Raw genomic sequence first — 70,310 nt, forward strand, 5'->3', positions numbered from 1 at the left:
AGTTCACGCATGAAACTTTTAGAAAGAACAAGTCTCGAGATAAATGGGTTTTCAGCTTTAGCCGCACACTCACGCTAGGCTAATCCATCTGGAGATAAAATAAACATTATCCTTTGCAATTTGACTAACGAGTAAATAAAAGCTGATAAGGATAAAATCATGTCGTGCCCTAGTTCTCTATTACAACACATTACAAAGACTTTTATTTATAAAGAAACCTGTAACATCCAGGAGGCATATCTCTGGTATGATTTGCTGAGTCTTGTAAGAAAACTACTTCAATTTGATGATGGTGTTCCAATACGAGCACCCAAAATAAAATAAATCAAATCAAAGCGAAGGCACTGAATAGGGGCGGACAGATGGTTTGAGAGCAATCAAAAATAAAAAAGAAATGGAGCAAATTCTGGGATTAATTCAATGAATATAAGAGGCCAGATTGTCATGTTATTCTTTCCTTCTTTTCCTTGCCTTTTCTGGTTCTCCTTTCATTTTTCTTTTCCAACGTGCTTAATCCGGTCTGCCACAGCGTGGCAAACAAGTATGCCTTGTTGTTTACCTAACCTTGGATTTCCGAATAGAAAAATATTTATTTGCAGGACAGCAAAGTGGGGGGGAAAAAAGGCAACAATTGGCCAAACTTGGAGATTCAGTCGGCAGCAGATAGCAGTATATCTGCGGAGTTGACTCCTACGTGGAAATCCTATGATCAAAACCTACACCGTGACGGATTTTAACCTTCAATTGTAGAGGAAATGCTATAATATGAACAATACTTAATTCATGCTACTACCCCTTGCTGATGCTCAACATGAAAAACTTGGTCTTGGTCGTGGTGTAACTCCTAGAATTCTGTTCAGGATGCTTGTATATCCTGAACTGATATGGAACTCCTGGAAAGAACATCATGTTTTTTACACAAAAGGCTCGTGTTAGTTTGTCTGCTATATACAACATCAGTGTGCAGATGATTATGTTAAACCTAAAACCTTTCCGTTCAGATGTTCCTCACGACTACTCATCGATCACTACTACAGCATTTAGGCAGACACTAAAGCATTTAGAAGAGACATTCGCTATATGGTTGTTACGCATGACTAATCCAGCCAGAGCAATTCAATGAGCCACTGAACCTGATCTGCAATCAAAAGCTTGAGCTTCAAAATTCACAGGTATCATACAGGCATAAGATTGATGCTAGCATCTTCGGTAACTATATCCTATATGTAAATATTGTCACCTCCTTTTCTAATCCATTCACCAAAGGAAAGTAGTCCGAAGCTCCCTTGGATGATCGTGCCTTGCCACTCGTTGTCCATATTAAAGTGACTTGTACTGGACTATTGAATGGACAAGACAAACATCAAAAAAATATATGTTTCCATGATATGCGTGTCATGTGGCTCGATATAACAGAAGCACTGTGGCAAAATCTGTCATGCCCCATCTCCTCCATGGTTGTGTGTGGGTTTTTTTTTATCTGGCGGTGATCAATGACCTCATTCATAACATCCTAAAAGCTTTCTTCGTTTTTTTTTATCAATTTCAACCACTGCATCAAAAGTCCTGGCATAAGATCGATGGAGCTTTACTGATACTGAGCAAGAAAGGTTTCATGCTTCAGAAAATATCAGTCCTTAGTCAATTGATGATAACAGTGCTCAGATAATTGGGTTAGCACACATGCTGCAGTCCACCCAAACTTATTGGATAACCACTTTCTTTTCCAACATTTCAACTTTCAATGGACATTATTTAAATTAACGTGATAAAGGATGCAACCTAGGATTATTATGTTAAGGGACAGCATAGCCTATGACTGGAAACTGAGACTGTACTAAGCCATGTAATATAGAATGTTCAAATGATATTTTACATCTGCTAAAACATAAGCAAAATTTCAAATCTAGTATACGATACAAGACAGATTTCATTGCTACTCGCATCAAACTTTTGTGGTTGATCAGGAAGCATGTGAATTTTTATAACTAAGCTCCTACATCATCTCAATAGGTTGAGATTCACTTTTCCAAGCTCAAGTCATCATTGAAATTATGTATATAAATTCATTTTTATATAAACTTGATTGTATATAAATTCATCTGAATAGCCCAAGTCATATTAAGATCGACACCTACATACTAAAAATAGAGAAACTAAAAGACAATGCTTCATAAGCAGAATATCCTAGATGGATTTCAATGTTCTAATTAATTTCTAGTAAACTAAACATAATAATTCATGTATTAGCTACAACTCTACCCAAAAATGAGATAAACAGCAGAGAGCGAGAGAGATATTTTGGGGACAATCATGTACCCGTTTGTAAATCGAATGCAGCGGCATCAACAGTTATATTCAGATAATGAACTGAGCTCATGGAGGAAGTTAGACAAACAAGATGCAGGCAGCAAAATAACATTGTTCATATTTATTCTGCAACTTCCTTAGGCAGCCAACTACTAACACTACACAGTCCATTAAACAGCTGCTTGCATCCATACTATTAATTGAACTATACCCTTATGTTTCCATCCTACGTTTCACTAAACAATGAAATGCCCCTTAAAACACAATGTTCAACCATTACCAAAAACCCCCATCTTCAAGTTCAATTTCCTCATACTCACTATCATATAACAAATAACCCTGCTCATCTTCCTCTTCCCCTTCTGAAAAAGCTGAAATCCTCGTACCATTAAACCCAGACCTCGCCATTACAAGTCCATCAACAAATCCCTCCAAATCATTCCCCCCGTAATCACCATCCTCATCAAAATCCGTAACCGAAAACAACCCCTCATCATTTTCCAAATCCTCACTCCTCCACCTACCTTTCGGCACCAAATCCTTCTCAGTCAGCTCCCCATTCTCAACCCCAATCCATGGAACCCACAAATCAGCATGCCTTCCCAATGCTCTATCCCTATCCCCCACCACGACAGTGCCCAAATTGGCCTCCCTCGCCTTCCTTAAAATCTCCGAAAAATCCGAATCATCTGAAACCAAAACCAACCAATCCACCCCTCTACTCATTGAATGCTCAATTTGTCTCTTCAATGCCCAATCTGCAGCTTGTGGCTTATCCTCCACTGTCTTCACGTAAACCCCAGCTCTCCTCAACTCTGCGGCTAACCCATACCCAATTTTCGGAGTTAACAACCTCCTTGCTTCCTCATTGTATTTATGATTCCCAGATACAAACCTCTCCTTATATCGCTGCCGTTTTTTCCCTTTCAACGATCTCATTCTGTTCACCTTCTTCTGTCTTTCCCTCTCATGTAATTGCTTAAAATGCTTCTTCAAATCCAAATTAGTCTTACATTTGCGCCCACAAACGCCACAGACATAAGGCTGTGAAGGGCTTACAATTTCTTTTCTCTCCAAAATGTCCAAGTGTTTTCTCTCACGCCTTTCTTCAAGCACCCAGTGTGGCAAATGAATAAACGCGTGCCGGTTAGCGTATGCACACATGTCGATTACTTCGCCGAATCTTTGTGCTACTGTTTTTAATGCCACCGCCGCCGGGTACGGCGGCCCACGTGGGGGTTTGTTATCGAGGTCCCATAAAACAACAACTTTGTTCTGTTTTGACGTGTAGATTCCTTGTCTGTTTTTTACCATGTCGATTTCGGATGTCGCAGCTGGGTGGCTGGCGTTGGCTGTGGCGGTGATTGGGCGGAGGTGGTTTTGTGGCCGTTTTGAAGTGAGAGTGAGGTTGCTGCTGCTGAGATTAGGGGTGTAATTGAGAGAGTGGCAGAAGTTGAGGGGTGTTTTGTGGAGGAGAATTGAGGGTTTTAGTAGAGAAGCTGTGGTGGTGTCTATGGCTTTGCAGAAAGGAGTCATGACTCATTTGTGATTGCGAAGAGATCACTCTCACAGTCTCACCCAAAGTAGTGAGAATTTCTCTGATCTTTTTGGCTGTGGTGAGGGAGCAGCAGCAGCTAGATAAGGAGAGGGGATAGGGATGGCACTTTCAACCGTCACCAATGCATACCGGATCAAACTGGCTTGAATGATAAGAAATTTTTAGACTCAATAATGTTTCGGTAAAATTCGAATATAAAAGTTGGGTTTTACTTTAGGCTTGTATCCTAAAATCTAAAACTAACTTGAGATAAATAATATATATATATATATATATATCAAATTAATTATATATTAAAAAGTTATGAATTATAATTCGAATTATAAATATTATAGGTGCTAGAAATGATCGGATTATTCGGGTATAAAAATCCATACTTTTTCGGATTAGGTTTTAATGATTATTTTAGATTTGGAGAGTACAAAATCCGATCATGGTTATCCATTGTCAAGAGGACAGAATTAGAACTGGGCTTTGATAGATTGTATTAAGCAAATGGGCTGTAAAATGTCAAGTGGACTGTTAGTAGCCAACAATGCTAAACTGGGCTTTCAGCAAAATGTGACTCCTATTTTTTTTATGTTTTTGCTTATGAAGAAACTAATGCTATTTATCGCCCTTTCTTGCAATATATATATATATATATATATATATATATATATATATATATATATAACAGAATAGGTTTGTTTAGGGTGATAAAAATAATCAAATTAATTAAAAAAGTGACTTTAAATATCAACTAAAAAAAGAATTAAAAAAATCAGCTTAATTCAATTTCATATTTTAAAAACTAGAAAAACCAAACGGAGCATAACCAAATTAAAAGCTTGAATTCATTATAAGAAACTTCATAAAAAAAATATCTAACTAAAAAGACTCATAAACTAATTTAGTGTTTTTAAAAATTAAAAAAAATAAACCAAACCGAACCGCTAATTTTTTAAATTCAAACCCGTAGAATCAACGCATGCTCACCCCTGGGACTCTTGGTTCCCTCATTGTTGAGAGTTGAGAATGTTGGCGGGCAGTACTATGATCGAAGAATGTATTCATTGAACCTAGCATGTAGAGATCTAGATTCTCTCACCAAATATGCTGATCTTCAATCATAAATTTATGGATTTGTGTGTGTTTAGACCCTTAATTAAATTTGATGATCAAGAAGTTTCAACGTTCGATGACATATCAATTTTGTTTGTTAGTCCCAGATTAATATCCTCTCAGACAGCTCCTCAATCAACAGATGATTTGTCCTGGTAACCCTTTGTCTGCAACAAGAATGACATGATGAGATCACAGAGCTCTTACTTGGATGGTTTTGCCTGGTGAATGTTGATCATGATATATAAAAAGAAAAGATAAAAGGCTTTTATTTGCAGTTGATTATCACACCAGTCACTCTTTCCTTCAATGCTCATCTTTAACCCCCCTTTTTTTTCCTTTTCCTTTAGGAAAAGCATTTGCCATTGCCATAACTCACTTTTACCAACTCATCTTTTAATTCTAGACATGTTTCAATTTGTATAACTCTTGATTTACCAAGATTCTAACATGTTTCATGCCTTTGTCATATAATACGTATTTATTAAATTTTTAACCCGTAATCATTTGATATGATACTTGACTCGAGTCAGGTTTTAAAATAAATTAGATAGTAATTGACATGATTGATTTGATACGTTAATTTATAATTTAATAAAAAATTTATTTGAATTTTTTAAAAAAAAATTAACTTCGATTAATCCAAGTTAACTTGTAGAATTTATAACCTAGATTTTAAGTATGGTTTAATAGCTTTGGTAAAACATTCATATTAGAACTAAGTCTCAGTATTTGTTTAACCAGGCAATGTTGATTGTTCATAGTTATCCAACAACAAAGGATCCCCTCCAACTTCGGTTTCTCTGTAATCATTATCCCCTTCAATCATGGCAGTCATCTTAGGAAATATGATAATATAACTTTTCTCACAACTACCAAACAGGATAATTGTTTATTAATCAGATGGTTGCTACTATTTTTAAAATCGATGCCGGGGCTTGCATGATCACCCATTAAGAATATTTCTCCGGTGGGCTCACTGTCAATGAGTTATGGCTTTGTTGAGGCTTTAGCAGAGGCTGGTTATTTAACAAATCCCGTAAAAAATTCCTTGATATATATCTGAAAAATCCAGCAAAGAAACAAGATGAAAACTGGGATGAGTTCATGCCATCTGATTCTGACAATCAAACAAATTACCAGCGAGAGATCAAACAGTCGCCATCGGTGTTCTTGGATCGATACAGACCAGCGAAAGTCATCATCATAAAAAAAAAAAACAAGATTCATCAGCACAAGAGTTTTCTATGCTGCATCTTACTAGTCTTTCCACATGTCAACTTGGAAAGAGGCCAACCCGGCATCTTGCTTCTCGTTCCCACTAACATTGCATGAACATTAAAGATGAGAGGCTTGGACAGCTTTTCATTAGAGAATAAAACAAGATAAAGACTTGGTCTTTTAGAAATGGGGTTTGTGATCGCTTAAGTAGTTAATTAAATAGGATTAAGTCCTTAATTAAATCTTGGAGTAGTCAAAATGAAAGCTATAAAGGTCTTGACTCTCGAGGAAACAAGCATTTATACAAATCCAAGCCCCCACATTCGCTTTTCCCCACAGCCCTAGCCAGTTTGGCAAACACAATGTTTAGTGGCGTCCCCTCGTTGTATGATTCTAGCTAGAATAGGTAGCCTTTTGCAAAGCCTAGAATCCTTGCTCATTTGTAATGAGACAAATTTTCTATGTGCATGCTTTATGAACAGTGATGTCCAGTTTAAACAGAATATTATTCTGAATTATCTGCAAGTAGGAAAAGGCAAAATAAAATAAAATGACGGGGAGTAAATAGACTCATCAGCTGCATTTTTTGCAGCATCGATCATCTTCACAATACTTGTTAAACCTAGCTTGTTTGACGAATTGATATTATTTAACTAAACCTTAAATTCCATTGTATTTATATAATAAAACATTTTTATTTTAATAAAAAGAATTGAATCGAATTCATTCCGTTGCCAAAATCTTTTTCGAATAAATCTTTTGAGTAAGATTTGACAAGATGAAGCCAATACTATGAACTGCTAGGTTAACAAACAAGGGGAATTGGAAATAACTGTCAGTCGACAAATAACTACCAACCAAATCCTACAATAAAATCCTTGTTCCTGCGTTTAATGTTTTGCTCTACTTTTGTAACTTTCTCAACAGTCTCCATCTTGATGGTATGGCAAAAGCCCCAGATGTTCCCTCCCAAAAGTCCACATACCAGACAAGAAAATAGAATTGGTATTTGGACTTGGACATTCGGCTTTCTAGAAGTGCTTAATTACAAGCATCCCTCTCTTTCTTTTCTCTTGTTCAAAACTCAAATGAAACAACATACGCGTTTTTTTAATGAAGAAAGACCGTCTGTTTATATTAATCAATTCTGGATTTAGATTATTTAAGTTAACTCAGATTAATTTATTTATTTTTAAATTAATATTTTTTTATTAGAATTAATTTATTTGATTCGATAAAGTAGATGATGAATCAAATTTTTTTTATTATTATAAAACTTGGCATGACTTGAATCATGGATTAAACTGTCGAGTCAGCTGTATTTAATAACTAGGAATTGGACTACGAAGAAAAACGTTTATGACAACTTCTCTCTTGAAAAGTTGAAATAGCCAACCTCTTTAGTTCTTTGATTCACATTTGTGGCACTGTTCATTGCTTACACCACCCTCTTGCCTTTCTTGAACCAGTCACGGTCCACGCCTCTAAAACCCTCTTTCTTTGCAACCCTCTTCTTCTTCTTTCTTCATTTGTTTTTTCTCTGCAAAAGAAATCTTCAAGAAAACCCGCAATAAATCTTAAAGAGGAAGGAAAAAAAAAACTCCTGAAGGAGAAGGACGAAATGCTCGTGTTGATACATTTTTGGTGGGCAGGGGGTGCGGTTGTAGTTGGTTCAATGATTTTTGCCTTGGCAGTCTGGCGATGTTTTTGTTTCAAAGACCGTAGAGGTACTGTTGATCCGTTAAGAACCAATGGAACTTCAAGCTTGCAGGATGGGATTGCAAAGCTTCACCAAGGGAGTATACATCATCAACCTGGTCAATATGAAACCAAAAGAAGAGGAAATTATTATGTTTTTCGTCGTGGGGTTTCTACAAGACCTTTGTTCAATTGGGCTGATCACCCGGCGCTTATTACTGACGCGGTCGAAAATGGATGGTCTAGATTTTGTTTTACAAGTTACATGCCATCTCCTTCCACGCGATCATCCATGTTAGGTTTATGTGCCGCTGGTGATCCTGGAAGAGAAACAGATACAGAGATAAGCTGGGAAGTTTGTCAAGGATCAGCTGATTTTATGCAAAAGATAAGGCTGAATTCAGGGTTAAAGAAGGTTAATGTAAGCAGTCCTTCTCTGTCTGCTGCTTCTGTAATTAGAACTGCTTTGCCTTTACCAGGGCCTCCACTGGGGAACTCTTCTTTTCCCCAAGAAGCCTATTTTGAGATCACAGTTTTGTATTCCCATGGCGACGATCAAGAATCAGCTGGCAAGGCTAAGGAAGGTGAGAGGGCTAAACTCATCCAAGAAAAACCTAACGCAAAAGCGAATTCAGAATCTTTAGTGCATGTAAGCAGCAGCAGAATAAGCAAAATTGAAGAATTAAAGCTCGCCGGCAAAGATGATTGTCAAGGTTCAGCAGTTATGCTATCTGTTGGACTCACTATTGGAGGCTCTCTTCCCTTGAAACTTCCTGGAAGCTATCCAGGATCAATTGGATTCAACTCCAACGGTTCTCTCTATCTTGATGGTAAATTAATTCTCCTTTTATTCTTCTAATCACCCTTTTGGAAAAGGTCTTCCATTTTTAAGTTATGAATCAACTTTCGCAGTTAATTTACAGGTTTATTAAACTCAAAAGCTTGAGCATTTGCTAAGAGTAATATTAATCAATTCGCATGGCTTCCTCTCTTTAAGGTATGGAGCTTGTGTTTGAATCCGAGAAAGCAGAATGGGCAAGAGCAGATAAAGTAATTGGCTGTGGATTTGATCCTAGGAATAAACAAGTGTTTTTCACAGTAGATGGAGAGCTGCTACATGTTGTTCATTGCAAGACAGAGGAATTCGGGACACCCCTCTACCCAACAATTGCAGCAAACAATGACATATTGGTTCTTGTCAATTTCGGACAAAGTGCCTTCAGTTATGCACGTGCAAATGCTCAAAGAACACCAAATCCTTGCTTCATTGGCCCTCTCGTAAAGTCCCCTACATTGGGCTATGATGATAGCATGGAGCTCTTCTCAATGGGAAGAATCGACTCTCAGTGGCTCAATAGAAGTACCACCAAGGACAGCCACATCAATGGAGCTAATAATCAAGGGCTTGACTTCGATGACGAGTCTGAGGCTGATTTATTTGAAATTGTCTTGGATAATGGCACTGGAAGATCTCCAAACACCAGGCCTTAGCAGCCAGAGACATGAGCATCACTAACCACTTTTACCATTGGTTTCCTCTGTTCCGTGTGAGAGTGGCATGGATTTGCTGTATATGGATGGATTTCGCAATAGTTTCAGCCAATACTCTTCGAAATGCTTAGATAGGAACAGGTTTTGCGAGGAGTACTGATACTTCTCTTTTTCGGTATATTATCAAAAATACATTTATGAATTTGTACAGCCAACACCATATTCTTTGAAGCTGTCTCTCTGTCAATCATTTTCTTTTTGTCAATAAAAGAAAAACCCAAATTCTGTGCTATACCTTTCCTGCCATTTAATGCCAGGAGACTAGCATTCATGGTCAGGCGTGGCCTGGGTTCTGACCCGTCCAAGGTTTTTGTCAGGTTAGTTGATTCAATCTAAATTTATTTTAAAATAATATTATTTTGAAGATTTTTTATAAATAAAATGATGTTTTAAATATTTTGCCGTGCTCAATAAATAATAGGACCATCATTCTAAAAATATAAATAAAAACACTCCAAATAAATCCACAAAATTATGCAAATATAATTGGAGGATGAGAAACGTTGATTATGAATTATAAGCTTCGGAGAACAAAGCTAGTACTCGTTGATACTTGAAAAAGTGATGAATGAAAGGGATAAAGGCCACAAAGATGATGCGCTTTTGTCCTTTCTTCTTTTCTTTTCTTTTCTTTTCATCGCCTTCGTTCTTTTCTGGGTTGCTTCAAAATTTCAAATAGAAGATGCCCAGCTCTCCATGAAACGATAATTACTTGCAACTTTGAAATTGCATTTGGCAAGCATCTTCGTTTGTCCATCCATTTTTATCTTTTCATTTAGTAAAGAAAACTACCGTAGACAAGAGCAGAAAATAATGAAGTTTTGTTATAAATCGAAAGCTTTGAAAACCAAGAACACATGCTCGGCTAATTGAACCAAAATCAAGTTTCGGATCGATGGAGCGTTTAGCTTGGATTGAAGACGCGAGAGTGAGGCTGCGGATGAAAGAGCTGCTCCTAGTCCGACAACTAGAGCCAGAACCAAGGATGGCACGAATCGCTCGACTGCAGAGATTGGCCCAGACAACGAGACTAAGATCAGGAAGAAAATGGGTAGGTAGAGTAAACACCATACTTATAGAAAGATATTTAAAATATTTAATTTTTATTTTGTCTTACTTATCAAAAGTTTATTTCAAATCTTTATTTAAAAACTAAAAACTAAAAAATTCTCATCATACTAAATATGAAAAATAAAATAAGAAAACTATTCTTTCAAATAAGAAAAAAAAACAAAAAGCTATAATAATAAACAACAACAATATAAAAATTAAAAATTAATTAAAAAAATTTGTGTTAAAAAAAACATTTACATCATTCTTATCGAGTTGAAAGAAATTTATTATCAAGTTAGACCTCAATCACAAATTGTCCTCTATTATGTATATATTTTTGTGTGTGGTGACACTTTAGAATGAGTTTCTAATATCTTTATGTAGATCTTTCTATCATGAATTTCTAACACAATATTTTTTTATGAATTGTCCCATCATAGATCTCATCATCAGAATTTTGAATATCTATCATGAATTTCTAACACAATATTTTTTTATGAATTGTCCCATCATAGATCTCATCATCAGAATTTTGAATACCAACAACTGGCACATACAAAAACGACACATTAGTTCTTGAACATCTTTGTTTTCAATGAGAAACTTTATCATCTCCTACTATATAAGTACATCGTGTTTTGCGACCGTTTCTAATCATGATTATTCAACAATACACAACAATTAACCACAAAGATTATTAAACTTTGATATCAACTTATATAAATGGGAACAAAGAATAATAAGGTTTGTTATAAGTCAAAACTCTCAAAAATCAAGAATATTATAATTATAAGAAAACAACTAAAATATTTAATTTTTATCTATCATAGCCTCACTTGCCAAAAAGTCTGTTACAAACTTTATATAAAAAAAAAACTAAAAAACCCTCGTAATATTAAATAGAAAAAATAAAATAAAATAAAATTTTTAATACTAAATTAATTAAAATATATATATTTTCAAAAAACTCTTACATCAAGAGTTTTGTACAATCTTTTTTTACGTAAATTTTCTAATGATAACAATTTTTCTTTTGTTTCAGGCAGCTTTTATATAATTTTTTTTTATCAAAATTTAGGTTGATTATATAAAGAGAAACCTATCAACATGTATTTATATATTATTTTATTTTTCAATCGTATATTTCTATAAAAAACAATCAATTATAAATTTTAGTTTGTTTATATTTTATAATATACATCTCCTTGTCAATAGTTTTTTTTTTAAATTAAGATCATGAACTCGGACCATTTCATTCATCAATCTATAATAATATTCTTTCATTCCAACCCAAAATGAAAATGTGAGAAACAAAACTATATATTATTTTACCATCTAAGCTATTTTCTAAAAGATTTTTGTGTGTATTTGATATTGTGTTGTAAAGTGTTTTTCAAAAATATTTTTAATTGAAAATTTATTAAAATAATATTTTTAATTTTAATTTTAATTTTAACTGTATATGAAAAACACTGAAAAACACTTTAAAAAACATTAATTTTTACCTCTATAAATAAATAAGAAAAATCCTAGAATCACTTTGAAAATAGAAACAAACGAATGCTAATAATGCAAGCATGATATTATCACCAGAAAGAAGACTTCTAACACAGGAAAGCACAAAGCAAAATCAGAGCAAACAGTCTGATATTCATTTCTGAGTGGGACACTTCAAAGGTCAAGATAGGATGCAGCAATCAAACAGATATTTTTTTTCGACAATTTCTTCTTAATCCAAGAACAAGTCAAGATTGTAGTTGGTGGGTTTGAAGATTAAATTAATATTCGAAACTAAGAAAGGTGGAAAACAAGCCAGGTCATTGTTGCCGATGGACTCCGGCATTAAAATGGCGTCGAGTCACTTGCTTACCACCTCCAAATCAAGGCAGCTAAATTATTGAAGTCTTAGACATGTGCGAAAGGGAGAGGAAAAAACCCTCTGGGGGGGGGGGGGGGTCTGAAAACTCTTCCAGTGAAGTTTTTTTCTTCTTTTTATTATCATGTTTATTTAAAAAACTAAAATAAAAATAATATAGAAGTTTTGCTTTATGAATAAAATAATTATCATGGCTTGAAAACGAGACTAGAAAGAGCCTGATTCGGGTCGGGTTTCATTTGTCAATCAATCTGGTTGAATTGACAAATGTTGACGAGGGCAGGAGTAGATTGAAAAGATTTATTTTAATAGAAGCCCACTTGGTGAATTAACACAACACGTGGGCTGAAATGAGGATTTTTCAAAAGGGAGAAAACAAAGAGTTAATTCCTTTGACCAGATTGCTTATCTATCTGAACGAGATACTATTTTGTACAAAACTAGCCTTAAATCTTCTACAGAAAATTCAAAATCGGTGCCCATAAACGTCTGACTAAAATATTGTTCGAATGCACTTGTGGGTCTAGTTATTGTGGTCAATCGTGTGACTTGTTCCGCCCCCGTCCCGAGTTCGACCCTCTATGTGCACGCCTGTCACCCCCGCGGTGCCTTACCTGCTCCTGGGCTTGCAGGATGTCCAGTGAGCCGTGGGGAATAGTCGTGGTGCGCGCAAGCTGACCCGGACACATCACGCAAATCAAAAAAAAAAAATATTGTTCGAATAACATGTCACACATTTGACATTAATATGCCCTGTCTGCTATAATTATGAGACCTCGTCTACTGGCTCACCTAGAAAGAGATTTAGTGCGTTAAATCATCTAGTTAAGTTGTGAATCACTGTATCGTTTTGAGTAAATTATTTTTAAGACATTATTTATTCTTTAAAAAATAATTTCTTGGAATTGGCCTGAGGCTATTAAAAATTAAAATAAGTTCCATCGACTTAATATTTTTTTTAATTAAACTTAAAACTCAATCGTAGCTCACGAGGTTTTTAGATTAATTTTTTAAGATGGTAGAGTTTAATAAATATGAGATATGATACCTTGTATCGGAAGATATATATCACGTTTCATTTCTAGTTGTATTTTCTACGGAACCAAGAGGTCTAAAAAATTGAGAAAAAATCGCTCATAACCACCGTCGAAGGATTTCTGAGAAGTTAAGGATCAGCAACACATTGTTTTCTTGTCTAAAGCTTGTGAAAGTAACCTAAATCCTATTTGACAATACATAACATGACAATCTCAGATCAATATATCTGAGGTATTGTCAATTTTGATCACAAATGACAATTGAATCCATCCTTTCAGTGAATACATCCAATTATCTAAATAAAAACAAACGTGAGGGGGCTTTCACCTCAAGACGCAAAGATAAGACTTCAATTTATCAATAAAGGGTTATGCTTCATTTTCAAAATCTCTCTTCTTTTTTGTACAATTGAAGAGATTCATGCGACGGGGAAGTCTTTGAGTGCATGGTTGAGCACCAGAATGCCTGAATTATATATAAAAAGTTGACCCGGATTGATCCATAAAACTCGAGACCCAACCTCTTAACCGAATACCTAAACCGGGTTTAATAACTATAATTTAAAGTTGAAAATTATTACAAAAATATAAAGTCCGTATTGACGACTTAAATGAAACATCTGTAAGTTGAAGGGACGTAAATATAGCTTACACCGTGATCAGCCCTGCAGATCATAAAGAATGCGGGAAGATTTTCCTTCCTGGCCTAGCATTCCAACCAATTATTTTTAAAAATATTTTTTATTTAAAAATCTATTAAAATAATAATTTTTTATTTTTTAAAAAATTATTTTTAACATCAATATATTAAAATAATTTAAAAACACAAAAAAAAAACTTAATTTAAAGCAAAAAAAACAAATAAAAAAATTAATTTTTTTTAAATGCTTTTAAAATATAAAAACAAACATACCATAAAATCCAACCCAAATAACAGTACCCTGTTATTTAGAGTTATAGCATGCTTGCGCCTTGAAGCACATAAAAAAACAGGTTAAAAACAAGGAGTACGTAGATTAGATCGTACACACTCTCATATATAACATAATATCTGATAAAGCTGTTCAAAAGCTTACACTTGCTTTAACCAATTTCAGCAGTATCAGTCAAGGTTTGCCAGAGCTTCGCAGAGGTATAAATAACAATCTTAATGGGCAATCAAGATAGGTTTTATATCCAAAAGTTGTCATGTTGCTAACTTGCAATGCAGGAACATGTGGCAAAGCATGACTAAAAAAGCACCCTCCGGTACAGAAATGGGAAGCATAGCTGGAATTGACAATTAACTAGCAGTCAAGTAGCAACACTAAATCACTCTGTTACTTAAACGAGGTTCGGACATATATGACGGAATCTAACTAATATGTTGCAGACATGGTGAAGCAATCATTGCATCAGAGCGCAGGTGGATATTGCTTGGCTTGTTGGCGCACCCTTCTCCTGTACTCAGTCGGGTCCTGCAAAGTCACAGCCATGTTGCTTAAGATAGAAATTCAATACGAAACCAATCAAATCAAAGCTGATGATTGAGATGTTGAGATAAAAAACCTGGACAAAAAGCTGATAGCCATCAGTTTGCGCAGGATCAGAAGGATTTGGCTGATCAAGCAAATCCTGAATGCCAACTAAAATTTGCTTCACAGTAATGGCTGGTCTCCAGCCCTAGAAAAAAACAGTTTTAGAAACCAGGCGTTTTGCATTATGTGAAATATGAAAGAGTGAGCCACCTACTTACATAGTCCTCATTGAGAATAGATAAGCACACAGTTCCAGAAGGGTAGACATTGGGGTGGAAGAAACCTTGGGGGAACTTGCACTTTGGAGGTTTGCTTGGGTAGTCCTCGCTAAAATGAAGCGTGAGGGGGAAGAAGCCACCCTCCCAATCTGTCTGTGCATATTAAGGACATGAACATTCAGATGAGATCATTGAGCAAACAGCATGTAATGCTGACTCTTATGAATGTGCATTTCCTGATAACCTAGAAGCTAGAAACGGCTCTTTCTTTCTTTGTAGGAGGGGGTGGAAAGATAATGTAAAGAGGTCAACAATGATACATATCAAACTGCAGATAAATCAAATGAGCACCAAATGCAACTTAAAAGGGTTAAAATAGAAAAATCGACTCAGGTCATCTCGTAAAGAATAACAATGCCAATTGATCTACACAATAAAAGAGCTATCACATCAAAACATCTCCCACTTATTAGGTCCTTACATATTTTCCAATCCTATACAACATCTCAATCTCTGAGGATCTCGAAAATATTTTAAAAGGATCAACTTCTAATGTGGCACATTAAGATTCATTTTTCAAACTTGTAGTAAATGCTAAAAAGTACAGTGGCCTTATGCTGCATAGAACTGTCCATTACCAAAAGGGACGCTGGCATGAATGGCATTTCTAAGCTCTAGGTTTGGCGGCTTGGGGCCTTGAAAGGAATGAGAAGGAATACAAAAAGGACCATCAAGGCATTGCCACTTCCATCCCATATGAAGAAACCCCTTCCCGTAAACCAAAAACAAAACAAAAATCGAGTAAGAGATACTCCTATAGAACCAGAGCAAGAAAACACTTCTTTCAAACCCAAAGACATCCTAGAGAGATTATTTATTCGGGCAGCAACAAAAACAAATGTTCACAAAATTTCACACTATGAAACCAATTTCCTAACACATAAGCCTTCCACCTACCAAATAATACGTTGACTTCAACTTTTTTTATTATCCACGGTCATTAATCCTATATTATCCAACCAATCTCAACTACCCTTTCGCTAATCAAGACTAATTACAGTAAAAAATAAAATAAATCATATCAGTTGATGAAAATCAGAAATAAAACCGTGTAAATCTATAATAATAATTAAAAAAAAAGGCCAGAGAGAGAGATAGAGAAAATTACAAACCCCGGGTTTGCCAGGTATGATGCACTTCCACACCATCAAATCAAGAGAACCATCTTGTGCATTATCAGGCTTAGCCACAAAACCCTAAACCGAAAATTCACAAAAAAAAGACCCAATTGAAGACAAGATAGATGGATAGATAGATGTTAAAGAGGGGCAAAAATGGAAGAAAAGAGAACATACGTGGGGATGATTCTTACGCCATGACTTTCTCTCTTCAGCAAGACGACCACGAGCTATGCCTCCTCCTGACATGATCTCTCACGCTCTATCTCTCTGCAGAGACTACCTTGTTTTCTGGATGATGGATGATTTGGAGTGTTTTTTACTCAGACTTGGAAGAGACCAAATGACCGACTCTTCATTCATAATGAAATTGGTTTTGACTTTTGGGACGATTGATCAGCAGTGGGCCTCCCTACCAAATTTAGAAAAGCCCACAATTTGTCAGGCGAGTTTTGGACATTAATTATTATTAAGAATAATTACAAAAACTTTTGATTTAAATTTCACTTGTTTTTTATATTCTTATAAATTACACTGAATCAAATAAAAAATTTAAAACAAATCCATTGTTAAAGATGTAAATTTTTACTAAACATATAAACTATAGGATAAAAAATATAATTTATGAAAATATAGAGAAAAGGTAAAATTCAGATAAAATTATAAGAGAATTTTATAATTATCCCTTATTATTATTATTTTTTAAAACAGAGATTCTTCCGATGAAGAATCTTCATGGCAACATTCATTACTTTCTCCGGAGACTGTTCAATTGCTAAAAATGATAGAAAATATGAAAATAATTGAGATAGATTAGACATTTTTTTTTGTATTTTTTATTTTAAAAGTACATAAATCCCTTCTAAAACTGTCCTAAAGATTTATTTCATATTTCTATCTAAGTTTATTCAACCAAATATATTTTTTTCTCATTATCTTATTGTCTCTATTTCTTTTATTTTAAGATAATAAACTGTGGTGCACCAAAATACCTTATTTGCATAAAATAGCCTCAGGTATCTAGAATTGGGATTAAAAGTTGGAATTTTTTGCAAAATTAAAAGGTAGATATTTAGAAATTTTAAATTTTATTATGAAACATTTGGAAGTTAAAGGAGCGAAAATATGGTTTATACTGTGAACATCCCTGTTGATCATACAGATTGCCGTGCTACTCAATCTGTTCAAAAAGCTGGTTTGCCTGAAGGCTGCGAAAATTTATCCTCCACAGGGGCCCTGAAAATGGCTTTAAAATTATTTCATGGAATAGAGCTGCTGCAACCACAGGTTAAAATGATCTTGCATTGCCTCTGATTGTCACTTTCCATGGACTGTTGATGTTGCCATTGAGCTTGGCATACCATGGCTTGCCTTTAGTGGCAGTGGATTCTTCAATCTTGGTGTTGCAAGCAGCATTGATTATTGTCAACCTCACGGCAATGTTGCATCTGAGACAGAATCATTTGTCCCTGACAACGAAGTTTTCTCTTCTTTGTTTGATGAACTGAAGAAGGCTGAAAGAAAGAGCTTTGGAGTGTATATGAACAGCTTTTATGAGTTTTTTTATTATTATTATTACAGAGAGACTCGAACACGAGACTTCTTGAGAGGAGGCGGACCCTACTGCTAGTTGAGCTACATGCTCATTAGCAACAGCTTTTATGAGTTAGAGCTAGCCTGTGCTGATCATTTCAGAAAAGTCACTGGAATAAAAGCATGGCTCGGGTCCCGTATCTCTGTTCAATAGAAATGCAGATGATAGGCTACAAAGAGGTGACAAGGCTTCAAAGTGTAAACACAGTTGCCTGCATTGGCTGGATTCTAACCAAAGTCCGTTCTCTGCATTTGTTTTGGAAGCCTCATCAGATTCAGCAAGAGTCAAATATCAGAAATTGCTGGTGAACTTGAAGATTCAAGGCAGTCTTTCAATTGGGCTGTAGGAAAAATCCTGAAATCTGACAGAAGATAACAACAACCTGTATCAGCAGGAAGACTGGTGGCTGCCAGAAGAATACGAGGATGAATTGAAGAAAAGTGGCAAAAGGATTCATTATAAAGGTATTGTCCCCGCAGGTGCAAATAATGGACAATCCAGCAGTTGGAGAGTTTTTTACTCCCTGCGGCTGGAACTCTGCATATGTGTTGTGTACACATTGTCAAATGGCCAATTTTTGCAGAGCAATTTCACAATGAGAAGCTGATAACTCAGGTGCTTAAATTTGGAATGCCGGTTGACAACTAGACTCGGAAAGTGTGGGCAAATGAAGAATCACCATTGATAGGTAGATACGAATGGGGACATTAGAGCGGACAAAAACACAACACAACACAACAGGGGGGATCAAGGTGAATCACTCTTCGGCGCAATGGCAGTCACTGGAGAAAAGAAAGTAAGGTCCTCTGCATACCTTTTTAACAAATATCAATGACCCAGTTATGCTTCACACACACTTGCAGTCACTACAAAACAAAATGTATTCCAGGCCATCTTATCTTAATCTTGTATGAATATTGGACAACACGTTTGTGTCAAAATGAGATCAGAAGAATTAAAAAGTCATGCAGTACAGTTCAATAAATACAGCGTGATAGCTTTAAACAATTGTGAATCTATGTCATGAAATGCATAAAAGAACAGAAGCCGTCTTACACCAAACAACGCTTCAGCAGCGGCTGCAGCATTCTTCATCTATGGCCATCCTAAGGACAAAAACCATCTCCCAAAACCACTTTATTCGGTCAATTTACTTCCCTAGATTCGCATGAACCTACACTGACGTCTAACTCAAATAGGTGTTATTCAGTGTTATTGCATGCTTGAAACACATAAAAAGGTGAAAAAACGAGTATGTAATACAGATCGTACACGCTCTCATATATATCATAGCATCCGATAAAGTTGTTCAAAAGCTTACACTTGCTTTAACCAAATTCAGAAGTATCAGTCATGGTTTCCCATACAGCCAATTTCCAGCATATCATGCTGCTTCACCATGGGTGTAAATAACAATCTTAATGGGCAATCGATATAGGTTTTATATCCAAAAGTTGTCATGTTGCTAATTTGCAATGCAGGAACATTGTGGCAAAGCGTGAAAAAAAAAAGAAGCATCCTCTGGTGCAGAAATGGGAAGCGTAGCTACTTGACAATTAACTTGTAGTCTAGTACCAACACTAAATCACTCTATTACTTAAAGGAGGTTTGGACATATATGATGGAATCTAGCTAATAAGTTGCAGACATGGTGAAGCAACCATTGCATCAGAGCGCAGGTGGATATTGCTTGGCTTGTTGGCGCACCTTTCTCCTGTACTCCGTCGGGTCCTGCAAAGTCACGGCCATGTTGCATAAGATAGAAATTCAATACAAAACCAATCAAATCAAAGCTGATGATTGAGATATAGAGATCAAAAACCTGGACAAAAAGCTGGTAGCCATCAGTTTGCGCAGGATCAGCAGGATTTGGTTGATCAAGCAAATCCTGAATGCCAACTAAAATTTGCTTCACAGTAATGGCTGGTCTCCAGCCCTAGAAAAAAGAGTTTTAGAAACTGGGCGTTTTGCAATATGTGACATATCAAAGAGTGAGCCAACTACTTACATAGTCCTCATTGAGGATAGATAAGCACACAGTTCCAGAAGGGTAGACATTAGGATGGAAGAAACCTGGGGGGAACTTGCACTTTGGAGGTTTGCTTGGGTAGTCCTCGCTAAAATGAAGCGTGAGGGGGAAGAAGCCACCCTCCCAATCTGTCTACGCATATTAAGGACATGAACATTCAGATGAGATCGTTGAGTAAAACACATGCAATGCTGACTTTTATGAACATGCATTTCCTGACCACCTGGAAGCTAGAAACAGCGCTTACTTTCTATGTAAGAGGGAAAGATGATGTAAAGAGCTCAACAATGATGCATATCAATCTCTAGATAAATCAAATCAACACCAAATGCAACTTAAAAAGGTTAAAATAGAAATCATGACTCAGGTCCTCCCGTAAAGAATAAAAATGCCAATTGATCTGCACAATACAAGAGCTATCACATCAAAACATCTCCCACTTTTTAGGTCCTTCATATTTTCCAATCTCTTACACAATACTTCTATCGAACCAGAACAAGAAAATACTTCTTTCAAACCCAAAGATATCCTACAGAATTTATTTATTTGCGCAGCAACAAAAACAATGGTTTGCAAAATCTCAAACTAAGGCACCGATTTACTAATAGCACGTTGACTTAAACTTTTTTACAATTCATGTGTTCCCACTCATGCAATCATTAATCCTATATTATCCCCATAATCTCAACTACCCTTTCGCTAATCGAGATTAATTACAGTAAAAAATAAAATAAATCATATCAGTTGATGAAAATCAGAAATAAAACCGTGTAAATCTATAATAATAATTAGAAAAAAGCCAGAGATAGAGATAGAGAAAATTACAAACCCCGGGTTTGCCAGGTATGATGCACTTCCACACCATCAAATCAAGAGAACCATCTTGTGCATTATCAGGCTTAGCCACAAAACCCTAACCCGAAAATTCACAAAAATAAGACTCAATTGAAGACAAGATAGATGGATAGATAGATGTTAAAGAGGGGGAAAATGGAAGAAAAGAGAACATACGTGGGGATGATTCTTACGCCATGACTTTCTCTCTTCAGCAAGACGACCACGAGCTATGCCTCCTCCTGACATGATCTCCCTCTCTCAATCTTTCTGCAGAGACTATTTTGTTTGCTGGATGACCTGGAATGTTTTTTACGCTACCTGGAAAGACTTGGTCTTTAAATGACAGACTTCTTCATTCATAGTTTTCAAAGAAAATGAAAGGAAATTTCCCGTTGGTTGACTTTTGATCCTGGTTATTAATTCCGACAGTCCAACCGGTTAGTCATCGGATCAAAACTTGTTCCGAGCTGAGTTACATTCATCACGTAGTTTGAAAAACAACATAATTATACTTGATTTGGAGTACGTTTGGTACGTGATAGTAGTGATTTTTAAAATTGAAAATACCAAAAAATAACAATTTAAAGTAAAAAAAAAATTAAAGTAAAAAAAAAACATTTTTAAAACTCTAAAACAAACCAACTGTTGATTGACCAGATGATTTGACTGAGTTTTATTTAAAATAATATTATTTTAATTTGTTTTTTAAATATCCCCGTAACATTATCATTTGACCTGGAAAAAAAAATTAGAGTTGGGTCACACCCAGCAGTATCTGATAACTATTACTAATTAGTAGTGGGCCTCTATAAATACATCGATCCAAACTGAGCCCGCATACCTCTCAAATTTAACGTGTGTAACTGGGCCTCACTATTACCGATTTTCGAAAAGCTTACAATCTGTGCTGATGATCCATTCCTGGGGAGTTTGGGCTTCAGTTCAGACCCAAAAATGTCCCTCTCCTTGAATAAAGTTCTTCAAACTATTTTTCTTCTCTTTCCATTGAAGAAAAGAAAACTATAATGTTAATAAACTATGTAATAACCGGAATATAATGTTGGTAGTCAATCAAAATCCTAAAATCAGTTGAAAAGAGAAACCCACCAAACTTTAATCACTGTGCCAACCTACGAGATTGGATGAATTAATAAACTATATATTAAGGAAACAACTTGACATTAAAATTTGTTAAACATAAACTAGTGATTGCCCTTGAAAACCCAGTAAAGAAAGAAAAAAAGGGACCGTGGTCCTCTACCCATTTGTTTTTTGTGGTTGGGATTGTGTTTTGTTCTAATTATAAATTTAATTATATTTAGCTAATAAAATAACAGTATAGTTTTGTATGAACCGTGCTAAAATTCTGTTTTCAAATACTAGTTAACAAAAAACTATATAATTTATAGTTTTTTTAATCCATAAGTGAAACACACATTTATTTAGGAAGCTTTCCAAGCTGTGGGGCATTAACATTACAGCCATGAGCACATACAGATTTGACTGGTGTCTGGAAATTGAGCAATGACCCATGCGCATGATGAACAATAGCAATCTTGCACATGTTGTGTCTCTCTACAATTCTAAGCTTTTAAACTTTGGAGCCCGTGGATAAAGACGATCAAGATAGCTTTATGGGCATATAGCAGTCTTTACCAAGACAATACATGATGGAAGACAAAACTGAAAGAAGCACACAACTCTTGCAGATTTGATAATTGGATTGCATAATCCTTTTAGAGCTCACAGGAAGAGGGCCACGGTGATGATTATAACATTGGAATCTAAATCTATTCTATGCATGAAACCTTACACAGAATATTTAATGAGTGCTTGAAAAAGAGGAGTGCACTGATTAGCAGAACTGCGTGATTGGATAGTAAGATAGTCCAAATTAGTCTTAATAATGGGGTTAATAATTCTAGTTAATAAAGGAGAGTTGTCACCGAGTCTGACAGAATGAGAGGGGGCAGAAAGATGGTGGAGCTTGGATAAAAAGAAAGGATTAGGAATAAATGTTGTGATGTAAAGGAACTGCAACCATGTGATGCAAAAGCTCACATGCTGCTGTGGGGGGAAAGGGCGGGGGGTGAAGAGGATGGAGATGTGGGAATAAAGAAATCACAGCCTGGTGCACAAGGAGCTATTCCTCTGTGAGATTTAAGAGGAAAAGCAGCTGCTGCAAAATGCGTTACAGCACGAACCTAATCCATCCAATCATTTGGCTTTCCCTGTGGACCTGTGGTCCAGTGACAATCATGTGTTGGGTTAACACAGTTTGCTGGGTTTCTAACCGTGTTTTTTTACTTGAAACATAGTTTTCACCGCGCAGATTAATTATGTATGCATGTTGATTGACAAATGGAAAGAAGGGAATTTGCGTTATCGAAGCATATTGGCTTCCATGATATGCCATGTTAAGAAATTGTCGATATCTACAGGTAGGTATAGGAGGGAGGGACCTTGCCATAATTTAATTTATCAGGACATTCTTCTACTTATATCATGGCATGTGTAGGCAAGGAAAAGAACAAGGGTAAGATTTTTGTCCTTGGCTATACATGTGAGACGGGCTTCCATTTCCTCCCTCCAAGTTGGGGAACAAAGAACTGGTGCGTGTGTATATATATATAATGAGATGATTGAAGATTTCCATTGCGATAAAATTGGTGGACTGAATAATTTGCAAGACCGTACCACGCCTCAGGTCAGACGCTTGCCTCGGTACTCTCTCGACACGGGCCATGCACCACAGTCCTTGTTATTGTACTCGGGACTTGGCCTGGTTGTGGTTGGATTTTATGTTAAGTTAAATTTGAAGTAAATCTGGTTAAAATTTTTTTACCCGGTAAATCAATCATTGACACATTTGACTTGGTTTGATGTTTTGAAAAAATAAAAATCTTTCCTGGAGCAACATTGTTCCTGCTTTTTATTTTTTAAAAAAATTATCTTCAAAATAATATTATTTTTATTGACTCATCTTACTTGTTTTTATTATGATATTATGATTTTTACATCAAAATTATCAAAAATCTTTTAAAAACATCAGATTAATATTTTTAAAATAAAAAATATTTTTAAAAGAATAGATTTAACTGCATTAACAAAAACTAAGAACTAAACAACTAGCAAAACAAGCGTAACAAAACCCCAAAACAAATGATGCACAAAACAACAAAACGAGGAGCCAGTTCCATCTACATAGTCAAAAAGTAAATTATTCATTGCAATAGGACATTAAAGTGATTAACTTTAGGGTTCAAACTCTTTTCAGGTCGGTAAGATTGGTTCAATTGTGGGAGATTAAAAGTAACTCAGTATCTCTAAACACAAACTAAATTGCCACGACAAACTTAATCCAATCAAGTGGGTCCTTCTACAATATAGTTGTTGTTTGGTCTGCATCTGAGCCAACGGTCAGATAGGGAAAATCCAGTGAATGGAGGAGAGTTAGGTTAGGAAAAGGAAACTTAGGGTTCGGATCTTTGCATCAGCCTTTTTCCCTCTCAATTTCACCCTGTTTCTTCCTTGTTAATAAAGGAATAAAGCAGCCAAGACAAGTGCAGAAAGAAATTGATGTCTACGCACCAGTTTGCTTAACTTGCAGTCTACCCACACATGGATAGAAATGCATCAAAGCACAAAAAATGGTCTCATTTAATTGTTTTTACTTACCTTTTAGATGAACAATGTATTTCTAGATTTTGATGTTTCGGGATTTTTTCTAGAATCGGTATGTTAGTTTTTGCTAGTTATTGCCAAGAGAGAGGGGAAAATAAAAATGTGAAATGATGCTTCCGCTGTGACCCACTTGAAAAGGTGAGGCACGCTCCATGATATGGTAAGAAGAGCCTTTCAATCTCCTATATATGCATTATTTTATGAATATGTATGGATCTCGAGTAGAGATCACCATGATTATAATCGGTATGCTCCAGTGATTTAGATCTTAAACCCCAGATGCAATACTCTAGCTATGGTTCTTTTTTTTTAAAAAAAAAAAGTAATATGAAGTCAAGATGAAAATTAATGCTCATTGGACCCGGTTATACGTGAGAGAAATCTTATGATACAAAGATTCTGTTTAATGAATGTATGTTTCGTATTATTGTGGTTGTAGTTGTTTTTTAAAGTGTTTTTTATATTGAAATGTATCAAAATTATATATTTTTATTTTTAAAAAATTATTTTTAAAATTAGCGTATCAAAACGATCTAAAATATAAAAAATTAGTTTTTAACAAAATAAAATAAAATAAAATAACGGTGTCTAAATATTTAGAAAGTAAAAACAATATATAAGAAAGATAGACACCAGGAGGATGGGAGAGAAACATGGCAAGGAATTAAAAGAGTAATTTTTTAATAAAAACATCTTATCACTTTGAGGCTAGATATAAAAATCATGTTTTTTAATAAAAGAGATAATTATGATCACTTTTTGATGAGATAATATGTAATGTTCCCTATTTTTTCATGCTCATCTCTCTTTTATAATACGGTAAATATCTATTATTTATAGTTTAAATATCATAAAATTTCTTGATAGATGGTCACTTAATGCAGAGATCCTCCATGTAAACTATGGAAAGTACTTACATCCCTTAGAATTTCTTTTTTTCAATGGTTGAATTATAGGGTATTTGGATTTATATTTTATTTTTACATTTTGTTAGTATTTTTTGTTAAATATCTCATGTCCTCTATGTGTTTTTACAGCTAAAATGTATAAAGAATTGCTAAAATATCAATCATTTTGATTCACATCCCTTGCAGGTAAATCAAAATTAGAAATAGTTCAAGAAATCTTTATAAAAACACATGATCTTCATGCTACATTTGATAAAACGAGTGTAAATTCAAACACCATATAGTTCAATTATTGAAAAAGGTAAGGGTATGTAATTCAAAATGTTACATAGTATGGAAGGTCTCTGTACATACTAGTCACTGTAGATACATGAAAAATGCATAGTCGTCCTCGTCTCCGAGCTTCAACGCCATTGATTGAACTTGTTCATCTAATTTGAATCTTTATTTTTTCCTGCTACCTTTTAACAATTCAACCACCGAACAACCACAATTTCTTGTTCGGCCAGTAACTTGTATCATCATATAATAAGAGTTAGCTGGGCTGCTCAATTAAAACCCGTCCCAGAAATAGACTGCACTGGCTACACGATTGGCTGGTCAAGTATTCCCTGCATAATTCGGCAGAGAGAACACCTTAATTGCAGAGGTTGATGTGAGAACCTGCAAATAAAGACATCCGAAATTAAAGTGAAATGGATGGTTGAAAACATTACTACTGGCCTTATATCTCACCGAAATTGAGGGATACATTAACTTTCCAACCAAAACTTTTAAACTCCGCCCAACTTATAACCCGATCCAAGGCTCAAGTTATCGGTTAATGTGTGTTTGATATTATATCTAAGGAGTTTTTTAAAAGTATTTTTTATTTAAAAATATATTAAAATAATTTTTTTAAAATTTATTTTATTTTTAACATAAATACATCAAAGTTATTCAAAAAAAATATTAAAATAAATATTAATTTAATATAGTTTCAAGTGAATCACACTTTTAAAACACGCTTAAAAACAAAAGTTACTGCACTCAAAACACTCACTTAAATAGGCTAACTCGAATCAATTTAAAACAATTTTATTTCAAGATTGTTTTTTAAACTAAAATAGCATCGTTTTGAGATTTTCAAGTCAAACCGAGTTAAGATCAGTTCGATTTTAAACCCCTTCTTAGTTTAGGGCCGGCTTAGGTTAAATCCCAGATCTTAATGAGTCCAACTTGCTAATAAATAAACTCAACACACTGTCCTGATTCCTGGATTGATCGATATTTAAAAGAAGAAAAGAGTAAATAATCAATGATGAAAGAGGCTTTTTAGTCAATAAAAAGCCCAGCGAACTGGAATGGAGGTGACTGGAAGACAATGTTTTATGTTATTGTTGTTGGGGGTGCTGAGTTGATTTAACATAAGAAAGCTGAGCTGGTCTGGCATGTTAGAGAGTGCCCACACAATAAGGAAGGATCATCCTCTAAAGTTGAGAAATTCCAAAGATGAATTAATTAACAGCCACAAAATCTGTAAGAACAAAGGGACCAGAATCCAGTTTCTGACCTGAGAGGGAAAGAAGTAGGCTCCACCTAAGATTATATAAAAAAACTAAAACTAGAAAGGCCATGTGAGGTTTGGGAGACCACCAGCTGGTTGTGTCTGATATGTGGGTCTCCCTTTCCTGTCCTCTCCCTTTTACTACAGCCACTAGTTCCTTTCATGGTTGTCACCCGACCCAAGAAACGGAACATAAAAATGTCCAATCCGGTTCATTCATGGATAACAAGTGTCTTCGGCGGTATTGTGATTTTTTTTTTATGGTGGTTTTAAAAATTAAATTTATAAAAAATTATAAATTATAATTTTTTTTATAGCAAAGGTTTTAGGAAATAATTTTTAGTAAGACTCGTGCGAAATTATGGTACGTATTAATCTTTCAAAAATAAAATCAAGAAAAAATATAGTTTCACCCATACTTCACCACATTATCAAATAAATTTTAAGTTAATTATTTTTATTAAAATATTAATTTATTAAAAATCCAATCACGTTATTTGATTTATCAAATTAATATATGAGACAATACAATTAAAATTTCATCTCGAATTAAACTCTGGATTTCACATTTTTCATAAAGGGTTTAAATATTCGTAAATCAATAAACTAACTTGATTAAATTACTTTTATTAAAATAATAATATTTTTTCACAGGACATTCTTCAAGTCAAGTTTTGATTATGTATCATCATATTAGTTGAATTATTGAAAATCTAATAAAACCAATCGGGTTTAGCCATATAAACTCAATAAAGATCCCAATCAAACCAGGTTTTGAATTCTCCGTACTGGATTAATAACTATCTTTTCTTCTTTATATCCACCACTCCCACCATTATAAATAACAAATCTCAATCATGACTATAAAGTAAGTTTATTTATTACTTAGCTGGCTAATTACAGCAATCAAGATAAACCCATTCGAAAAAAATAAAAATAAAAATAAAAAATAAAAATGAAGCCCCAAATGTGACCTCCACGGGTCCATATGCAAAGCACATCGCCCTCGTGCTGAGAACACCTCTCCACAATCGTATTATGATTCGACATCACGTGGGTAGTGTGCTGGGTTGGCCCTTTTCCTCTACCTTATCCCGGGGACAATCATGAATCATAAACATCATAATACGTGCTCTTAATGGCCTCTTATTAATGCAAATAAATTTTATTTCTAGGCTACCTTCAAGTATTTATGCTCTCGTTTTGGATCCGAAATGAAGGACTTTTTTCTCTTTTTTGTAAATACATTGAAGCATGTTTTTCCAAGTAGACACATTGACAGTGTAGTTATCGCATTCGATTTTGAGATTGATTTTAAAAAATGGTTTGAATTTTAGATTATCGGGTTAACTAAAACATTATTTGGGTAACTATGATTAATTATTTTCAACAAATATAACATTTTATATATTTGTTATATAATATCTTTTACTGTTCAATTAAAAAAGGGGCTCGGATTGCACTCTAAATACTGAATTTCCTGATGGGCTAGATTATTTAATAACTATGAAAGCGAGTCCAAGAGGGGTAAAACGGTAATAACGGAATGAGAAACGGAGAGGGCAAGAACATGAAGAAGGAAGGTGAGAAAGAGAGAGCCGTTGGGTTTTAGAGGGCAAAAAAGGAAAGAGTGTCATGAAAGACTTACCACCGCAACCGTCAGGGCTGGTGTGGGATGTGTATGTAGTGAAGGCAAAGGAAAATGATAGTGGTTGTTGTCTTTGCAGTTACCTCTTCCACTTGTACTAGCTACCACTCCTTCTAATATGCCACCCTTTTGCCGCTATTTCCCCAACTACCCCTTCTCTCTCTCCCTCTCTCTAACCAAACTAAACTATCTACGCTGAAACACAGTACTCTCCACCAGCTTCTGTTCTTTACTGTTGTTGTTGTTGCTGTATCACTTTCTTGTCATCAAATTCTCCAATTTCTCAGACAATGAGAACTGTTTTTCTTTGATCTTTTCACACACATAATAACCTTTGTAAAAAAAAAAAACCCCTCTAGCTAAAAACTAAAATCTGTGACTCCCTTTTCTTCTTTTCTTCTTGTTTTTTTCTAACTTCTTGATGGAAGCTCCTCCTTCGCCTAGTCCTGCCTCTCCTGCTACAAACGGAGGAGAGGATTGTTGTGTCAAAGTTGCTGTTCATATAAGACCACTCATCGCCGATGAGCGAGCTCAAGGTTGTAAAGATTGTGTCACTGTCGTGTCTGGAAAGCCTCAGGTACGTACAATTTTACCACCCCACAATGTGTATGAGAGTGAGTGATTGAGTAGAAAGTGAAAAAAGAAGAGCCAATTAAGGTTGGTTGGTTTGTTTGGCGACTCTAATGGGGTGCCTTTTTCTTTCTTTCTATTCTTTTTGTGGGAATTTTAGAGTTTCGAGATCTGGGTCTTAGTGGATGTTTGTTGGTAATGGAAGAAGATTATTCCTATGCTTTACTGTAATTTTTCTAATATTGGAAATCTGGAAGTCTTGCATGTTTGACTTGGAATAGTGTGCTGCTGCTACCTATCACAATCTGAGTTTGGATCAGAAGTAAGTCATTGCCTGACATTTTCATGATTGGGAAATCAAATCTTGCTCAATTGACAAAAAAATTTATGATTTTATCGTAATTTTTGGTACAAAATGTACTGTTAACATTCCCAATTATAGAATTGTTTAATCCCAGTTTTGTGTTTTCCTTTTTGGGAAATTCTTGTAAAAATCTGAATTTTTTATAGATTTCTTTTCTTTTAGAATTGGATTTTACTTGTACAACTAAAAGGGCTGAGATTTATGAGAGTTTATTGTGAAAGACAGTAACTTTCTATGGAATTTTTATGTAAAATCAGATTGACTAAAACAGGCTGAAAGCTGTGAGGTTGAGTTTATGGTGAAAGACAGTAACCACTAAGGAGTTTTATGCAATATCAGATTGACTAAACTGACTGAAAGTTGTGAGATTAAGTTTATTGTGAAAGATAGTAACTGCTAAGGGATTAATTTTTAGCTTATTGCAGAATCGATCTCCTTTTCCTTTTCTTTTTATATAAAGGTGATGGAAGTAATAAGGTGGCCTTCCTGCTTCATTAGTTCAATCTTTCTTATTCTGGTTGATAATTTCTCAATCTGCAGAAGGTGTGCTCGGCTTTCTTTTTTCAATCAACTTCTAGTATCGTGTATTCTAATGCAAGACCTAGCCATAGTTTCTCTATCATTAGGTTAAAGATTTTTACCAGTCCTGAAATCCAGTTTTTTATTTGATTTCCAAACTGAAAACAGAAAAAGAACTTTGTACAGTTAGTGTTATATCTGTCATGAAGACTTGTCTCGAACTCATATTCAAAGTTGCGCTTTCTATTGGCCATTCAAGTTGACATGTACAAAACTTTCAATGATGAGAAAATATAATGACATCAGAATTGCATTCATTTTTGTGTTGGTTATCATCTGATATTTAATGGATAATATAGGTGCTTTTTTCCCTTTATTCCTTTTCTCCACGTGATGTTGTAGATCCATTTGCGTTTGCGTGATATAGTTATCAAACCTTTTTAGTTTCTTTAACCTCTGCTTTCTAGACACCTCAAAAGACTGGATATCTTGGGTAGCTGATTGTGAGTATGTTGCAGGTACAAATAGGCACACATTCATTTACCTTTGATCATGTCTATGGGAGTAGTGGCACTCCTTCATCTGCTATGTTTGAAGATTGTATTGCCCCATTAGTTGATGGTTTATTCCAAGGATATAATGCGACTGTTCTTGCTTATGGTCAGGTAAACCTTTATTTTCCATGGAAAATCTGCACAAGGATATTATGTAGTTTTCTTTCCTCATATTTACTTTTCAATCTGTTGCAGACGGGATCTGGGAAGACATATACAATGGGAACTGGCTTCAAAGATGGTTTCCAGATGGGAGTTATTCCTCAAGTCATGAATGTTCTATTCAGAAAGATTGAAACTTTAAAACATCAAACCGAATTCCAACTTCACGTTTCTTTCATTGAGGTTTGTTGAAGCATTTCTTCTCTCCTTCCACTCTAAGGGGTCATCATGAATTATGCTTTTTGTTACACCCTCTTGCTCTCTCTCTGTCCATCTTTGACCTATGACATATCTCTCGAAATATCATGTTCAATGCAAACATCAATTGCATATAACATTTCTGGCTTGTAGAAAGATAGGAAAACTCGTCTCTTATAACAAACATCTGTTGCGGTGTCCACATCATCTAATAAATTGCTTTTGCATTTGATGTTGATAGAATGTCCATTAGAAAACTGCCCGTATAAATTCATAGATAGCTGGTCTAGTTCTAAAATATTATGTTGAATTATTAGTCTGCTCCCTCATCTGCTAGTGATTTGATTGAAGATAATGTTAAGGCTATTTCTTTTGTCTAAATCCAATAACTTTTGACTGGAAGTGCTGTGTGAGTTACATGTATACTCCTTCAGTAGTTTGGAAAGTAACTCTAGTTTCTAGTATATGTATTTTTCTCAACAAATGTTGGGAACTTGTGGCGAGTATCTAACAGAGAGATTTTGGTGTGAAAGATTCTGAAAGAAGAAGTAAGAGATTTGCTGGATCCTACGACTTTGAACAAATCAGATACTACAAATGGGCACACAGGTAAAGTAAATCTCCCAGGGAAACCACCAATACAAATTCGTGAGACTTCAAATGGTGTCATAACACTAGCAGGATCGACAGAAGTTAGTGTTTGTACATTTAAAGAAATGGCTGCTTGCCTAGAACAAGGATCATTGTGCAGGGCAACAGGGAGCACAAATATGAACAATCAATCGAGGTAGATTACTGATCTTTCTATCAGTATCTGCAGGTATTCGTTTCCCTACATCAAAGTACCGTTACGTGCTCATGGCTTTGCTAACTACAACTTATGGAAAAGACTTGTGATAATGATCTGTTCAGATTGATATGCATACTATAGAGTTCAGTATTGTTGTTGAATATCATATGCACGAGCTTATAAACTTTTCAGTTTGTAATTCTGTTTTATCAAACTTGTTTGAAGACTTTGCAAGTTAATCCTTACCTTTGAAGCTGAAGTAAACACCAGTGGCTTAGTGACAAATGATTTTTTTATTTTTTTATCTAGTCGTTCACATGCCATCTTCACCATCACCTTAGAGCAAATGCGTAAGCTCAATCCAGTTTTCCCTGGCGATAGCAATCCAAACGACAGTATGAATGAAGAGTATCTGTGTGCAAAGTTGCATTTAGTAGATCTTGCTGGATCTGAGAGAGCCAAAAGGACTGGTTCTGATGGCATGCGTTTTAAGGAAGGTTGGTGAAATTTCTTATTGCTTAATTCATGTGAATTTTGCTTTAAGGTGTTTAAACAGCTTTATCTTTTATACAGGAGTTCACATCAATAAGGGCCTTCTTGCACTTGGAAACGTTATCAGTGCACTTGGTGATGAGAAAAAGCGAAAAGAAGGTGTTCATGTTCCATATCGAGACAGTAAATTGACTCGGCTTCTGCAGGTATGAGACACTTGAGAGTGAACAATGCGAGCTTTTAACAGGGATTTTTTTGTGAAAATAATCAAGCCAATTTTTTCGTATGATTATTTTCCTGCCAGCCACCAAATGAGTAACATATAGCATTTGAATGACTACTTTGAATAATAAATAATTACTTAGTTGAGAAGGACATGCAAAATATGCACTTGAATATTTTAAATGTTGGACTCCATTGACTTTATTTTCCGTCCCAGACATCATACAAACTGTTTTCCTATAAGTTAGTCAATTTGAAATTGGCCGGACAGATTGATTGGTACTGATTATAAGCTCTTAAGAAGTTATAATGTATGAGATGGTTAAGGATGACCTTGGATGACTTTTTTCCTTCTACTCTTTTCATTTTATTCCGATGCTTCCTACATTTATGTTGCTAAGAGTTGTATATTTTAACAGGATTCGCTTGGTGGTAACAGCAGAACTGTTATGATAGGTACCCATCCAAAGCCTAATTCCTCTGTTCTATTTTCCTTCAAAGCTTTGTAATTCGTCTTCCCTTGGGATTTTTTAATGTTTCTCTAACATTTAAATGGTTGCCTTATATAGCTTGCATTAGTCCAGCTGATATCAATGCTGAGGAAACCCTCAACACCCTAAAGTATGCAAATCGTGCCCGCAATATCCAAAATAAGCCTGTTGTAAGCTTATCAGAATAACTCTCTTCTTTTCTATTTCTTTTCCACACACGGCTAAAGATTCAGTGCTCTTATGAAGCGTTGTGAATGAAACTTTTTTGTCTTTGTTTGTTTAATAGGTTAATAGAGATCCGATGTCCAGTGAGATGCTAAAGATGCGCCAACAGCTTGAGTATTTGCAAGCAGAACTTTTTGCCCGTGGAGGAGGATGTTCATCAGATGAAATTCAGGTATTAGATTATGTAAACTTATATCTGACATGTTATGTCAATCACGATAATAAACTTCTGAATCATGTATGTGTTTAAAGAAAGGATCAGTTGGCCCTTTCTTTGGATACGATCTATTCTGGAATGGTTTTGTGTGAGTTTCCTAATAACTGTTCATGTAGGTTCTCAAGGAAAGGATTGCTTGGCTTGAAGCTGCCAATGAGGACCTTTGTCGTGAACTTCATGAATACCGCAGCAGATGCACCACTGTGGAGCAACGTGAAACAGATGCTCAAGTTTGTGATGGATACTCCTCTAATTTTGGACTTGAATGATTTTTCTCACCTTTCTATATATACGGAGCATGAATATCGAACTTCACCTTTCAGGATGGCAGTATCTGTTCTGTGAAAACTGATGGGCTTAAAAGGAGCTTGCATAGTATAGAGTCACCAGATTATCAAATGGGTGAAACTATTCCTGGTAAGCTCTTCTAGATCATCAGTTACTCACTTGGATTTCCTTTATTTTTTCCAGTTGTTGCAATTATTTCACTACCTCTTTAACTTTCTTTTTTTCCACTTTCCTTTCTTCTCTTATTTTACCAGAAACAAAAGGTTTGTATCAGTTGTAGCAGTGTTAAATACATTAATATTTCCATCTTTTAGCAGGAGACTCCAGGGAAATTGATGAAGAAGTAGCGAAAGAGTGGGAGCACACGCTTTTGCAGAATACCATGGACAAAGAATTGCATGAATTGAACAGACGTTTGGAGGAGAAAGAGGTATATCTTTTAAATGTATAAAAGTGGTAATGCTTATAATTTCCAGACCATGCATTTTTTACCCAAAATTCTATAATCATACTGCTGAATGAGTTTTTCTGCTTATTGTCATCGGACATGGCTGAAATTCTACAGAGAAATTTAAAGTACTTGTTACTTAAATTTACTGGAACTTGTAAAACTAGGGGAAATCATGTAAGGTGATTTTGACTGGATCAAGTAGAGGCAGAAGTCTCCGGAGCTGGAGAAATTTACTTGTACATTTCAAATTTATAAAGTGTGGTTCCTCCTAGACATACTCAAATTGGCTGTTGTTTATATTAAAGTACTCCATTTAACAATATTGTCATCATTATTCATAGATGTATTGGTTTGGTAATCCATTTTTCATTTTGCATGTTTCTTTCTATTAAAGCACTTCATTTGGAGATAGAATCATCATTGTTCATAAGTGTCTTTTAAGTGGTCTGCTTCATATTTTGCATGCAATGCATCTGCTAACCGGCATTCTTGAATAATAGAAGTAACCTGATCTTGTATATGATTTTTTTCTTTACTCTGAGCAGTCAGAGATGAAACTTTTTGGAGGGGCTGACACTGCAGCTCTCAAGCAACACTTTGGCAAGAAAATCATGGAATTGGAGGATGAAAAAAGAGCCGTGCAGGTGGGAAATAACTCAACAAATTTCCATAGCTTATTCTTTAAGAGTAAGAGAGGGATTTTTCTATTTATTTACCATTTCTTATTTACTTCAGCGAGAGAGGGATCGCCTGCTGGCTGAAATTGAAAATCTTTCTGCTAGCTCTGACGGGCAAAAATTGCAAGATATCCATGCCCAGAAATTAAAAACTCTTGAGGCACAGGTGATCATTTTATATACAAATTCGTTTAATTTTCTTTCTGAGGAAGATTCTCATAACAACATTAAAAGTTTAAACAATCTTCACAATCTATGCTGCCAGATTATGGATCTTAAGAAGAAACAAGAGAACCAAGTTCAGCTTTTAAAGCAAAAACAAAAAAGTGATGAAGCAGCAAAGCGATTACAAGATGAAATTCAATATATAAAGGCACAAAAGGTAAATTATCTTGCAACATCATGCATATTTTAGCTGTTTATTGTGTATTTATACTGTACAGGTTACTAACATCTCTTTTATTTCCTACGTGTTTGAGAGTACAGGTTCAGTTGCAACACAGGATCAAACAAGAGGCGGAACAATTCCGACAGTGGAAGGCCTCTCGGGAAAAGGAACTGCTGCAGGTACTTTTCTTTTTTGTTCACTCGATTATCTGAAAATCTCTATTCCACCCATTCTTCTGCTCTTTCTATTTGAGTTATGCCTACTTCTGGGATGTGATGCAAAAGGAAAATATAATTGAAACTTCATAAAAATTTCTCATTTGTTTATGAGATTGCATCATCTTATGAAACTATGATGCCAAGATAAACTTGGTTTGATTGTTATAAACAATGATGCCAAGATAACCTGCATGTTCATCTCAATTCCCCCTCTGTTGATAATGCATTTGCTTGTGCAGTTACGGAAAGAAGGGAGAAGAAATGAATATGAAAGGCATAAGCTACAAGCTATAAACCAGCGCCAGAAAATGGTGAGTTCAAGCAACATTATCAATTAATACACACTGCCTTTCAAAGAACTTTATTCATTATGTGGAGGAAAAACTTTAATTCTATAAAGCTCCAATTTCCCATCCCCATATGGTTTGTTATGCTTTTTTTCTAATGGATCATATTGTTCTATGAGATAAATTCTTGATTCTGGATTATTTCACTAGTATTTGGTATATTTTCTGCCTTATAAATATTATCTAGTTCTTTTAGCTGTCACCAGCACCACTTGTTTGCTGTCAGTATGAGTGAAAGTAACTGCATACACCGTCATTGGGTTCTTGTTTCTGTCGGTGCCACATAAATTATCTGTATCATAATGAGTTTCTTTACTTCAGGTTCTGCAAAGAAAGACAGAAGAGGCTGCAATGGCTACCAAGAGGTTAAAAGAGCTGCTTGAAGCTCGAAAATCTTCTGCACGAGACAACTCAGGTATGCTTGTTACTTTTAGCATTGTGTCCTTAATCAAGGCTTGTGATCTTGAACCCAATATTATTTGGTAAACAATAACTTCTCCAATATAAAGCATAAAAAATGAATATTTCTTTTTTATGACCATGGCTTATGCAGCCAATGGTAGATTCTTCAGCTGGTAGATCTATTTTCATTATTGAAAACATGGGGTGTTTACACAGTGTTTCCTTTTGTAAATCCCATTACTAATGGTGTTACCATCATGCAGCTATCTCCAATGGAAATGGAGCAAATGGTCAGGTAATTGTCTTGACTTCCTCTTCACAAGTTATGTTTGTCCAGTTATTCTTAATGCATTTACATTGAATTTAAGTTTGCATCTGCAGAGCAATGAGAAATCCTTGCAACGTTGGCTTGATCATGAGCTGGAGGTCATGGTAAATGTGCATGAAGTCCGCTTTGAATATGAGAAGCAAAGCCAAGTGTACGCACTTAATTCAATATTTGGTAATTCCCATCTGTTGTACAACCTACTGTCGAAATTTTGTTTTAATTATGCTGCAATCTACAGGCGAGCTGCACTGGCAGAAGAGTTGGCTGTGTTGAAGCAAGTAGATGACTTTGCTTCAAAAGGATTGAGTCCTCCGCGAGGAAAGAACGGATTTGCAAGGTATAAGCTATGTAAAAATAGTTTATTTAATTTTTCCAACTTTTCTGTTGCCAGTGATTGATAAATAAGGCAGCATCAAGCTGGTAGAATAGCAATAGTTCAAATCAACATGATATATCTTAATGTGTCTTTCCTTCTTGTCAGGGCTTCTTCTATGTCACCAAATGCAAGAATGGCCAGAAAATCATCACTTGAAAACATGTTGAGCATATCGTCTAATTCTCTTGTTGCAATGGCTTCACAACTTTCAGAAGCAGAGGAGCGAGAGCGTGCATTTACAAACCGTGGACGTTGGAATCAGCTTCGTTCCATGGGAGATGCGAAGAATTTGCTTCAGTATATGTTTAATTCTCTGGGAGATGCCAGGTGCTCTCTTTGAACTATGGATATTTTAATAATTTTGAAACTAGCAAATTTCTCCCTGTGGTTATTTTATTGCCAAACATATAGAAAGCACAAATATATGGATAGTATGCATACATTGTCTTCCATCAACACAAAACATGCTTCATGCAAATTCACATAAGTTGGAGGCAGTTTAAATGTTTTTTAATTATGATGAATGGTAAAAGTTATGCTGACCTAGTTGTGTGTTCTTGACAGGTGTCAACTATGGGAGAAGGAAATGGAAATAAAAGAAATGAAGGAGCAATTCAAAGAACTTGTAGGCCTATTGCGACAAAGTGAATCACAAAGAAAAGAAGCTGAAAAGGAGCTAAAATTGAGAGAGCAAGCACTTGCCGTGGCTTTGGCTACAGCAGCTTCTGTAAGATTATGTCACTTGGTAAAATTATTATTCTTTCCATGCATCAAATAACAGCTTTTAGAAACCCTGAGAATACAACTGAACATATTAGACCATATTTTAAGGCAAGCACAGAACTAGAGTTAAATCGACATGCTCTAGCTTATATGTTTAACATACTGTGATGGCCCAGTAATATTAGTGTTAATTTTATTGACTTCGTAGGAAAAATCTAGCTTTGAAATTTACCCTTGTCTGGTAAAGGATTTGTAATGTAGGCATGGCGCGGCATTCAATAGAGTATAGACTTCACATGAATGATGAAGATTGCAAGAACATGAATCTTCTAGGTGCTTCTTATAAGTCAGCCCCCTGCATGCTTTGGCTCGAAATCTCATAGAACTAATCTCTTATTTCGTTCTGAACAATAATTTGCACAGAATAGAAAATATGGAACCAAGGAAATGGAATTCCAATTCAAGAGTACAAGTTTGGGCTCATATACTTGTGTATTCTTCTATAGAGCTATGAAGCTATAATGACTCATGAGCGTATCATGGTTTCCTTATCCTTGAACCAAAAAGAAGTGCATGTTAACTATTATTATTATTATTATTATTATTATTATTATTATTATTATTAACTGTGACTGCTTTCAATTCTACAGGCTGACCAAGAACAGAGGAACTCCCACAATTCACTGAAACATTTCAATGACGACATGAGTGGTCCACTGTCTCCAGTGTCTGTGCCGGCACAGAAACAGCTAAAATATACGCCAGGAGTTGCTAATGGTTCAGTCAAAGAGTCAGCCGCATTCATAGATCAGACCAGAAAGGTTAGTTTGCTTCTTCTTCATTGTAAGCATGGATCTGCATTGTTGCTTGGCTAAGAGAGTGGGTTTTATTGTTAGTGCAGATGGTGCCACTTGGGCAGTTGTCAATGAGAAAATTAGCAGCTGTAGGGCAAGGCGGGAAGTTATGGAGGTGGAAGAGAAGTCATCACCAGTGGCTTTTACAATTCAAATGGAAGTGGCAGAAACCATGGAGACTGTCAGAATTGATCAGGCACAGTGATGTGATGGTTACGAGGGCAAAGGCTCGTCCACAGGCTGCTCTGCCACGTAAAGTATGATGTCATGTCGTCACCAGATTATTCTTGCCTGATACTCATCTTTGACCTATAAGTATGATCCTAACACAGCACAGAAAGCACCTATAGACGCGTGGAGGTAATTCTTTTGTGTAATGACGCCACTTGATTCTACTGTTGCGATTTTCTTTATAAAAGTAGATTTGTGAATACTTGAACCTACTTGCCTTCCATGTATTCTTGCTCAAAGCATCTTTTCACATATGGTAGCTACATTAATGGAAATTTCTTAGTGGAAAACAACAGCTGATAGAAAAAGATATGCCTTGTTGGTTAAATTAGTCCTGTGAAAATGACAGGATAGCTTTAGGGTAGCAAGGCCAAGTTTTATGGATTGTGAATATGCCCTTTTACATGATGCAGTGATCTGGGAGTGGCTGTTGAAGAGATCTGCTTATAGCTCGCGTGGATGAGCTGATTTTGGAAAGCAATAGGTTTTTAATCTTGGAAATTTCTTTTTTTGCTGTGGTCACCACATTTGAAGCATCTTGTAAAGCAGTGTTGATGCGGCCGATTGTTGACCCCAAATATTTACTACAAGAAGTGCTGATACCTGTGATGGTGTGAGTTGCAAGATGACAGTAAAAGAACATCTTGCTCCAGGTGTCTCTAATGTTTTGGTATATATTCTGCAATAACAACTCTTTCAAGGGAAGAAATACCTCTCCAGAAGTCACAGAAATGTATAACAAAGGTTTTTTTGTTTTTTTTAGTGATTGTATGTAAGTTGTAGCTAAACATGTTCCAATGTTTATTGTGTATAAGCAATATTGATTCTGTTGAAAGGGATTGAAGGCTGTAGTGTTTTCTGTCACTTGACAGCAAAAAAAAGTTGTTTAGAGAATTTATTGTACTTACTTTTTGGCTGTGACTGTATCCAAGAATAAGAGTGGTTTTGTTGAAAGAGTAGGGATCATACTGCATACACGTACTGCTGTTGGGATCAATACAATACCTTAATTATACCTAGTTATGAACTCTGTATGATACTTCCTGCTATCCATGATCATGGACGTGTTAAGAATCGCAGTAAATAAGTGATTGAAACTGCTGTAAAATTTCAACGAGTAAAACATTAACAAGGATCCAGTTCTTTCATACGAGGCATTTAGCTCTCAGGTAAAAGGTTGATACCCAAGCAAGTGAACACATGTACCCATTGTTACAAGACCCGGAAAAACTTGGTTTTTTTAATTTATCAAAATAACATCATTGCAAGAGTTTTTTAAAAAAAAAATCTAGGTTAACTCACTTCAGCCCAAGGTCATGTAACCATGCATGCCTTTGGTTGGTGTATTCGGCGGCTCCTAATTCAGTGCAATGCATGGTTTCTTGGTTTCTTTGGTTTGGTAACCTCTTATTTGGATCAGGGCTGAAAGGAGGAGCACTGGTAAAATGACCTCGTTTAGAGCTCTTATGTTCTGTAGGGGTTTCCACAACATAGCAATCCATCCTCTTCTTTCATAATAGAAGACTTGTACTGCAAATTACGTTTCCAAACCCAGTGGAACCAGCTTTTCATCGACTAATGACTGTAGAAATTTCTTCAAACTAACCTTGTTCTTCACATCTTCATGCTTGGCCTCTTTTCTTCAACTTCGCTCCAATATCAACTTAAATGATACATTAAAAACCTGGATCGAACTCGTTACAATAGTCATTAACCAACATGCTTGCTTACATAGAAAACTGTCTTTTGAACACTGTTTGAAACTAAAAACTATAACTGGAATAAGCACATTGTGAAAGATGGAGGAGGGACTAGAGTACTGCAGAGGGATTTTTATTTTTTTTCCCGCCAGGGGACTCCCTGGTGCAGGATCTGAGCACATACTTCCAGAGACAGAGACAATAAGGCCTAACTGCCTTCAAAAATACACATACAGGATACACTGTTGATACAAGTCATCGTTGTCATTTAAATTGATGATTTAACCACTAAATAGTAAAAGCTTTCTATAACAAGTTTTACAAGGGTGCATTTCTTTTCAATCCACTCCAATTTTAAACCAAAACTGGACCTCTATATCCCAAGTCAAGCATTTAAAGTTTTCGTTGGCAATGACCACATCAGGCGTATAAGAAGATGAAATGCTGAAGACTCAAAAGCAACGGTGCAGTTCAATGCAGCAGATATAGGAAAGTAGCATCCTAATTGAGCATGTTGAGAAGCACTGCATCACGGAGCAAAAACTCATTCCACGTTCATGTGCTTCAGGGTTTGCCACACCAGTATGCATAATGCTCGTCTTTGCGATGATTACTTACAAGGCCACCACATTGTAGGCATATGAAACTGCTCCCATCCGAGAATGCATCCAACACTATTTGTGTCCTGCCAGTTTCGGCAAGTATTGAGTGTACATGAACATCGGATTCAGCTGAACATGATGAGGCGCCTACATTAAGTGGAGTTTGTTCAGCTTGTAAAGGCTGGGCTTCAGCAATTGCACATTCAGCAAACAAAGATGCCAGTTGATCAACAGCAGTGTTCTCTTGCAGCCTGTTCAAATACAACTCACGAGCACGATGCAAGGATTGAAATACAGCTTGATCCCCACCTTTGGTTCTCATTGCCATTACCACCTGTGCCAAGCACTCAGTAAGCACAGGTTCTGGAAAATATTCAGAGCACCTCATTTAAACAGAAATGGGAAATAGTTTTAATACAAACTTTCCAACCCTTTTCCACTTCAATTTTTTTACTTCCCATGTTTGAACTATGGTGTGAGCCCACTCTGTGCATGCACAAGTGTCTATGCAGGTGCACGGGAACCTATATCCATGACTAATATATCGCTATAGATAATGATGAGCATTCCTTCTATAGAAAAACAATAAGCCTAACATGAATTTTGAGATACCTAAGGTTGGCAATCATACATGGTAGTCTTCAAATAACTAGATATGTCCTGGTATCCCTTAGCTACTCAATAGCCTCGTAGCTTGGGAGTTTTTGCTAAATTTAATTGATTAATTCATTTACAATTTATCCAAATAAAAAAAACAAAAATATGTTGCAACTGCCAACCTATTAAAATCCATAAAGGATTTAATGGCTTAACAACAAAATGATGATAAAAATTGTGAATATGATTGAGTTTGGGACATAAACAGAAACATAGTTAAGTAGATTTCAAGGTATTATAACTTCCTTATCGTGTCCCTCATACAAGTAAGCTGTTAAAATTATATGGATTCTGTACTTCGATTACCCGGGTTCAAAGAAATTGGCATGTTGAACACCCTTAAAAGGGAAACTATCAAAGCAGAAACCCTAATGACTTAAACTTCCTAACAATTGTGACTCACCCTTGCCAGCAATTAGAAATAGACATTTTTCTCCCTGTTTATTGAAACCTCACTAATGCCTGGATCAACTTTAATCACATTACAGACAAACACACACACACTCCTCCAACTCCCTCAGCTGTATCGTTTAGAAGAAAGACACAATAGACATGCACTCTTGTGCAAAACCCTAACAAAACAAGTAATGACACAACATAGAAGAGATACGAAATATAAAGTGGTTTGGCAAAACCTACTACACAAAACTTCACTATCAAATATCAGGGTTTACAATCACAGATCAACCACACACATACACCTCACTGCCCAAAACCTGAATTATACCTAAAAATCACTCACAAGAAAAATACCATGCTGATTCTTTTGACTAAAGGTTTTGGCCGCTGAACTAATTCTTTTATTGCCACCGTTAATATTAGAGGCGCACATAAACTAGCCATTACACATGCTATTGATACTAGCAACAAGATCCTTTTCATTAGAAAAAATACTCCAAGTCCAACTCTAACAAGGAAAGTCTTTGAGAATATATCGACGCATTCCATTCTTGTTTAGGACACCCTACCATGCAATTATCAATCTAATCTAAACCAACTCACCCATTTAAGCCACAACTCAACATGCGCTCCCAGTTTTGTTTTTTCAAGATGGTACGGTACAAGCAGAATTTTAATTCTCAATAATACTAGAAAAATCAGAATGCAGAGAAAGTGTGAGTGATGGCCAATTGAATGACCCCTCTTGTAGACAAGAAAGAAAAGCGTGCAAAGTGGTTAATTAAATGTCTAAAACCAGTGATTGATCAATCTTGTAAACATCAGAATGAAAATACTTTTATCAGTAGAAAAACAACATCAAGATAAAAAAAGAAAGAAGAATATGAAAATCCCTTCACTAGAAAAAGAAGAAAAGCAAGGAAATTGGAGATATTTTTCTTCTTTTTTTATTGAAATAACAAAATTAAAAAAGAGATAATTGAAGTAGTTAATTGATTACCGCCTGAAGAGCTTGAGAAGGTTTGCCTTGACTGATGAGTTGGCGAGCCAATGTGAGCAACCCTCTCACGTTGTTGTTGTCATCTGGGACTTGAAGCGGCGGCGGCGGTGCAGTCACTTCAGACATCTCTGTGTCTGTAGTACGATGTTCCATGGCATCTACCATTCCACCACTTTCTCCAAGATTTTGCTTTTCTAAGTCTGTGCTGATATCCTATATATGGTACTATCGCACTCTGCTCTGCCGTTGTGTTCGTCTTTGATGACAAATTAAATTATCCCAAGGGGTTTTTTTTTATTTTTTGTCTGGTTAATGATTTGCTAGACGATTCTAGCAAATTCTTCACTGCCACTTGACTCTTTCTGTTTTGATTCTCTAACTTGATTTTTTTCTTGGATTTGCTCTGCTCGGATTGAGCTTGGGCTCGTTTTACAGTTTAAAAGGTTTTAATCATCTGGGTTTGGCCCTATTTTTTCCAGAGCCTAGGCTTCTATTCTTGCATGGACCCAGTTCTGTTTACCTTGTTTTCGGGAATTCCGTAGGGTGTGAGAGACTTTTAATTATGGTTATCAAACTCGGGTCGGGAACTGGTGTGAAAAGGGACTTGGATCACTAAGAGTTGCTTGATATTATTTTTTAATCTTTTTTTTAATTAAAAAACAGGTTGAGAAGCCATACTTGCAAGTTCAGATCAATTATTTTTACTGAAACAACTTGTTTAAGTTTTTTAAAAAAAAAACCTAGACTGACTCAAATGGATTTAAACCGAATTTAACAGGTTAATTGAATCACAAGTCAACTTTGCTAGGTCAATCAAATTTCACCTAATCAAAGTCTTTTTGAATTTAACTTGAAACCTGGCTTGAATTCTACTTAACTTGAATGAGGTTTTAAATTACCGGAACGAGAACAAGCCAAATTTAACACTACAGTTTCAACTTTCCATTCTTTGAGCGTTGTGGACTAATCCATCTATATGGCAACCAATATTGTAGTTGAGGTACGTTTCCTTACATCAAGCAGGTGGTGGTGGTTGGAACCTGAAAGCGAATCAAGGAACGTTTAGTTAGTTAGTCGTGTACACAAGGTATAAAAAGCTTTTATCAAGTGAATGGTTTTGTAAGCTATTTTAATTTACTAGTTTTATTTCGTGTCTAAGAAAGGCATTTTGAGTTGATTTTTCACGCAACTCTCACTGATAAAGGATCATTGACAGGCACTTAACATGATAGAAAGGCATTTTGAGTTGATTTGTCACAACTCCCTCCGATAAAGGAATCGTTGACAGGCACCTAACATGATCCCGTCTTTCATTATCAAAAAAGAAGAGTAACAGTCTTTTGAGGGGGGGAAAGATGAACTACACTGGGCCAATAGAATGTGGACAAGAACGAGTAGCTTCTTGATTGTCTTCTTCTACCCTTCAAATCTTGATGGAACAAGAAATTGTTAAGCATCCATATAGATGTATCATGGGGAGCAGCAACATCTATCATACCAAAAATATTCATGTGCCAGTACACTAACATCAACCTGGATGCTCTGTACAACATGGCAAAACATAACTCCGGAAGCTACCATGAATTTAGCTACTGTAATCATTCATCCAGAAATAAAAAAGAAAAAAAAAAGGAACGGTGAGAAGGAACTAGCATATATTGCATATGTTATAGCATCATCTATCTCTCTACTCTATTCGTTCATTCATTAGTGTTGAGGTACGGTAATAAACTAGGATTAGGGCATCCCAGTTTGCAGGTCTAATTCACTATCCTCTAGTAAAACAGTCTCTTTAATTTCCTGTAACATCTTCAACACTTGCCACATAGTGGGCCTCTGCTCAGGTGAGGTCAGGCTACAAGCAATAGCCACCTCAAGAAGCATTTCTAGCCTATTATCTTCTCCAGCTCCATCATCTTGATGATGGCCCCTAGTAGACCTAACCCAATTTACCACATCTTGTGGGAGAGGCAGCAGTGATGGAGGCTTGCCAGTTATGAGCTCGAGTAATAATACTCCAAATGCATAAACATCAGACTTGGAAGTTGCCTGTTGACTTGAACTGCGAGTTTCTGGGGCTTTGTAAGCCGAGGCATCGGGGTCATCCTCATCATCAATCGGTGAATTGGCAAGAACGGCAAGGCAATAGTCACTCACACATGCCTCAAAATCCGGGCCAAGAAGGACATTAGAAGACTTGAGATTTCCATGGACAAGCCTCCATGCTTGGTGGATATAAGAAAGGCCTTGTGCTACATCCTCTGCTATTTTAAGACATGATGTCCAATGTAGTGGTTTTGCTCTTGTTGATTTTGAACCTGCACATTTATTCAATATAGTATTTACGTACCAAACCCAATCAGAAGAGGAATGCAATATAGAATCCATGGTTATAAAACCCAATTTAATTTAAAAAATAATTTGAACAATGTGATATTTTAAAAAAATTAATAACACGAAACCTTGATCGAGCTAAGTACTAGGTTGAGGATATCACCAGTTCACCTTCTCGGACCGGTTTAACAACACACAGAGAATCTAATGAAATCTACACCGTTGAATGAGACGGTACAGTTGAAGTTTTGACTTTTGTGTTGTCGTATCCACACGTGTGGTCGTGTTACGGGACCCAAAAGACCCCCCCGAATCAGAATCATATCCTCCAAATACATTCCTCCGCGAGTGGAGTGAGCATGTCAGTAAGCGCGTAGGAAAATTACCTTTAAGCAAACTTTTTTGGGTCCCGCTGTCTGTTGGATGGAGCTACACCGCACGATCAGAAAGATATCGGTGCCGATCGAATCAAAGCACGAGCCCCTGTGGGACTCACACCGCTCCTACGTTTCCCAACGCGAGTGGCAACTCCCATAGGGAGCTGCTATACAGCACGCGCCTTAATTAGAATTATAACAGCTAATTTTATGCACTCTATGAGATGCCCCCATGAAACCGAGTGCTTTGAAGCGATTAACGAACTAATTAATTAATTGTTGACAGTTACCGAGCAGAAAACCAAGACCAATTCCTGAGTTCCAATGTCGTCAACTGCAAGATTCTGTTGTTTTATGGAAAACTAAGATCCTATTAACAAAGTTGAAGTTAATTCATGCTGATCATAACAACATAATTTTATGCTATTTCAAAGAATTTAAAAAAAATCAAAATAAATTTTGTTCTAATTGACCTATCAGGTTGGCTGGATCAAACTCTTGTTCCGAACCCAACCTAAGTTAAAAGCCGTGTCAACCAATCTACCTACTGGATAGGACATGGTTTAAATGTGATTGCTAATTCAGTAAACTCCAAACTAAATTTAATAGTTAACAAGTTAATCACTGAGCTACTAGCCCAAAGAGATTCACTTAAATGCCTGACTTGGTAGTGGTAGAAGAGCTTACCATGAATTAGGGAGAAGAGACTGCCATTGGGCTGGTAATCATAGATTAGAAGCCTTTCCTCTCGAGCTTGGAAATAAGCCCTAAGAGGCACCAAGTTAGGGTGCCTAAGTCCGCCAACTGATTCCATGTGTTGTTCGAAAACCTCTTTGCTTCCATCCGATAATTTACTTGCATCAAGCCGCTTTACACACACAATCAGACGGTTGTCCAACACTGCTTTATAAGTGGTCCCCATGGTTCCTCTCCCTAGCAACTCAGCTGAGGCTCTCATTAGCTGATCCAACGAATAAAGATGTGCCTCACCCGCACAGAATGCTAAACTCCCACTCTTGCCCACATGCAGCCCTTGCACTCTCTTCACTTTCTCTTCTAACTCATTCTCTTGTCGATCTATCTGCATCACAGCCACTGATTCTGCGGTGGGTCCAATAATCCCAGCAGAGGCAGTCGCAGCCGTCGATTTCTTTTGTGTTTTCTGTTTCTTGGCAGCGATGACAAAACAAATAACCGAACCAATGAGAACAAATGCACCTGATGAAAACCCAATGATCAAAACATTTTTCTTGTGCTTCGTTTTTTGACTGCTCTGTGCCAAGTCAACGCCTTGTAATGCCTGGTTTTGACTAACTACAACGGCCGGCGGTGGAGCCACCGTCACTGCCGCTGGAGATGGGCTGAAAAATGGGGAAGCGGGGTGGCATTCTTTGTGTATAATCTTTCCACAAAGGCTAGGATTTGATGAAAAGGAGGAAAAATCAAAACGAAGCAATGTAGGTGTCACTGGGATTGCACCACTAAGATTGTTGAAAGAAACGTTGAGAGTTAAAAGAGAGGATTGGTTTAATGGAGGGATGGAGCCATTGAACAGGTTCCTGTCAATACGAAGATAGTACAACCGGTCTAGAGAGATTAAAGCAGAGGGAATAGGACCGGAGAGATTGTTATACGATAAATCTAGAGTGCGGAGCCTGTGAAGGGAAAGAAGTGGAGGAGGGAAAGAGCCCGAGAAGGAATTGTGATCAAGAAAAAGTGATTTGAGATTGGTAAGTTTGGAGAGATCGTAAGGGATGGGTCCGGTTAAGGAGTTGTTTTGGAGACCAAGGACACGGAGCTGGTCGAGGGAAGTTAAGGTTTTGGGAGCGAAAATGCCACCAAGATCTGAGTCTCGGAGAACTAGGCGGATGATTTTTTGTTGAAAGCATTTGACTCCTGGCCATTGACAGAAATGGAAGGTTGTGTTTTGAGAAAATGGAAGGTTTTTGTTCAGGTCCGCTTTATATTTGAAGGCAAGAAGAGCTGTAGCATCAGGTGGTGCAGGCAAATTTGATGCAGGAGCAGTAGAAGAAGCTACTGTGATGAAAAAACAGAGTAAAAAATGAGAAGTTGAAAGCAAAACAAGCAGCATATTGTTGCTGTGCAGCACCAGAGGATCGGTGAGGTTGGGGAAAAAGAAACAGAAGAGAGAAAAGCCCCCAGGGTTTGGTTTTTTTTTTTGTGGGTTTCTTTCTTTTTTGGTTCCACTTCAAAAGGGTAGGTGGGATGGGTCCATTTCATTCCCTGATAGTATTGAAGACCAGAAGAGAGAGAGAGAGATGGAGAAGAGATGGTATTCCATGGTATGGTTAGGGCAATGGTAAGTGACAAAGGATGTAAGGACTGAAAAGCAGCTGTCGGGACCTGCAACTTCAGAATCACGTGAAGAAAAGGAGAGAGAAAATTATGTGTAAATTAATGTTTTTTATTTATTTGATATATACTATGGTTACCGTATAGTAATACTCTTAAATTTGGCAGTTGGTGCTCACCATGCAGCATTTGCCGGGTAATATCACTGTATTTTTTTTAAAATGTTTTTTTAGTATTAAAATAATATTTTTTATTTTTTAAATTATTTTTTATTTTTAAACGATTTAAAAATATTAATAAAATTAATTTAAAATTTTAAAAAAATTCAAAAACATGATTGAACCAAGAAAATAATTGTTGTGGCAATGTATCCCTGGTTAAGGTTTTTTTATATTTAAACTCCATGAGAGTTTTATATATTTATAATCTATTTATTAAATTTCAAGTATGGATTATTATTTTTTAAATATTATTTATTATTTAATATATATATATATATATATATATATATATATATATATATATATATATATATATATATATATATCATGTTATGTTTAAGTGGAGTCCCGGTCACATTTGATATTCATTACTCATAAATAAAGTAATTATTTAAAAAAATCTATTTATTTATATTAATATTCATTTAGTTTGGATTAAATTATTATTTATACTTGTAATATCCTTTTAAAATAATGATATATCTGGATTTAACAAGTCTCAAAAATCATCTCTTGGACTCAATCAAGAGAATGACTTGGCCTCACCTGGTCTCATCAGTAAAATAATTAGCTATCGGGCTTGTTCAATTACTCAATGGAATAGCCAACTCCCTTGAGCACAACCAAATGAATAACTCATTTTTTCTGGGTTCAACCTGGAAAAAGAGATTAGTCTCGTGGACACAATTATGTTTTAAACCATGCTCTCTATTTATACTCAAGTGTACAAAGATCCTCTAAAGGTTCATTATATTTTTATCGATATTAATATTATATAAGGGATGGTGTGTAGAATTCGTTCAATAACCCACCGTATTTTTATCAACATTAATACATATGTTGAAGATATTTGCTCACATCGATAAATATATCGGTTATTTTTTTCTTCGTTGAAACTATCAGAGCAACTACGTTTTAACCCTCTATCTTCATAAAAAGAGACTTATGAGTTATAAATTGACCATAAACCCTTTAACAAAAAAAGACAATGTGTAAAGGTCCTCCAAAGAGTTTCCAAGGAATCTCCCTTGTACCATTAAGTGTATAAAAGTTCTTTAAGAGTCCATAACATTTTCATCGATATTAATACTATGTAAATGATAGTGTGTAAAAGTCATTCTATCAACATTAATATACACGTTAAGAATATCTTCTTTCATTGATACACATGCTAAGAATATTGTTTTCTCATTAAAGTTTGCAACATTATGTTTTAGCCCCTCCTTCTTCGTAAAAAGACTCGTGAATTATAAATAAACCATGAATCATTGAACAAAAAAATGGTTTGGAATATTCATTATTTACTACATATTTATTTTCAAAGTATTTATTTGTAATATTATTATATTTTCTTTTAAAAAATCATTGATTTAATCATTAAAAAAATTCTTAAATTTACTAAAAAGAATCTTTTACAGGTATCAGTTACCAATTTCTAGCTACCTTGGCTAGATTTTCAAAACCAATATATTAACCAATTATTCAAGACATAAACCTTATTTATGAGTAATTCGAATTTTTTAAGACATTATCAAATGCTATATTTATCCATCCGGTTTGCCAAACAATTCATGGGATTTATTATTACCATTATTGAATTAAAATTGTATCGTTTCCTTCCTTAGAAAAATATATGTTGAATAGCATGATTTTTAAATCAGTATCTTTTCTAACTCAAATTGAAAATCAACATAGATCAAATTTAAAGTTTCCTCTGATTTCTTCGCTTTTGAGAGGAAGTCTGCAATTCACACTTATCGCTATGCGTTGGTTATAAGAACTTTAATGACTCCTCCACGGTGCCATGTGAGTATACAGTTTACAAGGGGAAATAATGAGTCCAGTTGCTAACAATTTGACCGAGTCAATGAATTTTAGTTGATATCTTGGTACTGCAGTTTAATTATATATTTTTTTTTTAATTTTTTTTTAAGTTTTTAATTATTTTTCTATTTATATATTATTTTAATTTATTAATTTTAAAAATAAAAATAAAAATATTTTAAAAACTAACATTCACAGCAGGTGTAAAACAGTTACGCTATCTATACAGTGTTGCCATCCAGGGGAAAAAAGTATGCTTACAGCGTCACGCAATAAAGTGACTCCGCTTCAACAGATGGAAATGTACTTTACAATCATCACTAGAAGCAGAGGCTATAATTTCATCTTATCACTCCATCGAGCTGATTGAAATTTGATTTGATTTGATCAGAGTCAATTAAATCTGGGTTTCGATTTTATCAAGGTTGGATTTGGAAGCGAGCGAGGATTTTTCACCAAGCACGACACCAATCTATTCTTTTCATTCTATGATTTTTTTTCAATAATATATATATATATATATATATATATATATGAATAATCTTTGTATTTTTATATATAAATTTAAAATTTAAGCTTTATTTTATAATTCTTCCAGCCTTAAATTTTGTTTTTATAAAATTTATTTAAAAAGAATTATTAGATTATGTCAAGTATTTTTAATAGATACCCACGTAAAAATAAAAAATCTTCATTAAATTGAATCTTGAAACATTGCTATAAAATCTATTTTCGCTTGGTGGTTGAATATAAGATTCTTTCAACTCGAAATCCAAATTTTTTAAAAAGAACTTATATAATTTAGTAAAAAAGTCATGTTAGTTTGGTGGCTTAATTTACCGAGTCTAATCTAGTCAAAACTTGATCATTAATCTATTATTTTATTATTATTATTTTGATCAAAAATATTTTGTTTACATTCTTTGATAAATCATGGTAAATCCAAATACCTTTCAAGAAAACTGTTGTATTTCAAAAACAAAAAATGTCAAAAAGAGAAGACAAACAATAGATTTAAATATTTCAAATCCAAGATATAACAGGTAAAATCCGGATCTAATGGATTACCTACCATGTCTGATAAGAAATAAGGAAACCTGTTGAATTGGGAGAGCTACATGGTGGGTGGGTCCGCGTAAATTGTATGATTGAAAGCTTTTTATCACCCAGATTATTTGTCTATAGATGATCACTCCATTTAGTCCATTATTTTTCAGTTCGTTCCAGGGGCAATAGCTAGCTAGCTAGCTAACTAGTCTCAGTGCCCGTGATTTGTGGTATTGCTTTTTCATACAAAAAATATTGTCTAGTTACTGAGCAGGAGTTAAAAAATAATATAAAAACTGTTCATGGTAAATATATAATAATACTAATTAAAATTAAGATAATATGGTTTATTTTTGGACAGGTATATAGGCCTACCTCTAATAAAAAAGTAAATAACAAGAAATAAAATTATATGATGAAAGTCTGTTGTTTACTATCAAAAGAGAAGAGCCGTCTCACATACAGTCTGAAATATATGGTGGCCCTAACATGTCATTGATTTTTTTAAATTTAAGAATATTATTTAAATATTAAATTATACTATCACCCTTGATGAAGCCTACAGTTAACCAAAAAATACAAGGCTAAAAGACTGCAATATCCATAACCCCAATTACTTGCATTTCTTTTATTCAAGGGTGCACATGTAATTTAGCTATTTAATAAACAGTGTAGAAATACAAACATACCCTTGTCTCCGAGACAAGGTTTTTTTTTTAAAAAAAATCATAGACTTCACTTGAATACTATAGTGAATAATAGATTGTCCATGTGACTAAGGAAAACCCTCTTTCTATTTAGTTGTTTTTTTATTAATTTTATTATTATTGTCGGTTTGTTACTATTATTATTATTATCATCATTGTTATTGTTGTTATCGTCGTCATAACAACCATCATCATCATCATTATTATTACCACATCTTTTTATTGACAAAGAAAAATTTTATTATTTAACTATATTTATATTTTTTTTCTTGAAATTGATACGCACTGCCTGATTTTATTTGTGCATAACCACGCCAAATATTCTTTCCAGGACTATTCCTATTACCTCTCTAATACATTCCAATTATATTAAACTAATAGACTACATCTAATACATTTAGTTTATATAATACTTTTTATATATTTGATTTTCTATTCCATTTTATTTGAATAGAGTTCAAATTTATATCCATTTAGAGTTTATTAAAAACTGTAATTTATAATTTCTTACAATTTATTACTCTAAATTACAATATATAGAATAATTTACTACTATTATTACTGTTATTATTATTGAAATAAAAAAAAACTTGATTTTAAAGATAAAATTAATATCATAAAAACTTCGATAAAATGACAAAAAAAATCAAAAGTAGAAGGACCAAATTGAAAATCGTACACTTACATATTATAATTAAAAACAAATAAAACTTTAATAAAACAAAAAAAAGATAAAAAAATCAAAATAAAGAGAACTAAACCTGAAACATCAACAACAATAAGGATCAAAGTTGGTTTTTTCAGGGAAAAAGAAAGAAGTCATCGGGGACAAAATAAGTTACCTTCAGATGTCACATGCCCCCAATAAAAAAGAGGACACAGAGGATAACCAAATGAGATAGTAAAAGCTCACCTTCCGTCACCGGGAGATGCCGCACACACCATCCAAAATGTGCGGTGTCTCTCATACGTTAGTGTGTGCCATGTACAAGATACACGCCAACAACCTTTTGCATTTAAAAATTAAAAATTAAATGATAAATTACATTAGAATTATCAAACAAACCAATAATATATATATATATATATATATATATATATATATATATATATATATAACAACTGTGAGAAAAAAGACACCGACATCCATGTTTCAATAGCATGAATTTTTCGTCTGCCATGTTATATATGCAATCTCAATGTATTGTAAAAAAGAAAAAGACAACAACATTCATGTCCTATAATGTTAGTATTTTATTTTTTCGAGGGATATTTTGATTTTTTTAATGTTCATAAATATATTGAATAAATAAAAATATTTTGAATATATATTAGTGTATTATATAAAAATACGAAAATACCTCTGGTTTTAAGAAGCAAGTTTCCTGATAAGAACAAAAAAGTTACCGCAGTGTAAAGATGGAGGAAAATGCGAGGGAGACGATGTTTTTGTCTGTTTTAGTTGTTATGTGATGTGGACAACTAAGACAGACACATAGCTTACAGCTTACGTATACGTACGTACACCTGTCTGCTACTGGGCACATTACGCAACCCAATCTTTGAAGCATCTCAAGAATTTTAAAAATCTGAGGTGGCTCGGCAGAGTAGCCGCTACTTTCGCAAATACGTTACCGTATTTCACTGTTCTGTAAAAAATATTTTCTTTCCTATAAATGAACTATACAAAGAAAAGTTGTTTTATTTACATTTTTATGTAAAAAATAAATCATCCATGACTTCAAGTTATGTTAACGATCACTTTTCATACTTTGCACCATATTTATTAAATTGTCCTCGTCTGAATAAAAATTAATTCTGTGAAACTTTGTGAATGGATTTTACCAAACTGATCTAAATCCAATTGAGATATTAATTGTTTTTTACTTTAAAAAAATTAAATTAATAATTTTAGTGTTTTTCTAATGGTTTTAATATATTGACATAAAAAATCTAAAAAAAATTATCATAATATATTTTTAAATAAAAAATAAATTTAAAAAATATTATGCATTATAATATAAAACAAATAATAAGGGCATTTATGAGAGTATGATAAAAACTATTTTTCAAGGTATTTTTAATTTTAAAATGTATTAAAATATTTTTTATTTTTTAAAATTTATTTTTGATATTATCATATAAAAAATTTAAAAAACATAAAAACTAATAATTTAAAATAAAAAAATATTTTTTAAAATATAGTTAGATGAAAGCGTCAAACCAGACTAAATTAACTTGAAAAATATTTTAAAAAGAGTAAAATATGACTTTTAGACTAGAATAATTCAATTGGATTGAATGACTTGTTAATTATTAACTCAACAGATTTCCAAATCATTTTCGAGCCGAGCCTAGCAAATGTACTTTACACGCCTGTGCTTGTGCAGTGCGTACGGTCTTTTTCTACACAACCTCCCCGTCGTGCTGTCTCATAAAAAAATAGCTACGTCCTTCACTCCTGTGATGAACATGTCCATGAGTGGCTGTGAAGTTATTTAGTTCTGGATCGTTGAGTGAAAATTCAACAAACCGCGAGTTGGATTTTTTTTTAACAGCAAAGATTTTATATATAATTTTTTTTTAATATATTTTTGAAGTTAAGAAAAATTCAAAATGAAAATAAATTTTTTTATGCACATATATATAGAGTTTTATCTGAGCAGAGAGCATCCAAGGAAGCCCTGAAGAGTTTTTTCTTGCTATTTTTTTTAATAAAAATTAACATTGTTTCAATTTTTTAAAAAACGTATAAAACATCATTGTTTAATATGGGCTAACTCCATGTGTCATAGGTTGATCCAATAATTCAACATCCCAAACTCTGAACTACGTCAGTTCTTGAACCGGTTTTATAACTAAGATGAAAAGTCGAGGAGTGTAGGGGCTAGGAAAAATAAATAACTGGTTTTGTTTTTAATTTATTTTTCTCTGCATCCATAAATAGGTTTTACACTAGTTTCACGTCGTGTGTTTAGTTTTTTATTTTAAAATTTATCAAAATATTTTTTATATTAGTATAATAATTTTTTTTTAAAAAACATTAATTTAATATATTTTTAAAATACGCACAAAAACAATTTCAAAAACATAAACAAATTAAATTGTGCTAAGGCCCAAGGCAACTCCCAATCGTATTCATGGAATCCAGAGGCTGCCAGTTGCAGTCCAAGCTAGGTACACCGTACACATGTGAATGTGTTTTCACCGTGTAATTGCTCCAGGAAATATATGTAGATGATGATTGCCCATGCTGACACTAATCCGTATTTTCAGGGCAATGATCACGCAACTGACCGATCACCGGTCATCACAAGGATTGATTGACATTTATTCTGTTCCTGTGATTTTCATCCTCGATATGGTCAAGGGCAGTGATTTTCAACTCGATGACTCGTTGATATAATCTCTACCTTAAATTGGGTTTCAACCCTTAAGTTAATCTGTTTTTCCGGTTAAAATTTAAATTGTTTTTTTTTTTGAAAAAAATTTCAAAGCAATATATATATATAAACCATATGGTTTTGATTAAGATGTTTCAAGATGCAGTTAGGCGTGTTCTTAAAATTTTTGAATTTTATTTTTATTATTTTAATCTAATGATATAAAAAATAGATTTTAAATAATAATAAATTATTATTTAGATTCATTATCAAAAAAATATATTTTAAAAAGTATTTCAAGTTTAATAATTTTAATTATTAGCACGGTAATAAGGAAAAGTTAATTATCTGCACACAATTGCAATTCAATTTAACATTTTAGCAACTCAATCTACTAATTCAGTAATAAGAGAAAATTAACTCTTTGGACCACGATCTTAGTTCTCTCCTCGTCCGAGCTACAGTGATGAGGCTGTGAGTTGGCCTACTGGTGCTTGCGGCCCAATATCTGGGATGAATCGTGCTGCAAAGCCCAGAAAGAGATCCAACTTAGAGAATATGGGCCGTTAATCTCTTAAGTATATTGCCTTGGGAGCTCATGAAATTGGTTCACAGAGCGGCCATTATCAGGCCTGGGAGAACACTGTAGTAATAGATGGGCTCAAAGCTCAAATTACACAGCCTTGCAATCCACGTGGCCCAGACAGAGGCGAAGTTTCTGGCCCATAAGTAGGAGCATACCATTTGCTAATGGCCTGCTAGGCCTCACAGCAACCAAACACAGAGTGGCCGAGAGTAATATTTAACGATTCTATAAAAAAGAACTTTCCACATTGAAAAATATTTAAAATTAATTAACATATGAATTGATTAAAAAATATTTAAAAATTATCTTAACTTACACTTTAAAATACAATTTACAGGATAGATTATATTTAACATCTCATGATTAGATACATATTACATTTTATTTTTATAATTTGAAAAATTATGATTTGTATCATGTAATTTGATAAATGAATAACACGTTTTATCTTCTATAGTTTGATACCTGAATAATCATGTACTTATTTTCAAGAAAAATCAATAAAAAATGTTTAAATATTTCCAACATTGTAATTGCAAAGACAAAATGTAATTTGCATCAAACTATATGATATTAAATATAATTCCTCTAATTTATATTATTATTTGATAGTGTAAACACACCCTTTAATTTCTGTCCATGAAGTTAGCCTAACAATAAAGATTTTTTTAAAAAATTATATAGTTTAGACGTCCATTTAAAGGTTGATTTCAAGCTTTTGATTCATGCGATTAATGGATATAGATAAATTAATGTTCAGATAAATAATCAAGATCTTGAAACCTTGATGCAACCAACAAGCCACTCATTGACATTTCAATGGAGAGTTCGGGATTAACATGCCCAGCTCATGGCCTCCTCAATCCAATAAAACATTCTTAAATCCTATCATGAAAAGCAGAAAACTCCCACTAAGTAGCCACCATTTTCGCCATCTCCCATTTGAAGCCTAATAAAACCAACAACAGTGACCAGTGACGAGGCTCTGCAATATGAGCATGCATTTTTTTCAATCATTTCTTACTCTTTAATGCGGGACTTTTTGAGCTGGACCACATGGTCGCAGCAGGAGATGCTGCAATGTGGGATGGTTGCGTCTTCCCTAACTCAGCTGAGACCTTCCAGGCTAATAATCATTTGGAATGGAATCAGATTGTGCCCAATCAAAGTAAATTGCAGAAGCCAGCGGTCACTTAAATGGCCACGTAGAGGAGCTAGCACATTCCCACTCAGAATGATCGAATTCTGGGACCATTTGTTTTTCAAAGGTCTCCTCGTTTTTTTCTTCTTGGTTTCCCATTACACGATGCCATGTTTTTCCTTGCTATTCTTACTAAATTCAACCTGATTTAACATATCAATCAAAAACATGACGGTATGAAGACTAACCTGAAGCCAAGTTTTTTCTTGGTTTCTCATTACAAGTGTTTTTCCTTAATGTAGTTATTAAATTCAGCCCATTTAGCAGTTGAATTCAAAAATCTATGATCCAAAAACTAACTCAAGCCGAGTCTTTTTCTTGGTTTTTCATTATAGGATACCCTGTTTTTCTATAGTTATTAAATTCAATCGGATATAAATCAGTCTGAAAACCTGGTAATTTGGAGGCTAACTTAAGCCGAGTTTTTTCTTAGTTTCTCATTACATGATATTTTACTTTTTTAAAATTTAATTTGATCTGGCAGACCAATTTAAAAATTTAACAATCTAAAAATCAACTTAAGTTAGGTTTTGAATATTAATTTGATGAAACTCGAGTTATATTTTTTTACTTCAAAAAAATAAAATGTCATTGTTTTGAATAAAAATTTAACTTAGGTTGACCAACAAGTTAACTCAATAATTCAATAACTCAAATCCCAGTATCTATATACTGGTTATAACAACTATGCAAAAATACCGAAACATGGGCAGTTTTGTTAGATTATTAAATGATACGATAGCAAGATGGGATATAATGAGGTGAGCATGGTGGTCATGACAGAATGATTTTCTTCATCTTGGATTGGATTGGATTAGATCAGTGCTTTTCTACCATACCACCGGAGGAGATTGATGCATGGGGTTCTTACCCATCGTTCATTGATGCCCTTTTTATTGATTTTTGTTTTGATGGAGTCTTGGTATATAATATAGTAAATTAGTCAATGTAATTGATATTTGTCCCTTTATAATTAAAAATATAAACAATAATTCTAACATTTAAACAAAAAGAAAAAAATCCAAAACCTTTTGTTTTAATGGAATTAAAAAATTATCCTCTTCAAACTAAAAAATAAGAATTTTAGATGGACTCCATCAAAATTCGAAGAGTGAAGGGACTAACCACCGACGGCTAGACCCATGTCCTGTTGATGAATCGAACTGCTACACTTCATGTAATAGCGTGTTGTATGCTCATCAATTTATGCAGCAGAAAGCCAGAAACTATGTGGCCCCTTTCAATACACACAACATGGAACATGGCAAACTAAAGACACGGATTATTATATAGAATGGACATGGATGAAGTGAAAGAATGGTCGTCTTCACAAACAATATAATCGAAAGTTCCAAACATGGACAAAAACCAACGCAGGACATGAGCTTAATGTAACGCAGAAGATGAAGGAGCCATTCCAGGATTCATAGAGCCAGAGCTGAAGGGGGACTTGCAAGGAATGAAAGTGTAAGACCACATCCGGGGACAGGACTTCGGGTGTGCAATGAAATCTAAACATTCCACTACTGATCTTTGGAATGGAAGACCAGGGATGCAATTGTTCGTGATGTCGAGAACTCCTTTGTAAAATAAATCCCTGCACATTGGCCCCAACGTTGTGAAATAATTATCGGACAGTGAAAAGTTCCTCAATTTTGTCAGCTCACAGACCACCTCAGGAACCATTCCAAATAATTGATTGCCAGTAAAGTTCAGCAGCTCCACCTTCTCTAGACAAGACAAGGCGACCGGCAATGGACCTGTCAATTTATTGTTGCTAGCATCAAATACTATGGCCTCTTTGAGAAGCCCTACCTCATAAGGCAAACAGCCTGTTAGTTGGTTGTTCGAGAGTAGGACCTCACTCAGAAAGGAAAATGCTTTGAAGATGCCTGTTGGGATTGGACCTATGAATTTGTTGTTTGCCAGGGTGAGGTAAAGAATGTGAGTGCTGCCTAAATTATCCGGCAACGACGTCATAAAATTGTTGTTGTTGATAAAGAGAACTTCGAGATTTTGTGTAAATATTTGAGGTGGTACTGCCCCGGTAAAGAAATTGAACCGAATGTCCAAGAATGTTAGGCCATACATGCCAAGAACAGCTGTGGGAAATGAACCAGAGAATAGGTTGTTGCTTATGTCAAGCTCGTAGAGATAAGGAAGCCTGGCGATATTTGAAGAGATAGTCCCTGCAAAGTTGTTGGAGTTGGCATGAAAAAGTGCAACATCAGGAAGTTGATCAAGAAATCCATCGAGAGTAGGGGCAGCAAGTTGAAATCCGTTGAAGTCAATAGAGGCAACAGCTTTTGCAGAATTGTTATCTGGGGGGCTGTCACAGAAGAACCCTTTGTAGTTGCATATATCCGAGCCCACCCAGGTTTTGGTGATGCCAAGAGGATCCGAGGTGATTAAGGACTTGAACTTCTGTATAATAGGATACACCGAAGCCAGCCTTTGGTCTGCAAATACCAACAGTTCTGTTTTCACAGGCAGAGCCGCTGGTGGAGCTCCAGCATCTCCTAATTTTGAACACCGAGTTGCCCTATATTTCCTGTGATTTTCAGAGCTGCAACCGTTCTTTAGTCCTCTACCTCTGCTACCAATGAGAAACTCTAGTGTCTCCCCGTTGGTGCCACTTGATAGAGTGCTGGCAATGAGAGAAGTGAGGATTACATAGACAAGTGTAGACATACTGCTCCTTCTTGTCTCTATTTACGTAGAAGTACTGTCTGCTACTTCTTTCTATCAGGTTAAGGGGGCAAACAAGAGCAAATACCAGTACCAGGAGAAACCAGCTAAGTTCAGAAGATAATAAAAGAGATTGCCTCGTGAGAATAATATTATTTTTTTCACGGATTAATTGATTTATTTTAAATGAATTCCTTATTTCCGACCAAAAGAGATCAATAGATATTAGATTATCTGAAACAATGCTTGTAAAACAAGATGACATGAAAGTGATCAAATACTAATCTTTAATTATATTTTTTTCACTTTTTTTCGTGGACTCATATTAATGTATTTATCACTTGGGGCATGATCCCCACCATAGCCCCATAGTGGAGCAAGCATAATCAAATGAATGCCCGGGAAATGAAAAGCATTAGCGGCACAGCAAAACTTTTCCTTCAAAAAGTCATCGAAACATATATTTCTTTCCACCACCTACTAGTATTATACCATTTGTTGACATGAAATGTTTATTCATAGATAAGGTCAAATCCATAAAAAAGTTTGAATAAATAAAAAATAATATCTATTTTTTATCTGATTGTTAGACGTAGTTTAAATTTGATAAAAAAAATATGTCCAAACTCCATTCAAAAGATAGTTGTTTTATAATTTTCTTAATTTTTCTTGTTATTTCTCAATCTCTTTCTTATTTTTAGCTTAGCTTTATATATATATATATATATATATATATATATATATATATATATATAGAATAGGTTGATTTAGCTACGTACTTCCATTTGATTTGTTATTTTTTAAAATAGTTTTTAGAATTATTAAATTTGAGAATTTATTAAAACAATTTTTTTTATGCTCGAGAAATCCTAGTTATCCTTTCCCACATCTGTATCAATTGTGATTTGAACGAAGTCCAGAGCAAAAATTTATTAGTTGCGTCTTTTAAAAGCTAGGAGATGTTTCCATTGATGAAGTTGTGCATGACTTGTTACTATTGCTTTGTGAATGAATCTAATGAATGTTACAACTTAGTATATGTTTTGTAATATAGTAGTATATTGGAATGTGTTTTAAAAATATTTTTTAATAGAAAATACATTAAAATAATATTTTTTAAAATAGATTAATTTTTTTATATCAATATATTAAAACTAAAAAAGCAAATATTAATTTGATATTTTTTCAAATAAAAAAATTTTAAAAATATAAATTAATATAATACCAAGCAAACACTTATAAAATCTCATCATTTCATTTCCATCAATCTTTTTTAATAAAATAAATCTTTTTTAATAAAATAGGGCTTTTGGCCCAAACAAAACTTATATACTTTTACAATATAAAGTACAAAAAAAGATATTTTTTTTATCTTGAATATCTTCATCTCTCTTATTTCAATAAAGTAATCTCACTGGTTCCATCCCTAATGAAAATTGAAAGATGGGGCGTTGGATGCAGAAGAGCACTCTTTTTTCCATTTTTTAGGTCACCTTTAGCTACTGGATTTCAGTTTAAACTACCCCTAGACGGCAAAACTTCGTCCAGATGGCATCATGTTCAGGCCTCTTCAATTGATTTTGTGATTTGTTTTCTAACCAGCCATCTTTTAAAATGATTCTCTCGACCATTTTCACGTCAATTTTTTTTAAAGTTTTTTTCTTGTATGAACGATAATGGTATCTGGAAATGTTGGAATACTCGGCGGAGGAGAACCAGCCCAAATTCCACATTTCAAAAGTGCTATAATCGTCATTTCAAATGTGTTTATTACATTGTTCTTGGGCCATTGACCTAACATTATGAAGTACGCTGTCGAAGCAGTGAAACCCATTGTTTGTATTCTCTTCGAACGTGGGTTTGAGTTTGTAAATTGAAAGTATGTCCGAAGCCCGCCCAATCTACTCGTCGACCTTGATGTTTTGATCACATGTAATTGTGAATGTAAAAGTGAAGAAATATTATTTATTTTTTCATTTTTTAAAATCTTAGTGTAAAAATAAAAAAAATATTAACGAAATTATAACTTTGAAAGACAAATATCAAACTTTTAAAAATATTGCTCGAATGTTACAGGGCATGCAAGAAGGTATGAATTTACTAATAAAAAAACTTGACCTTGTTGAGAAAATAAAGAGTAATATATTTATGAAGAAATATGAAAAATAAAACGAGAAATATATTGTTAGACAAATTTGAGCTAGTATAAGTATACGTTTGTCGTTGTAGTATCTTTTGAGATCATGGTTTGCAAAAATTATAAATTATATATTTTTTATTTCATAATTAATATTTTAAAAGATAATTTTCATTAAATTTATATAAAACTAGATATGTATTCATTAATTAAATGTTTTTAAAACAATGGTTAAAATAAATCACAGTCTTCACCACACTGCCGAACAGGCACCACTCCAATCGAGCCCGGCCGCAACAGAATGCTACCACGGCGGCACTGCCATGCCTCATCCTCTAGACAATTATCTGGTGGCTCGACCGAGTAGAAGATGAAGAAAGGATAAGTTTTCAGAGGTGGATTGAATGGCGCAGGTTGAGGCATGTCATCTAAAGGCCTACAGGATCTTTGTGGTCGGGTTTAGTCCAACGACGCTGGACCACCACAGGAGCTGCAAGCCTGAAGCCTTTAACAACTGCTAGAATCAGATCTGAAAGCTCACGCAGTAAAAGTCAGTGTTTTGACGTTGATCTTATCTTGTTTTGGCTTGATGCTCTGTTGTTCGAGCACTGTAACAAGAAAGTGCCATTACTTAATTGATGATTTGACCACTCTGCAAGAATTTCTTGATTGAGGATAGTGACCATTTTAATTTCAGCGTAGAAGAGAAAAAGGTTGATGACTTAATTCTATTTTTATATCTTTAATTAAATTAACAACATAAATTACGTTCAGTATTTTATGGTTCGGTGATTTTTTATTTTATAATTAAGTTTTTGTATATTATATTTGTAACTTGATATTCAAAGACGAATAATATTTCATATCCTTGGAAGTTAGCGTGAAAAATAAATAAAAAATATATAGTAATTTAGAAAACTGTTATTGTCTCTTAAATAAATATTAAAAAGCTTTTTCTTTTTTCAAAACACATCCTGTACAAACATAAACAAAAACAAATATAATAAACTACCACCACAATATCATGTTTATTTAGCTGTTTGTTTTTCGTTAAGTATTTTTTAAAAAAATATATTTTTTATTTTTTTATTTTTTAATTAATCTTATTATATTTCCATGTCGCTAAAATCAAAAATAATTTTTTATAAATAAAAAGCAATAATTAACACGTTCTTGGACACTTTTTTTTAATGCAGGATTGAGAGTGTATTTGAATGTATTTTAAAAATATATTTATTTTTAAAAAATGTTAATTTAATATTTTTTTTAATATTTTCCAATAATTCTGATATAACAATATAAAAAAATATTTGTTTATTAAAATAAATAATTCTAAAAGTGGTCTAGCCTTCTCGTTGATTGGCCAGTGAGCAGGGGAACCGAGAATAGCAAAAACGAAGTAGATAAGAGTCATGAAGTATATAAATAGCATGAGAGAAGTCCATTCGACTTGTGATCCTCAATCTGCGGACCCACTAGTGATTTCATCCTTTGATGATATGTAACAATGGTGGCCGTGGAAAGTTTCTTGGACTTTCTGTGTGTTGATGGAAACGCCCGAGTGGGATTTCGGATGGGGATGGAGCTGGAGATTTTTTATAGATCGAGGTGAGAGAGGAGAGAAGTTGGTACGGAAAGAGATAACGAGTTTCTACTGTAATTACTGCTTTTCATGATATTATTATTATTATTATTATTTGTTTTTTAAGATTTGTTTTGATCAAAATTACAAAATATAATATTCAAAAATTCATTTATAAAATATAAGATACTCGGAGACCAAAATTAATTTGATCTCTCAACATAATTCAAGTTTATAATTTACTTTGTTATATAAAAAACATATTCAGCTATCAACTCTATAACAAAAAATATCGACAATATTTATTCTTTTACCTTTTGTGTATTACCTTCTAACAAAAATATAAAAGATTTTAAATGTGTATTATAAAATTATAGTTGAGAATAAAATTAAAAGGCATGGGAAAAAAATTGCTTCTCCATACTTATTATTAGCACTGTGGATTAAATAATAATTCAAAATTTTATTTTATTTTATTAATTTTGTTTTTGCATTTTGACCTCTTTTTTCTTATTTAGTTATTGATTTTTTTTATTTCTTATATAATGTGTTTATAGGGATTTAAAGTTGATAATTTACTTTAATTTATCTTTTATATAGCTATCGCAATATCAAAAAAATATTTCAACATCGGGTTAGTATCAGAAAAGTATCTCGGTATAACAGTATAATCTATTTTTTTTAAATAGCTAAATAAAAATTGATTTTAAAAAAAATAGGTTGTTAAACTTTGTAGAATCAATGATCCAGTTTGCGAGTCTGGCAAGGTAAACTTGGTTGTCCTGATTCACGGGTTTAGCAATGATTTTCTTTTTTTCCAAGTAAACTTGATTATATTATCATTTATTTTTATTTTTATCATACGGTTAGAAAAAAAAGTTTCAGGAAAAAACATGTTATTAAATTTTAGAAAGTCCATGAGCTATTGACGAGTTTAATGAGTTTAACTTTTATTTTTATTTTTTTATTTTATCATTCGATATTAGACTGGTTGATAATAGAGTTTCATTATACTTTCTATGAGGTTATCACAGTCTTAAAAAAAAATCTTGGTATTGGTTTGACGTTCGATTTTGCAACTGCCAATTTTTGTTATTATATAGTTAAATAATAAATAGCTTAGAAAAAAACAAGTTATTAGTCACAATATAGTTCATTTCCCAGTTTACGGATTTAATGTGTTGACTTAGGTTACTTGATTTACATATTTAGCAGATTTAGCCATCAAACTTGATATATTTGCGTTTTAGTTTTTTGTTCTTTAATTTTTTTTAATTATTATTTTTTATTTCACTCTTCATCAATACCAGACCGGTCGAGAAATGAAATTAATAGTCTATTTTTTTTACTTTTCATAGAGTTATCACGATCCTAAATAAACATCATTTTTAGATGCTCAATATTGCAAGTATCTGATTCAATTATAAATTAAATAAAAATAATTTATAAAAACAGCAAGGATATTAAACTTATTGGAGTCTATGACCCAAGTTATAGGGTGACCGAGGTAGATTCAATCTGGCATCGTTTCAATGTTTTAAAAAAAATTGTCTTAAGTTTTTTTTAAGTCATGTCATATTTTTATCAGTTATTTAAGTTATTTTTTAACCCATTAAATTAAATAATTCACTTTAAATAAATTTTTACATGATTTAATTTAAAAGTCAAGATAAATAAAGAATCAGGTTGACAAATTTCAAGATGAAACCACTTGATTAAATTTAATAATACTGTAAAAAAGTTATATATTTTCAATATTTTTTTTTTAGTTTAGAAAAAGAATTGTCCGGGTGCAAGTGTAACCAATACACAGTAAAATATAACTTGAATTACAATGAAATTATCATTTCACTCTTCACCCTTTCATTTATAAACTCTTGCTCAAGAAATAATTGTTTGCACTCAACTAATTTGTTCATTCTATACTTGTTTCGGTGACAATATCATAAATTTAGCATCTAATTTGTCATGGATACGAATCCAGCCCGATGCAGAACACATATAACAAATCTAGTTTAAAAACCACTAATGGCGGGGAACAATTATTATCATCACCCCCAGCAAGCAACTTTGACTTTGCAAAACTTTCATTAATTTAGGTGGGTCACTTGCATGAACTCTCAAAAGTCATCCATACCATATACCATAATTTTTACGGATTCTCCACAACACCCAAATCCAGGCATATTCATTGTCACAAATTCAATCAGAACATAGGAGAAAACACTGCCTGCCAAGTGGAATAAACTAACAAGAAGAGGATAACACCTCCACCCAAAAGGCCAAAACTTCCCTTCATCCACCATCGCGAGCACCATAACTATTTTGGACATGAAGGGGGTCAACCATGCCCCTATTAAATACAAATCCTTCTCCTGCCCATTGACTGCCGCTCATTTTAAAAACAATGCACATAACATGAGTGGAAATTGGAACAAAATAAGTGGGAAAACCTTGCAAGATCCACCAGGGAATCAAGCATATATGTATGTAAAAATAAAAAATATAGAAATCAGTGTAGGACCTTGACAAAAAAAATTAATAAAAAACCCACTACTTGCATGATTCAACTCCCACCAAATCCACAATATCTATCCTCTTCCTACCTTTTTCATTTCTAAACAAAAGTCTTCAGCCACATGAAAGAAACTAAGGAATCCTATGGAGTTTTTTTCTCCTTTTTTTTTTTTTTGCTTAGGCAGCTAATGTGCCCACTAGCCTTGTCCTTTTGACTATCTGAGCACTAGTGTCTTGTCTTACACGGGCGTGAATGAACTGGGGAAGATCTTTTCCATGCCGATTGATCAGTTGACTTAAGATGATTCAAGGACAAGAGCACCGGGTGCTTCATCGATTGGATGAGAGTGGTTGTGTTCCCCTTCATAGGTCACAATAAGCATCATCGAGTCATCTAGAGCTCTCTCCACGTGTTTGCGTGCCGGACATCCTCTCACGCTACTGCACTTGTAGTATCCCCTAAACAAGTTGAAACAGAAGGAATCAAGGTTGAGTATTTGGACTTGCCCACGACTATCCAAGTATAAATCGAAACGTGAAAGGAACATTGAAGGCCCGACAATACCCAGAATGTATTGAGAACCAAGGAAACAAAGAAGGCAACTATAGGATACCTGGGATGAGGAGAGCCTTTGATGGGCTTTTGGCCATACTTTCTCCAGGAATAATCATCAGGTGGGATATCAGCCATCTTACTACTAATTGCAGGAACTCTAACCACCCTTTTAATTCTTGATTTCCTGCTGAATTAATGAAAAAAGGGTTATGAAAAATGAAATCAGCACCGTTTCAAACAATTCCATAAAAATTAAGCAAATGAAATTTGATTGTGCTAGTTTAGACAACAAACCTTTTCTTGGAGCAGTGGCAGCGACTAGAAGAAGAGCCACACTTGAGAGCAGCATCATCCATGGAGTTGCACTTTCTCTTAAGAGAAGAAGAGGACAAAGGAGGTTTACCAGCAGAAGGTTGGGTAAACTGAAACACAGAAGACACAGAACGCTGGAAGCAATCAGTTTCCCCTGTCAAGAAAGAAGTAGGAGCAGATATTGTTGGCGAATTAGAGAAACTGATCGTAGTAGCCATTTCATTCCGATCTGATAATCCATTTTTCGTAACCAGCAGTGTCTTTTGTTGCTGATTGTGAGGCAAAGGAGGGAGACGATGAATTGGGGTCGGTTGATAAACTCTAAAAGCAGATCCTTGCTCTGTTGGCTGCGAATTAATTGCTCGAACATATGGTACCGGCTCTTGAACCTGCTGTTTTTGCTGTTGCGGTTCTGGTTCTTGTATTTGTTGTTGAGGAGGGCAGTCAACAGGAGCTCTTCTAAATCGAGCATGGCCAGTTCTTGTGGTGCGACCCAGTAAAGAAATAACCTTTTTGAAATTGTTCACGGCCATATCAGTAACAGCCATGATATTATCCGTGCCAAGATTGGAACTTGAAGAGGCTACAGACAACTCTTGGTAGTATTGTTGTTTTTGTTGCTGTTCCAGTTGATTTTGTTTGAGCAGTTTTATGACTTCCTCAACGCTTTGTATCCCAGCAGTTGCGGCTTCTCTCACATCATTCTCTTGCATTTTTGTAGCAAAACTATCACCAGAATACCCCATCATAAGCTCCACAGCCATGTCTTTTACACCATCCAAGACTGAATCTCTCTTTCTCTCTATGGATTGATTGACTGATATATAAAAAGACGAGAGGGGTGAGAAAAGATTGCTGTGATTATTGTAGAAATAGGTAGATACATAAACAGAAGGGATTCAATTCAACGGAACTTGAAACATGGGGAAAAAAAATTAAAAAAGAAAAGGAAAGAAAAAGCAAAAGGGAAAGGAGAAAGATGCTGAGAAAATAAAGGAAAGTAGTGCTTATTTTATATTATTTTTAGAGTCAAACCGATGCCCTTTCCTCTCTCAAATGCCAAAGGCATCAAAGGTCACTATCCTGTCCTTTCTGTTTACCTTGCCGTCAAACTCCCTGTCTAATGGGTCTCTGCCACATGGAGGCTTTTTCCAGGACTTTGAATGCCTCTTTAAAGGTGGGTCCCCTTAACGGGATTAAAAACACAGTTATAAAAATGAGCGTGTTTTGATATTACAGTAAAAATTATTTTTCAAAATTATTTTTTAAAAAAATATATTAAAATATTTTTTTATATTAATATAAATGATCTTGAAAACTCTTTCTTGACCCAATACTATAATTTAAAGTTTTTTTAAATTTATTTTTTCAAAGTTTTTACAACATTAAATACATATTTATTCATTAGCTTGAAATTTAACTCTAGCCTAATTTCATTTTTTTTTTTTTTTTTTATCAAATCAACATGTTTAGCTTGTTTAAAAAAGTTTAAAACGATATTATCTAGTGAAAAAAATTAGATTCATCCGCCAACTGGCAAAATTAATTTGACCACCTCATATCAAAGTCTTGAAGCGGGTCTATTGAAACCGGTTGGAGAACGTGTAAAATGATGAGAGGGAGGGAGGGATAAGGTCAAAAGGTTTTGTTGTGATGAGCCGTTGGATAGATGACTCGGTAAAATCGGTGAGAAAGGGAGGGAGTGAAGGGATTTGGGTTGGAGACAGTGAGGTGGAGTTGACCTTTAACAGCTTTTAATGCAAAAGTCGTAAGTATATGTTAGAGTGAAGAGTTGGGTGGGACCGACAAGGTTCCTCTTTTACAGGACACCAGAAGTAGCGTCAAAGCTCTACCTTCAAGTCACATGGGATTCTTTTCTTTTTTCTCTATGGTCCCTTCACCGTTGAGATGTATCGTTAACCTGTTTTGCACCGTTGATTTATCATCTCTGAGTTTTCCCTGGACATCATCTTCAACTTGAATCCGGCTCTGGGCCCCCGTGAGTGCATGGACCGATATTTTTTTTTATCTACTATGGCTGGATACTTACCACTATGCTCCTTTTCTTCCTATTTTTATTCCTCGGCGTGCGAGTCTCGGTTGAACAAACTAATCGGAAAGGGCTGCGTATCCTTGCATGTTTCTCAGCCTCTGTACAGAGAATGGATGCGAAAGGATACGAGTTATTGAATCAATTTGTGGATGGTGAAACAATTTTTATTGGTGGTTTTATTTTGAAATAAATTTATTTTAAAAAATAGCTAATACAACTTAGATTATATTGAATTTTACCGAGCCAATCAAGTTTTATTTAATTAAAAATTTTCAGATAGAATTTAAAATAAAATCTAAGTACCAATTATGTTTTAATAGTGATTTTTTAACGTTTTATACGGAGTGAAGATAATAAATGATGGAAAATAAAGTGAATGATATTTGTGAGTGTGGTTATAATTATTTTTTATTTAAAAATAAATTAAAATAATAATTTTTATATATTTTAAAATTTATTTTTTATATTAATATATCAAAATGATATAAAAATATATTAAAAAAATAAATTTCAACTAAATTCTATTTGGACCGTAATTCCAAGCTATTGCAAATCAAGCGACTTTCTTTTCTTGTCGGGAAACAAATAAATACATAAAGCATTCGGTGACGTGAGCCCTTAGACATCTCTTACATATTTTAGTAGATAGCAGTTTGAACAGCAACGGCGACTAATGATGGTTTTGGCACAATCATTCGACCATGCTTCAAGGATATACATATATAGAGAGACACTCACACACACTAACTCCGTCAGCAGTCTGATCATCGCTCGGAATACTTTAAAATAAAAGAAGTAAAATATCATTCTGCCCTCAGTTAATACATTCTGTCAATTTTCTTCAATGCATGCTCCAGATTAGACAGCAGGACCTCTTTACGCGGGCATTGTAAGTATTTTACGTGTTCCTTGGACAAGGATTCCGGAAGGGCAACGTTGTTTTATTTCTAGAGATTTAAGATAAAATTAATTGGTTTGTGATGAATTTTAAATCAAGTAATGTATTGTGAACAAGAATTGAGGTTTGTTCTGGACAGTATACTTTGCCTTGCATTTCAAGCTCGCAGGTGTAGGAGTTGCTGCGTGCATGCGTATAGCTGTTTAATTTATTAACAATGTTATTTTTTTGTTGGAAATTTATTATAATTAAATAAATTATGAATAAATAAGAAATTAATTTCAAAAAACTCTTTGTTTTTCTAGATTTTATTATTGATTTATAATAACTAATTCAATGCTGATAATAATGAAAATAAATTCTTCAATTTTTTTTTCAAAATTTACTATATATTAAAAAGGTGAAAGAATAATTTATAACTCCAAATTTTCGAGATTTTACATATTTTTTCTAGCCTCATTTTTAGTATCTTCTTCTTCTTCTTCTTCTTCTTTTATGCTGATTTTAGTCCTATAATTATAGCTTAGGCTTGTCTTAATACTTGAGTTATATAATATTTATT

At 34.4% G+C, this 70,310-nt stretch overlaps 9 protein-coding genes across 12 annotated transcripts; 2 read left to right on the forward strand and 7 right to left on the reverse strand.

Moving 5' to 3' along the window:
• Window positions 1–2,316: 2,316 nt before the first annotated feature.
• On the reverse strand, window positions 2,317–4,032 carry LOC133682847 (uncharacterized). The gene has a single exon (XM_062106386.1). The coding sequence runs from the start codon at window positions 3,844–3,846 to the stop codon at window positions 2,587–2,589; it is 1,260 nt and encodes a 419-aa protein (XP_061962370.1). The 5' UTR covers window positions 3,847–4,032; the 3' UTR covers window positions 2,317–2,586.
• Window positions 4,033–7,565: 3,533 nt separating this feature from the next.
• On the forward strand, window positions 7,566–9,688 carry LOC133683118 (uncharacterized). The gene is made up of 2 exons (XM_062106644.1): window positions 7,566–8,721; window positions 8,889–9,688. The coding sequence occupies exons 1-2, from the start codon at window positions 7,815–7,817 to the stop codon at window positions 9,380–9,382; spliced, it is 1,401 nt and encodes a 466-aa protein (XP_061962628.1). The 5' UTR covers window positions 7,566–7,814; the 3' UTR covers window positions 9,383–9,688.
• Window positions 9,689–14,402: 4,714 nt separating this feature from the next.
• LOC133681689 (SUMO-conjugating enzyme SCE1-like) lies at window positions 14,403–16,673 on the reverse strand. Its single transcript, XM_062104795.1, has 5 exons — window positions 16,499–16,673; window positions 16,316–16,399; window positions 15,144–15,296; window positions 14,957–15,070; window positions 14,403–14,865 (listed from the first exon to the last, which is right to left on the reverse strand). Exons 1-5 carry the CDS (start codon window positions 16,568–16,570, stop codon window positions 14,803–14,805), a joined length of 486 nt encoding a protein of 161 aa, XP_061960779.1. The 5' UTR covers window positions 16,571–16,673; the 3' UTR covers window positions 14,403–14,802.
• Window positions 16,674–19,170: 2,497 nt separating this feature from the next.
• On the reverse strand, window positions 19,171–21,272 carry LOC133681641 (SUMO-conjugating enzyme SCE1-like). The gene is made up of 5 exons (XM_062104733.1): window positions 20,956–21,272; window positions 20,774–20,857; window positions 19,924–20,076; window positions 19,738–19,851; window positions 19,171–19,646 (listed from the first exon to the last, which is right to left on the reverse strand). Exons 1-5 carry the CDS (start codon window positions 21,025–21,027, stop codon window positions 19,584–19,586), a joined length of 486 nt encoding a protein of 161 aa, XP_061960717.1. The 5' UTR covers window positions 21,028–21,272; the 3' UTR covers window positions 19,171–19,583.
• A 7,284-nt stretch (window positions 21,273–28,556) lies between these two features.
• On the forward strand, window positions 28,557–39,608 carry LOC133681899 (kinesin-like protein KIN-4A). Of its 3 annotated transcripts, none has more exons than XM_062105086.1 (26): window positions 28,557–29,144; window positions 30,539–30,685; window positions 30,770–30,919; window positions 31,468–31,721; window positions 32,034–32,221; window positions 32,298–32,422; window positions 32,858–32,894; window positions 33,008–33,099; window positions 33,216–33,326; window positions 33,488–33,601; window positions 33,695–33,788; window positions 33,974–34,089; window positions 34,656–34,754; window positions 34,846–34,953; window positions 35,053–35,169; window positions 35,274–35,354; window positions 35,633–35,704; window positions 36,062–36,155; window positions 36,406–36,437; window positions 36,524–36,621; window positions 36,709–36,807; window positions 36,952–37,173; window positions 37,411–37,591; window positions 38,220–38,390; window positions 38,471–38,783; window positions 39,068–39,608. In XM_062105086.1, exons 1-25 carry the CDS (start codon window positions 28,989–28,991, stop codon window positions 38,684–38,686), a joined length of 3,174 nt encoding a protein of 1,057 aa, XP_061961070.1. In that variant the 5' UTR covers window positions 28,557–28,988; the 3' UTR covers window positions 38,687–38,783; window positions 39,068–39,608. The 3 variants fall into 3 exon arrangements, with proteins under 3 accessions (XP_061961070.1, XP_061961071.1, XP_061961072.1); XM_062105087.1 differs by having other exon boundaries at window positions 33,977–34,089; XM_062105088.1 differs by having other exon boundaries at window positions 28,561–29,144; window positions 37,411–37,573.
• Window positions 39,609–40,547: 939 nt separating this feature from the next.
• LOC133681833 (uncharacterized) lies at window positions 40,548–43,449 on the reverse strand. The gene is made up of 2 exons (XM_062104992.1): window positions 43,013–43,449; window positions 40,548–41,290 (listed from the first exon to the last, which is right to left on the reverse strand). Exons 1-2 carry the CDS (start codon window positions 43,175–43,177, stop codon window positions 40,919–40,921), a joined length of 537 nt encoding a protein of 178 aa, XP_061960976.1. The 5' UTR covers window positions 43,178–43,449; the 3' UTR covers window positions 40,548–40,918.
• A 1,138-nt stretch (window positions 43,450–44,587) lies between these two features.
• LOC133681720 (probable inactive receptor kinase At5g67200) lies at window positions 44,588–48,033 on the reverse strand. The gene is made up of 2 exons (XM_062104833.1): window positions 46,411–48,033; window positions 44,588–45,330 (listed from the first exon to the last, which is right to left on the reverse strand). Exons 1-2 carry the CDS (start codon window positions 47,813–47,815, stop codon window positions 44,750–44,752), a joined length of 1,986 nt encoding a protein of 661 aa, XP_061960817.1. The 5' UTR covers window positions 47,816–48,033; the 3' UTR covers window positions 44,588–44,749.
• Window positions 48,034–58,208: 10,175 nt separating this feature from the next.
• LOC133682256 (uncharacterized protein At4g06744-like) lies at window positions 58,209–59,888 on the reverse strand. The gene has a single exon (XM_062105541.1). It carries the CDS (start codon window positions 59,694–59,696, stop codon window positions 58,392–58,394), a length of 1,305 nt encoding a protein of 434 aa, XP_061961525.1. The 5' UTR covers window positions 59,697–59,888; the 3' UTR covers window positions 58,209–58,391.
• A 5,968-nt stretch (window positions 59,889–65,856) lies between these two features.
• On the reverse strand, window positions 65,857–67,795 carry LOC133681370 (probable WRKY transcription factor 7). 2 transcript variants are annotated; one of them, XM_062104401.1, is made up of 3 exons: window positions 66,780–67,795; window positions 66,544–66,669; window positions 65,857–66,388 (listed from the first exon to the last, which is right to left on the reverse strand). In XM_062104401.1, the coding sequence occupies exons 1-3, from the start codon at window positions 67,559–67,561 to the stop codon at window positions 66,226–66,228; spliced, it is 1,071 nt and encodes a 356-aa protein (XP_061960385.1). In that variant the 5' UTR covers window positions 67,562–67,795; the 3' UTR covers window positions 65,857–66,225. The 2 variants fall into 2 exon arrangements, with proteins under 2 accessions (XP_061960385.1, XP_061960384.1); XM_062104400.1 differs by having other exon boundaries at window positions 66,544–66,672; window positions 66,780–67,793.
• Window positions 67,796–70,310: the final 2,515 nt, after the last annotated feature.

Source organism: Populus nigra, chromosome 2, assembly GCF_951802175.1.
Source record: "Populus nigra chromosome 2, ddPopNigr1.1, whole genome shotgun sequence".
Taxonomy (NCBI): domain Eukaryota; kingdom Viridiplantae; phylum Streptophyta; class Magnoliopsida; order Malpighiales; family Salicaceae; genus Populus; species Populus nigra.

Coding starts and splice junctions, on each gene's coding strand:
- LOC133682847 (XM_062106386.1), bottom strand. CDS start 3,846: ATGACTCCTTTCTGCAAAGCCATAGACACCACCACAGCTTCTCTACTA.
- LOC133683118 (XM_062106644.1), top strand. CDS start 7,815: ATGCTCGTGTTGATACATTTTTGGTGGGCAGGGGGTGCGGTTGTAGTT. Junction 8,722..8,888: donor CGGTTCTCTCTATCTTGATG/GTAAATTAATTC, acceptor CCTCTCTTTAAG/GTATGGAGCTTGTGTTTGAA.
- LOC133681689 (XM_062104795.1), bottom strand. CDS start 16,570: ATGTCAGGAGGAGGCATAGCTCGTGGTCGTCTTGCTGAAGAGAGAAAG. Junction 15,297..16,315: donor TCATACCTGGCAAACCCGGG/GTTTGTAATTTT, acceptor TAATATGCACAG/ACAGATTGGGAGGGTGGCTT. Junction 14,866..14,956: donor GCTATCAGCTTTTTGTCCAG/GTTTTTTATCTC, acceptor GTGACTTTGCAG/GACCCGACTGAGTACAGGAG.
- LOC133681641 (XM_062104733.1), bottom strand. CDS start 21,027: ATGTCAGGAGGAGGCATAGCTCGTGGTCGTCTTGCTGAAGAGAGAAAG. Junction 20,858..20,955: donor GGCGTAAGAATCATCCCCAC/GTATGTTCTCTT, acceptor TTTTCGGGTTAG/GGTTTTGTGGCTAAGCCTGA. Junction 19,647..19,737: donor GCTACCAGCTTTTTGTCCAG/GTTTTTGATCTC, acceptor GTGACTTTGCAG/GACCCGACGGAGTACAGGAG.
- LOC133681899 (XM_062105086.1), top strand. CDS start 28,989: ATGGAAGCTCCTCCTTCGCCTAGTCCTGCCTCTCCTGCTACAAACGGA. Junction 36,156..36,405: donor TTCTGCACGAGACAACTCAG/GTATGCTTGTTA, acceptor ACCATCATGCAG/CTATCTCCAATGGAAATGGA. Junction 37,174..37,410: donor AATTCTCTGGGAGATGCCAG/GTGCTCTCTTTG, acceptor TGTTCTTGACAG/GTGTCAACTATGGGAGAAGG.
- LOC133681833 (XM_062104992.1), bottom strand. CDS start 43,177: ATGGTAGATGCCATGGAACATCGTACTACAGACACAGAGATGTCTGAA. Junction 41,291..43,012: donor CTTCTCAAGCTCTTCAGGCG/GTAATCAATTAA, acceptor TGCTTGGCACAG/GTGGTAATGGCAATGAGAAC.
- LOC133681720 (XM_062104833.1), bottom strand. CDS start 47,815: ATGCTGCTTGTTTTGCTTTCAACTTCTCATTTTTTACTCTGTTTTTTC. Junction 45,331..46,410: donor TCTCTTCTCCCTAATTCATG/GTAAGCTCTTCT, acceptor ATAAATGTGCAG/GTTCAAAATCAACAAGAGCA.
- LOC133682256 (XM_062105541.1), bottom strand. CDS start 59,696: ATGTCTACACTTGTCTATGTAATCCTCACTTCTCTCATTGCCAGCACT.
- LOC133681370 (XM_062104400.1), bottom strand. CDS start 67,561: ATGGCTGTGGAGCTTATGATGGGGTATTCTGGTGATAGTTTTGCTACA. Junction 66,673..66,779: donor TGCCACTGCTCCAAGAAAAG/GTTTGTTGTCTA, acceptor TCATTAATTCAG/CAGGAAATCAAGAATTAAAA. Junction 66,389..66,543: donor AAAGGCTCTCCTCATCCCAG/GTATCCTATAGT, acceptor CAACTTGTTTAG/GGGATACTACAAGTGCAGTA.